The sequence below is a fragment of the Haemaphysalis longicornis genome, unplaced genomic scaffold (assembly GCF_048455015.1).
Source record: "Haemaphysalis longicornis isolate Haplotype H1 unplaced genomic scaffold, Haemaphysalis longicornis Haplotype H1 scaffold_3, whole genome shotgun sequence".
Lineage (NCBI taxonomy): Eukaryota > Metazoa > Arthropoda > Arachnida > Ixodida > Ixodidae > Haemaphysalis > Haemaphysalis longicornis.
The window spans coordinates 57,451,722-57,522,195 of record NW_027526335.1 but is presented as its reverse complement, the minus strand read 5'-3'; the positions used below and the strand labels follow the sequence as shown (position 1 = coordinate 57,522,195).

The window sequence follows — 70,474 nt, the reverse complement described above, 5'->3', positions numbered from 1 at the left end:
CAGCCTTTGCCAAAAAATTATCAAATTCGAAATTTTTGTCCGCGCGTCGAAGAAAAAAGAAAAAAGTAAGTTGTGTATAATAAACCACGTGTACTAGAAAAAATTTAGAATATACATTTTGTAGGTAGACATTTCAAAAACCCGTCCTAGAAAAAAAATTGAGTTGCGCAGTACAATTTGTCAGATATAAAAGAAAGGGTAAGTCTCGTGCCCCACGCGGGGTACGAGATCTAGCCCCCTCGCGGTGGCTCCTGCCCCGCAGAAGTGACGTCAAACTAAACTAGTCACGTGACTTTCTGTGACGTCACTTTTTTTTTTTTTGCACATTTGAAGGCGTTTTTGACGGCGTGTGTGGTGTGCGCCATGTGGGATTCCGGCCTTGGCTCCAACCGCAAGCCTGCGCAACGTTACGTCCTTATCCTCCCTGTTCTGTGTTATCGCCTTGCACAGCGGCTGCCTCGCGGCGTTTTTTTCTTGTTCGGAGGGTTGTTTGAAATGATTTATTGAGTATTTTTCGTGAACTTGCTGCTGCTAGTCTTGGTAAGCCTAACGCATCCTATTTTGGCAAGCTGCTTCGCCTTGCTTTTTTCCGTGCTCCTTTTGTTGCCGTTAAATATGTTGCTAGCTTCATATGAGTTCGCGTGCCATCGGCTTTATGCTCCTGCATTCGTTGTCTACTTGTTCCGATCGCTACTTGCATTCCAAGCCTTGTATTTTGATTCTGGCGTAAAACGTGCGGATCAGTTTTCCAGCGCTTTGCGCCGTGGCTAACGAGGTAGCTGACTTTGATGACGTGATAGCGCGAGCGACGCAGTGTCAGCGGCGTCAGTGTGCACAAATCAAGTATCGTCAGGTAACGCAGGGCATCGTCGAACGCAATCCGTCCTGGCATGTAGCCTGTTCTGCAATTTTTCTCGCGGGGTACTGCGAGAAACCTTACTACCCCGCGGAAACGATCCGTGCACGCTGCATGCAGGGAGCGCAGCTCCACTTTCGTGGGTGGCCTGGTGAATGGGAGAGCCCAGCAGCCGCCCGTCCATGGGCAGCATAGGTACTCAGCTATCGCTGAAACCAACCGCCCACTGGCTGGCTTCTTGTGCAAGGAGGCTCAAGCTCCAAATGTGCAAGTTCGGGAGAAGTCAAGCCGATAAGATCGCCGTTTGTGCCAAGCTTGACACTTGTGTTAAATAGTGCTTTCAAGTTTGGTGTGCTCAAGGTAAACAAGTGACTTGTTGTTCATCTATGTTTTTCGAATTTGTTCCTTCGAATAATACTATTGTGCTTTCATGATATGCAAGACTTCAAATGAGCTGCGAATTCTAAGCAATCTCTAGGCAGCTATTATTGAATGCACAGGAAACAATGTTTTGTCTACCTTGAAATTTTCTACATAGGGTACGTGGAACTGCCAGCTAGCAAGTTTAATGAAAGGTTTTTATCTGCTCAATTATAGTAAAGAGGTAGCAAGGGATAGATAGGATAGCCCTCCCTCCTTACCAGCTGATCGTCTGGCCGCGTCTCATAACTTCGTTCACAATTACCGCATGGATTTTATTTCCCTAACCTTTGCCCCAGTGCCTTCTTCAACCCGGTTAGCCAACAAAACGTCATCCTGCATCTGTTCTGATTATGTATTTTGGTACGCTAGTTTTTTGTTTACTCATGTTTGGCTTGGAAGTCAACATAACCAACAACAATACTTTCATGCCCACTCAGTTGGATGGCCAGTAATGGTGAGAGCTTCTCTCGAAGGCTTACAGTGGATTCACGAATTCTGATTGACTGTGACATCAATGTACCCATCCGGAGCACCCTGTGGAATTCAACTTGACGTAAATACTTGTGTTCACAGCTGGTAATTGTCTGCTCTGTGTTTCGGGGAGGGGGTGAACAGTAAAAGTTTCTAATTGCAAGGAGATATTTCATGTTCTTTTGCTTTTTGACTCTGTGCTGTGTAAAAAACTGTTTCGGCTAATTGCTTAAGTGACTATGCTTAGTCGTAAGGGCCATAATACAGTGTCCCATATTTTGTTTGCAATGATGCATACCCAGCAGAGCCCAACTGCTAGAAAGCACATTCTCTGGTGGTGGTAATTAGCTTGAAAAAAAAAGGGGCACTGAAACTATTTTTAAGCTAACAAGCCTAAAAAACAATTTATGGAACACATCTACGAGGGAATGGCTCTTGTACAGCTTGACATTACCCTCTCCCGAGAGTACTTAATACCTTGTGCAGGAACTGGAGTCAAGGACACCTATGTGGACGTGAATGTCTTTATTGTTGTTTGTGAATATTGCAGTACAGCTGAAAGCTGTAAGTATCCTGGAGGGCTTCAACAATAAAATGACTCCAATGTACTTCTGCTTTGGTGTCAACGGGCAGCATGTGAGCATTGATAAGTGCTTCGCTGTTGACATTTTTGTTACACAAAAACAGGCTTGATCAGGCACTGTAGCAAGTCCATGAAAAAACACGGGAAAGAAACTGGACAAAAAAGCTGCGAACACATGGACACTGTTCATCACAGCACCTTTCCTTGTACTTCAGTACTGTTATTGTCGCTGTATTTTTCCCCAAAATATAAATCAACTCTCCCAGATTCACACCTTCAGACAGAAAGCAAACATGGTGTTTGTCAATGACAAGTGATTCTACCAAACTTCCGTGGCTGTGAAAAAAGTCAGTAGCTCTACTTTCTCTGCACGGTCTGTGGTGTGAAGTTCCTTTTCCAAATAAAACGCAAGGGTTTCTTGGCACAATACACAGAAAAAGTGCCAAATAAGCAAGTGATGCCTTCTAGCACTACACTACAGTCCTGCAGGAAAGCCAAACAACAAAGTGATCTTTTTGCTTGAGTGCAAAGCTCTGCAGAGAAGCCAAGAAAGATTCCTTTTTTGTTGACACCAGTCTAGCTGGCCAGTATCTGGCTGGCAAGTGGGCATTTGTTTAGTGACCACTGCTTAGGGGCACAGTAGGCAGGCTGTTGCAGAGGCTACGAAAAAAAAATACAAGGTTCGTTCATTAAAAAGACTTTGCCCAAAAAACAAATGACATCAATTTTATTGTAAACTTCAAACAAATCAGATAGTACAGAAAATGTGTAGAGCAGTGGAAGTTCCATACACATTTTCCAGCTATTTCTCTATGACATCACAGAATCTTGTTTGTGCAATTGACAGCCACCAACCGAACCCACCGTAAAAAAAGCATAACTGGGAAATTGCAGTGGGGCCTCCATTCCGTTTGATCGTATCACTTGAGTGCTAACGTACAGTTAACACAGATAACTGCATTTACAGTGCACGTCCATATGACGTCACTCGTGCCCATATTACACCAATGCAGTTTGAAATTGGGATGTTTTTCACCATTTCTTTAGGTTAAACTCCCACCATTACAGCCTTGACCTTTGCCTATCAATTACATTTGCAGTGTGTTCGCTGCATATACCCATGGACACAAACAATCCGCTGAGGCTTTCACGTTCCAGGCACATCTTAAGATTCTCTTTGACGTAGACTATTGAGCCTGCATAGAACCCATGGGTTTTCATATGATGGAGACATGATGGTTGGCCAAGTGTATACCCTTCCTGTTACCGTCTGTACAGCTTCTTCTCTGACCCTATCGGCTGGGTGTCCTGAATTAAGTCCTTTGCATGAGGGGACTCGGTAAAATATGGCCAACATAGCATATACTGACACATATACAGAGACGTGAAGGTTATGCCAATGCAGCAGCTATGGCATGAAGCGCCTAGCTAGTGTACCTTTTGGAGGACCCAGTTCCTAATTTGTCGTAGCATCATGTGTGTGCCAATGTGAGGAGCTGAATGCATGATGGAAACTACCCAGCCACAATCTGGGCCACGGGATACGAGACTGCCAATGTTCTCACTCTTTCACATACTTTGTATCGCAGATGTATTTCTGCCACATTTTACTGTAGTGAAATGGCTCACCACTACAGCTGCAATAATTTCTTCTGAAAAATCTTTTCAAGCGCTGAATACCATGCATTTATGATGCAAGAAGCCCATGATCACCAGACTTTTCCGCGCACAAAACTTATTTCGGGTAAACAATTCTAAGCCACAATTCAGTCCACTCGAAAATACATACAAAAAACGCGACAAACTGCAGATTTTCGGGTCTTCTTTGCTAATCTCCTTAAAGGGGAAACTACTGTGCTGGGTTGTACGCGGTACATGTGTGGGAACACCAATGATTACCTTTTCTAGCTATCCGTGGTTTGCACTTCTAATGCGCACATGCGACCAGTAAAATATCAGTGGCCGCGTCCAGCCTACGTCCTGACCACTGTAAGTTCCGCGCTGCTGTCATTTTGAAAACACACCGCGATTTCAGGCCACCCATTTAAGCATTCTGAACTTGCCGTGGTGCAAACTGTTGTGCCGTGGTGCAAACTGTTGATAGCAGATGCCGCCGCGCGGACATGCCGCAGCAGGCTCACAATCACGCTCGGACGGTGTCTTTTCTTGCGTGGGACGTGGGTTGTTCGAACGGGGCCACTCGGCTGCGCGATGTCGTAGATCTAACGCAGGTACCATCGGCATACAGCAGGCGGTCACAGGTCAGCATTACTCGAGAGAATTTCGCTACCGTGTGGAAAGGCTGGCTTGGTGCCCGCATACGGCAACGTTCTCGCACATTCTGATAGTGCTTCTAACTCTATCAACTCTGCTTCATCTACGTTGTCGACCCAAGAAATTCAGGCATTCAGGGCTTTCGGCACTTTCGGATACGCCATACCGCCAGCAGCGGCAGCATCGGCGGCTTCCGAAAGAACGAATAAAAAAATTCTTTTATAAAACTTCTAGCAAATGAGTGGCTTCCTAATTTTTTATTAAAATGTAAAAAAAATGTGATTTTTGTATTCTACTACGCAAACAAATAACAATTGCTGTTAATATGACGTCACTATGACGTATATATGACGTCACGTGGGGCAGGAGCCGTTGCGAGGGGGCTAAATCTCGTGCCCCGCGCGGGGTTCCAGACGCTGCCTAAAAGAAAATGTTAGCCCACGTGGTGCCCATTCCATGTGGTGAAGCCCAACCTCTATTTCAAGTTTTGCTATTTTGGATAGTTCTCTAGAAGAAATCTGGTGGTTTGACATTATTAAAGGCCCAAATTAGCCTCCACGTGATGTAAAAACAACTTGTCAATGATTATGACCGGCACAGTATTGAAGGCAAGCAAGCGATGTGAAAAAATACACTTGCAGTTGAGAACCAAACTCTTTGGTGGATGCTTGTTGACGTTCTGATGATCGCTCATCAGTCAGAACTTTCATTTGCGGTTTATTATCATGTTCTGACTCACTATGGTAGCCCTGCTTGCAGGAATAAGGTACGATGTGCTAGAATCATGCCCAGCAAGCTCTCACCAAGCCGCCGTCGGGCTGTGAAGCGAGTTCAGCACTACGAGCCTACTACATTACAGCGCCACCTAACAATTTCGACAAGAAACAAATACAAGGCTGTTGGAGACTTTGTCAGAATAGAAAGTACTACTAAGAAGCGACACTAGACTTCCGGAAATACCCTCGTATGAAACCGAAACTGGCCGGTGAATAGCTGGCGGTGTTCAAGGCCAATTGGAAGCGTTCTCCTCGTCTGAACTGATACCCGACGACTTGGTGTTATCGTTTTACTTTCAGCGGAAGCTCTTATCGCAGAAGCATAGCATAGATAAAGTGGAAGCGCGAGCGGCATGCTTGTTTTGTGGAGCAGTAGCGGGCAACGGAGGCGCCATGGCAAATGAGCTTGTAGTTGGGTAACTGCGTAGTAGTGCCAAATATGAATTTCGCAATGCGAAAACGAAACCGAAACTGCTGGAAACTGGTTGAAAATGTCAGGCACACTTGCTAGACATGCGTGGGACCATCAGAAATAAGCTTTGGGAGAATAAAGCTGCCCTTTGTCCGAACCAAAGATCATTAGTGAATAGCTGTGGCCATTTTCAAGTAATTATCACCTCTCAACGCTGTCTGATTACAAAGCTGACCCCATTATTTGGTATTTGACTTGCCAGGAGCCTTTTGACAAAAAAAAAATATTATGGTAATGCAGCCTAACCACGACCTGCATCCTTTTTTCTCAAGTGCAGCAGCCACGCCCCCTTCGTCAAAAACACGCGCACCTCAGCTCGCAAAAAACGCCGCCAAAAATCTCAATGTCGCCGGAGCGGGAAAATTTAAACTGATTCTAAAAGGGCAATGCCTAGACTAATCACTGGCTGCATTAGGTGTACGAGAAACGACTACAACATGTCGAAATAGGCAATATAAATCATCGATCACCGGTGATCGATTTGAATAGGCGTGGTAACGAAAGAGTTAGGGCAGGCACTAAAGTTTATTAGGCCCGAAATACTTTCTTTTCCCTGTTACAGGTGGTAACTGTCCCAGGCAATATTCCCCTCTCTGCTTTTCGTCCACCAGCATTCTAATCTTCTTTTCGTCCCCTCGACAGCCTTGAAGTTAACTTCCTCTCTGATACCCTTAAATCCTAGGGCTTCTGGAAGCCCAACATTCCCTTCATGTAGATTTGGATGGATACCCTTACATTCTAACACTATGTGCCGCATAGTTTCTGTCTCTTTTCCGCAGACCACACATACCCCATCATTTTGTGAATACTTCCCCACAAAACTCTTAGTTCGCAGGCAACCTGCTCTAGCCTCAAAAAGCAAAGCACTGCCCTGGGAATTATCGTAGAAATTTTCCTTTCTGATGTTCATTTTCTCAGCCCTGTACATCTCTAACGACGTTTTAGCTTCCATTTTTTCCCTCCATTTATTCGTTTCAATCTGCCTTGCCTCTTTTTTGGTTACCTTGGCTGTTTTGGATTCTCCACTGTTCTTTCCGTGTTTCATCGTTAGCCTTCTAGTCTTTCTTAACCACTGCGTGTCCACGCTTTTCAAGTATAGGTACGTAAAAACCTTAGCTGCCCACCTTCGTTGATCCATTGCCCTCAACCTCATCTCAAAGCATATTTTACTCTGAGCTTCTCTAACTTTAAACGACGCCCAGCCCATATCTCCCTGAACTGCTTCGTTAGTTGTTTTTCAATGCGCGCCTAAGGCCAAAGGTCCTAACGTTCTCTGGTTTACTTCAAGGCCTGATAGAACGTCTGATTTTAAGCAGAGTACAACATTCGCAAACGTGAGACCCGAACCATTACTCCTTTCCACATTCCTCTTACTACTTCATATTTGTTATACCCCCACAGAGCTCTATGCTTCATTATAGCTGCGTTTCGCTTTCCCTTAACCTTAAGTTGCTCCTCGTGAGTACTTAAGTAGTTATGCCCTTCGTTTATCCACACTCCCAAATATTTATATTTGGAGCCCGCGACACCCAGCGCCCCCTTCGGCAGATATGCGCAACACTGGGTCGGTCCCCGCAAGCCGTTACGTTCCTGGCTGGGGAGGGGTGGGGGTGGCACTCCTCTTTTTGCAGCGTGGATGAAGCTTATTAGTCGCCCTTTTCGGGTTTCAAACGAAGTAAGAGATTGTGCAGTAATCCTGCCACATAGTGCAGGTGAATGAACAAGGATTTATGCGGTTGAATTCATGCATGCGAAGGCATAAAAAGGCCGCATAGGCGTGATGCCCAGAAGAGAAACGCCTTTACAGCCTGCCCGCGGGCAAAACTTTCTCAAGATCATCATGTTTCCCTTCAAAAGAAAGCGTAATCTATATTGTTCAATCCACAAAATAGGAGGCTTTGTCTGCAAATATATCATACGTTGCGCGATGTTTCCGTGCGAGGTATTCCATGATCCATCCATGTGAGTGCACTTGCTAGTGCAGAACTACTAACTGAACGACATTGCTGTTACATATGGGTCTTTGATCCGAATGTGATGCTCCAAACATGCAACAGTATGAAATTTACATTTGTTTTTATATAGCGAAAGTGTTGCCGCTAATAAGTACCTGCTCTGCCAAAAAACTTCTGGGATTGCAGGTGTAGCCCAGTACGCCAGCTGTATTAAAACACGCCCCAAAAGAGAAACGCTACACGAGAAGGCTATCACAAGAAATTCTATTGGGCGGGCAGGGGCTGGTGGAGGCAGAACATCTAATAGACGTACCTGAATAAATTATGGAATATAAATATTCGGGTGTTCTTTCTCTCCACGCCAACGGGTCCGGCGTGAGACTTCTCTCAGAAAGAAATAGTAGCGCTTTTATTACCGTCAACGCCCTTGCTGCAGAAGTCACAGGAGAAAAATTGAGTTCCCTGAGGACACCCCTCACTGGTCCGGAGTGGCCGGAATCGCAACGGATGGGATAAATAAACTTTGTCCTCTACCTCCTCCTGCTCCCTGAGCGCGAAAATTTCGTCCTGCGTTCATATATTTATAACTTTTATTGCAGCACGCCTTAACTCTATTTTTCTTTGCTTTTCAGTGGCTTGGACAGCAATTTAATTGTTTCTTTTGCAAGAAGAGGCGGCGATTTTATGCTATCCAATATGTCACGAAACATTTGGTAACGTTAAGGCGTATAAGTGTCCCTTCCATATTTGTTTATATGTATTTAATACGGTGATATAAGCACGTGAAATATTAGATGAAGCCGAGTAGAACCGCTGGATGATAAACTACGCTGCTATAACTTTGTTTGGGGGCACTCGTTGTTACCTAATTTAGCGCATTTATGTGTATTTACCGCCTGCTAACCAGTATACTAACAAGCTGCTCGCACACCAGGACAGCATGTGATCCGCTCGCTTAGTGTGGGCTTTTCAAGATTCAGTAACCACGCTTCGTATCTGCAAGAAAAAAAGAGAGAGCGAAAGAAGAATCCGCGGGAGAATGCAAAGCCTTGGACACACACTTCCCAGTCGTGTCAACCTGCGGCGCGGCAGCAATGCGACAGCATTATATCGGCGTCCCGTTTGATTTGGAGGCTTCCCTCTACAATACTAAATTTCTGCATGACTTTGTTGCAGTATGTAGTAGATATACACGCAAATAACGGTATGGTACATGTTTTGGCAATGTTTCGTTCACAGGCGCTCAAGGCGGTGTGCGCCGCGGGACCGACCCAGAGTTGCGCCGGTCTGCCGCGGCTGGCGCTGCGCTCGCCCGGCAAACTTCGCTGTCCGGAGCCTATAGCAGACGACAGCGGCGCGAGTCCCTAAGCCGACGTCAGAGCCAGGGGACGCCACTCAAACATCTCGCCGCCAATACCTTCTCGTACCTCGGTTAAGGTGACAGGGCTGTCAAGAGAGGTGTTGTCACTGGGCGAGTAAAGGGGGCGCGTTTCGATAGCCGAAGGAGCCTGAAGACTTGGTGGTTCTGCTAAATTTGCAGTGGACAGCAGTGAGGTTGCGTTGGGGCATGGTTTTACTTTTGTCAGGGTCTATTAGACAACGCATGTTGCGCCATGTCTTAGATATTCGTATCGCTCCACGTGATGCCAAGCCGTATGACAGTTTTGTCGCAAAATTTCCTGAGTGTAGTTCTCGATGCCCATGTCAAACCGGGCAACCTGACTGAATGCATCAATTGTTAAGAAAAAAGGAAAGGAAGGTCCACCAGCAGGCATAATTTGTCACACCTAGGGGGGACACCGGAATGCCTGCTGGTGTGGGGAGGAGATGTCAGAAAGGTGAATAGGAGAGGCAAAGGATAGACTACAATATATTAAAAATGAAAACACACACACACACACACACACACACACGCACGCACACACACACACACACACACACACACACACGCACCAATAGAGTTGGGGAAAAAAAGCGGAAAGCCACTGGGGCCCCCGCCAACAGTTTTTGGTGCTAATCACTCGCCCAGGAGGCGGAGTGCCGGGATGAGTCCCGATGCCTCCAGGTAGCAGCCCAGAGCCTCGCGGACCCCGTACCGCTACCTGGCACAGCCCGGCGGCCACAGCGGCTGGTCCAGCGGCCTGACGCCCCGCAGAGCGGCCGGCATCTCCGGCTTCCTTGCCGCAAACTCTCGGCACTCGAAGAGCAGGTGCGGCAGGGAGTGGATAGGCGCCCGGCAGTGCCGGCAGGCGGGGCTGTATACGAGCCTCAGTCGGTGCTTCCGCTCGGCCGCCCACACGGGGCTCCCACACGGAGTCGCAGGACGGCCAAATGCTGCTCTCGGGGCAGACGTGCGGCCCTCCCGGGTGAGGGGGCTTCTTCAGCGGCCAGACGTGGGTCCGGGGGCTGGGCGCGCACATGCAGCTGAATGAGCAGGCGGGCGTCGTCCGCTGCTGCCTGGGCTGCCGTGGTCGAGGGGGGTGGTAGCTCGTGGGCCTCGGCGGCCAGCTCATTGCCTGCGAGCCCGATGTGGCCTGGCACCCACTGCAGCCGCAGCCGGGCGTCCCTGTCAGCCAGCCGTGCCACCTTCTCGCCGACTCCCCGCACCAGGAGTGAGCACAGATCGCCCTCCCGGGTGCGCAGGGATAGCGAAGAAGGGCCACCCGGGAGTCACTCAGCAGGGTACATCGCTCGGGGGCAAGCCGACGACGCAAGTTGTGATTTAGTTTGTTGTGATCGAGTTATATTTGCGAAGTTGCTGTCCTTCACTGTTCTTGGCCTGCCACGTGTGAATGATGTGAAGAAGCCGTGCGTCTGCTTGCCAGAAGTCTGCCTGTGCCGGTATGCATTTAATGGCTGTGTCAGCATCTCGCAGACTGCATCCGTCGCAGCTCTCGTGGCGCTTCTTGGCAAGGAAGCAGCGGCACTCGGCACCGCGATAATATATTAGTGGGTTCACGGGGCGTCTCTTGCCGTGGCCTCCGCGATCGGCCGCCGTACGTGGCCTCCGTGTGTGCATGTGAGCGTGTGAATTTCGTGAATTTCGGTGCATCTCGTTTGGAAGATATGGCATAACTTAATTCGTTTCCTGTCTAGGGCCCGTTATGGGAGGGTGCTTCTTCAAGGGCACTTTTCTTTATAAATTAAAGAGTATTCTTTTATACCTAAATCAATCAACTACCCAGTAGCGGTGCACCTTTAGTAAAAGAAATCATATAGTCTGAAATGTTAAGCATACAAACAGTTTATTTACAACAATAAAATATACAAGCGGGTACTTTTTTGGCACTATCCAGAATGAAAGGCAGGATTCTTTACAAGCAGGAAAAAAGTCTCGTTCCTTGCAAGCTTGCCCTGGGCATTTTTCTGCGTTTGGCACCTTTTCTCCTCGTTCTGTTTTCTGAGGCACCTGACACTTCAACGCCGTCCATCAGGCTGCTCCGGTATTCGGAGGGAGGTCGCCCGAAGCCTGAAAGGATGTCGGAGACGTGGTGCAAGCGGCCAGGTCTAGGCCACCTCCATCGTTCCACCTCTATGCATGAAGCTGCGGTTAGGGTTAGCGCAGGATCTAGCCTAGGAGATAAAAACGGCTCTAAAGAGCCGGCCCTTGGTGTAAACCTCCGGGGGGTTGGTGTCCCCCGGTGTCGGAGACCTCTGGACGCAACACGTGGTAGGTTTCGCTTGAATATCTTTTGAATAGTTTTTTGACACACATAACGGGAAAAGATAGAGCTGACGTGGCACGATGATGATGATGATGATGATTTCCATTGGTTTCCCCTTTGTATCGGGGTGATGACATGTCATCCCACCAAAAAGGGCTAATATACCTATGCCCCACACTCCCGGTCTAATACTAGCGCTGCCCAGGGCAGGCACAAAAAGCTTATTAGGCACAAAATACTTTTTTTTTTTCTGTTACAGCTGGTAACTGTCCTAGGCAACATTCCCCTCTCCGCTTTTCGTCCACCAGCATTCTAATCTTCTTTTCGTACCCTCGACAGCCTTGAAGTTAACTTCCTCTGTGATACCCTAAAATCCTAGGGCTTCTAGAAGCCGAATATTTCCTTCATGTAGATTTGGATGGATACCCTCACATTCTAACACTATGTGCCGCATAGTTTCTGTTTCTTTCCGCATCCGCTCAGTTCGGCCCCCTGGTGGCAATCCAAAAAGTGCAAATGATCAACTTCTTGACGAGTACATTTCTCAAGTGCACAACACAATAAACTTGACTATGTTCACTCAGTGGGCAACACGGGCATCACTTGCATGGCTGAAAATTTGGCCACGATTTGCCACACTATATCTTGACCCTTGTTTCACTTAATACAGCGCCGTGTAGCTTTTACCCATCGCTACCGGCGCCTCACCGGCGTTACGGGTGAACGCAATTGTGAAACATGCCGTGTACCAGAGATTATTCCGCATGTTCTATGCAACTGTCCGCGCTACGCGCATCGCCCAGAACATTTAGCCAGATCATTGGTCCGACTGGACTGTCGGGTTATCCCTGAGGAAGTGCTGCTGGGTCCTTGGCCAGACGCGCGGCGTGCTCAGAAGGCATTCAAAGCAGTGCTGACGTTTCTAGGTTCTACGGGGCAGTGACCTGCGGCAGGAAACTGTAGTGGAGGCGCTTTTTTGTGAACTGCTATACATGAACTGTAAAAGTATAAGGACATGTTTCGTACCTAACCGTATTTTTAAATGCAGAGCATTTCAGTAACTCACGATGTCACCCGCGTTGACGTCCGTAGGCGTCCGTAGTCGTAGTCCGCACCCCTCCCCCTATACTATATAAAAAAATACTATCCGGCGCCTGGTTTCGATCCCTCGACCCTGCGGGCGGAACGCAATGTACATGGTGCTCTTCCCACTGCGCCACAAAGCCGACACAGAATGGGAGGCTACGAACGCGCCTTATATCCTTGACTCATTCAAATTACTGCTGACGAGCGCTCTCTCGTCAGCAGTTGCCACAAGTGCAACATTAAAGGGGTCCTGAAATACCTTCCGCCGATGCGTTGATGTACATGTAACCAAATAAAGCAATGTATTAGCAATCTCCTCCCGCAAGAATTTTGTTGAAGCGATGAGTATTAGCTGAGAAATCGTAAATCAAAAACCGCGCATTATCGGCGCGCCGCGTTTCCTCCTCCTTTCAACTTACTCTCCGCTGTTGACGGCGAGCGAGCCTTCCCTCCCATGATGCTGCGCTCCTCCGCGGTGACGTACTTCCGCTATTGCGCTGCTCACACAGCCGTCTGCTACGGGCAAGCTTTGTTGACACCATGAATCCCGCAATCCGCTCAAGGCTGGAAAAGCGAACGAAAAATCCGGCCCCATGTGTGCGGCGGCCTGGCCTTGCCCTTTCGCGGTGTACGTTCCTGCAGAACTTTGCTATCGGCGGCACGCGACTTTTTATCGGCGGCGAACTCGCAGCCGCACGGGGAGGATCCTGCGCTCGCTCCCTTGGATGCACAGCGCACTGTTTATCCAAAAAGCGCCGTATCAGATGTGGCCCCGCTGGTGCCGGGTCTTATTTTGTGGCGGTGGTAATTCCTGCCGGCGGCATGTGAAAAAGACATTTTAGACCGATACAGAACCCGTGCACAAAACGCCAGTTCAGCTTGGGGCGACGCGTGGTGGAGAGCGGCAACGTTGGCAAAACATGCTCCGGCCTCTGAGCTTTCTAGCGCTGGAGCGAGCACCATTTCTTTGACAATATCAAACATCGGTTGCCCTGGCAACAAGGCACAAACCGCTCTAGAAGTCAGTTACGGTTGCCTGATCCCGGTTCAGCTTGGGGCCCCACCTCGCGGCATATGGGCACTGCAGGCATACTACTCACTCCCATTTGGAAGTGCGAGATGCGTTTGGCATTACAGGAGGCGATGGTGTGTGTGTTGTGGACGCCTTTGTTTCGCGATGAAATGCGACGTTGTGCTTCTGCGGGTGGATAGTGCTTCCCATGGTCTCGATTATCTTTCTCGAGCGGCGTACGACTCAACCTCGCATGGAGTATGTGCAGTGTGCGTGGCTAAAAGCGATCTCGGCTTGTGCGCTTAAGTGACTTGCTGTTCGTCCCCGCAAACCGCGCGCGAGGTGAGTGCCGAATTTACGAGGGGCAGGAGGAGGCAACCCATCGTCTGTCAGTCGCGGTTCGGACTTGCAACGCATGTTGTGACGTTGTGTTCGTTCGAAACACATCTCTGGATTGTTTGGAAGTTGAATAAAATGTATGCGTCAAACCCGGGCATTCGGCTCAGGGCGTTCTCTGCGATTGCAAGAAAGAAGTGCCACGGGGTTTCAACGCTTTCTTTATGGAACGTACTCAAGTAAGAGAATATCCATGTCGTGTTATGGCCGTGTTGCATTCAATACAAACGGTTAAGCGTTTGTTTACACTTGTTTTGTTTGTTGTAAAATGTCCAAGCACTCCAGCACTCCGCTGGCAGAGCAGCCGGCGAGCCGCCGCTGAGCAGACGACTCATCTCGTTGCCGGAAGTGCGTAAAAAAGCCGCCCAATAGCAGGATGTCTAGCTCATGACGAACATCTGGGAACCGATGATGTAGACATGTGAAGATGGCGGCGTCCAAAAACACGAAGGAAAGGGTGAGAAAAAAACGACAAACTTTGCAACAAAAGTGTGAGCTTTCCGCTGCGCGCAAAAGAGTAATACTTGGCACAGATGATGTTGACGACCCAATCTAACGATTGCGCTAGTCAATTTATTGTGCTCAAAACGCCTTTCAGGGCCCCTTTAACGTAACGCAAACTACTTAACGTCGTGCGCCCCCGGAAATGCTCTGCATTTGATCGTGCCCCTCGCGAGGGGGATGTTTCACTGCGTCGCCATGCGAACAGTTTGCCATTATAGTTTCCGCCCGCTCCGGTCGGTGTTGCCACGGTTCAAACCACGGCAGGGGAGCTGCGCGGGCGTTCGTTGATCGGCGTGCGTTCCGGCGTGGTGGTTTGATGCTTCGCTTACTTTCGTAAGAACCAACCCAACGAGCGAATTCCTAACTAAATGAACGCGGGTGCTGCCTTTACTACACATTTAAATATAACTTTTTTCCCCAGACATCGGCGCCGAAGGCTCGCATAAGTAAAGTTTATTCCTCCTCCTCCTATGCCTCCTCCTCATTTCTCCCCATGTTCATCGCTATCCACGTTCTTGCTTCTCCTTTTCCTTACCACACACGGTATAGCCAGCTGGCCAGAGCTGATGGCGTTAGGCCGACTTCTCTGTGTCTTTCCTTCTGTAAAATTTCCCGCTCTTATGGGCCCAACAGACAGCAATGATGCTAACCCTCGGCTGTCCACTCAGCCGTACGGAGCGGGTTAGCGACACTGCTGCTCAAAGGACGGGATGACCCGCAACTGGCTTTATTGAGCGGCATCGCATTTATATACATATACACTCCTCATTCGTCACGTCGCTATAGAGCGGGTCGAACAACGATAGAAACAACGACTTTCGAACAACGACCGGGTCGAACAACGACTTTCTGGGAGGAATATTTGTTTGTAGCTAGGCGTAGATCGTATTCCATGATAGACGTCTATGAACGTGGAACATGTGGCTGCTGTGGGTCTGCGCCTGCGATGGGCCGCCTACGTGTCCCACAGTTCGCCATGTAGTCACCTTAAACTATATATAGGGGATCAGCGTGACATGGGGCAAAGCTTCAACGAACTCGATCCGGACCCGCTGTGCCTTGACTCCAGCGTCGATATCTGCCACGCTGTGAGTGAAAACCTTTTAACGAAGTCAAGCTGAAGATGCCAGCCTGACTGCATAAGCTTTAGCTTGCTCCTCTAGAATCATCCATGGCAACACCGTGCATCCGCTGAGGGCGATCAACGGCCTCCCAGTGCGGAAGTGCATGCGACGAGCGCTTGCATTGTGCATAACTAGTTAGATCGTACCTGTGTACATCACGGCCAAACATTTGACTCGAATCAAAATTTAAGCATGGTTGTGATAGTGAAACACAGTTTGTGAACGTTTACGGGCTTTTAAAAAAACAAAAACAAACGCGTGTTCAGCAAAATTTTCCAGGTATACAGTTACAGTCCCTTACCTCACTGTTGTTTTTACAGAAACGACTAAAAGAGCCCTTCCAATCTCATTTCACCATTTATTGTAGTCTGGAAAAGTGTATTTGGCGGAGGTTCCGGTTTCTCGCTTTCGGCATTTTCGTCGTTATTAAGCAAGTGCTTGCGGCTGAAAGCGGTATATGCACGGCACAGCAATCTACCGATGCAGGCCAAGTTGTTTTCCAATTGTAGTGCCCTGTATAAAAGTTCGAGAGGGTCGCTGACTACGCTTGCCACGTTGGGGTGGTCACTTGAAGTCCCAAATCCAGAAACGTGTAGGAGTATTCATACTAACCATTGGCACTTGCCCAAATCGTGAGCGTGTATTCTTCAGAGTCCTTGAGAAGAAGGGGAAACGGAGTAGTCAATCTCGTTAAAGTTTAATACAACGATATGCGAAGTCAGACGGGGAGCAAACGTCCACGATAACACATTGCATCATATGACAAATGGTCTTTTCCGGCCTGTATTGCCGTAATGGTATGAACACGCTCCTTTCTCAGCTGAACCTACTATACATGATATACATACAGGTAGACATACATCGAGTTGGTACGGTTTTAGCGGCGTTCGGGCAGCGCAGACTTACGCAGCATAACAAGTTCTTCCGAAAGGCTGGTCTGTTTCTTCACGCTGGCGTTATGACCTCCATGGGCTTCATCTCCAGAGGTCTTGAGGTAGGTTGCGTTGTGCATGCGACATAATTACTTTTTATTATTATTTGAACATTACAAGTTTGCAGTGACCAAAGAGAACCGGGTTAGCGCTCGTTGCCTCCGTCGTTTAACAGGCATTAACGGTAAACACAACGCTGGCAGAAAGTTCGCCCATTTTGGTTAAATGATGCAGCAGAAGTATCCTGAGAGCTGTTGTCAACTCGTCATGCCACTGTGTAGGCGCAGGGTAGTGGTTACGTCACCGACAGGTCATGCCCTGCGATATCGCAAGCCCGATACCGGAACGACCCACAAACAACACGATAGGAAAAAGCTCACGCATGGCGCGTGCATTCGAGCTTGATTTTGATTTTTAGGGTCTGGGTGACGCACAGAATTATTACTAATAGCTCGACAAGGAGCCCAAAGGCTCATCACGTGAAATTACATGCTTAAACCCGCAGCCTAACAAGACATGCGGGCTTGGTACCCTTTCATTTCTCCCAGGATGCATTCAACCTTCTGTTCCGAAAAAGGCGAGGACGTTGACATGGTTTGCATCAACAAAACAGTGTTGTTATCACCCTTGCAATTGTTTTGTAATACTGCGATCAATTAGCCTTAGCGGAAACCGAAGTTTTGAGTGCCTTCCTGCAATAACTGTTGTTCTTTATGGTTACGTACACAGTTCCTGCTGCGTGCGTGAGAACCATGTACATGGTTTGCTCATGAAGCAGGCGGTTATCCAATTGGACCACGCAGAAGCTTTCACGAGATATTACCTGCTCTAAACAGGTTGGTGCTAAGCACTTTCAGTTTCTGGATCTTTCGTTGCTGTAACTACGCCTCATAGCCAACCCTAACCTTACTTAAAACATTTCTAACAAGTATAGGCTGAAACATTTAACAAGAACTTTGCACTCCGGTCAGTGTAAGACGGGTTAACCTTGCGGCTGGTACCAGTAGCATGGTTAATGCTGTTTAAAGTACATGAGGCAGGAAAAGGAATAGGACCATACGAGAACGAGGCATGACAGACACTTGTCGTCTCATGGCGGCTATTTTTCCGCATGGCAAGATAATGTGCCGACAGTATGTCTGACAGTCGTCCTGAGTTGGGTTTCAGAATACGCGAATGCACACATGGTAAATGAGGGGAAGGATCACGTGCAACAGGTACGGATTCTGCGAAAGCTTGCGTGACTTAAATGGCGTGATTTGCTCTCAACTTCCAAACTTTCTGGATTGTGATGCCAGCATGACGCCAATGCTTTAGGCAAGACGTCTTGCGTGCACCCTGTAAGGGGCGAGTGCTTTCTGAAGCATTACACCAAGAAAAACGGGATGCCACGTCAGTGTGCACAGCAGCGGACGAAATGGGGACATTAGAGAAAAACAAGTTAAATTCTTGCTAAACGTATAGAAAAAAAAACGTGCTGTGGGACGGTTAAGTGGCAAATTAATGCCGGCGGAAACAATCACACATCTAAAGACAGACAAGAAACAGCACGCATTATTCACAGACTGCGTTTTTTCCTATCTTGTGTGGTGCTGACGCGTGTGACTTCACCTGTTGCGTGCAGTTCACCTCTTGTCACACATGTTTTTGTTTTACTCTTTCCAACATCTGCCAAAAAGCAGCCTTCCATGCCGTGTGGGCTTTAGCCGAAACGTCATACGCGCCTTAGGGGCGCGTCCGGCTCATGCGTCTATAGCTATCGGCAGCTAAGGGCTGGAGAGGCGGGCTGCTGCTGCTGCTGCTGCTGCCAGTTGCCGTTGCTGCTTTTCTGAGCCCAGTGTGGCTGAAGGGCCTGAGCCCCGGGAGCAGGCAGCCGCAGTCAGGGCTCGTAGTCGTGTAGCCGCTTCCTGAGCATGTCGTTCTCCTGCTGCAGCTTGTGGACTTCCTCGCGCAGCGCGATGTTCTCCTTTTCCAGGTACGAGGCCCTGAGCACGATCTGGTTCTCCTTGACGCGGCGCACTTCGCGCGACCTCTTGGCCGCGATGTTGTTCTTCTGGCGCCGGGCCCAGTACTTGTCGTCCTTCAGCTCGTTGGGCACGAACTGTTTGCGCGACTTCTTCACAATAGGCTGTGGCTTGAGCTCGTCCTCGGAGAACGGGTGGTGGCTCGGGTCGAAGTCGTCCTGGCCGGGCAGGTTGGCCAACGCCAGGTCGGTCTTGGTGAACCCGCAGTCGATGGGCACCACGGCGGCTGCGCTGGGCGAGCCCGGCCGACGGCCTGCCAGCGGGTCGCACGGAGGCCGCCGGGCTTCGTCGCCCCCGCGGAAGTGCTCGGCGAGCGACTGCATCGAGTAGCAGGCGCTTTCCGCTACGCGTGAACGGAAAGAGAGGAGAGCGCCGTTACTACGAAGCAACGTAGAGCACACTGGTCAGGGACGTACAGCTTGAACAATACCACAAATAATCAACCCACCAAAATGAGGACGGTAAGGGCAGTTTTACTCGAATTCACACGTCAACAGTTTCGCAGAAACAGCCTGTCGGAGCGCCCACGACCCGCTACCTCAGAACATCATGTTGCTTTATGACTGATTGTGCAATCCAAGATTTCTCGCGTGTCCCACAAAGTTCACTTGCACAGTTAGCACTGTAGGTAAAACTTCACTTCATGTTTATTGTCAGGTTTAATTGAGATAGTTTTAAGGGACCTTTTCCCAGTGGTTATCTGCAGATACGCGCGCTGCCAGTCCGCCCTTCTCGGCAGTCGCCCCGGGAAATATGAACAAAAATGTTAGACAGAGAAGTCTTAAAGGTTACGACAGAGTTATCTGGCAAAGTTAGTATTCCAGGGGAAATCTTTTACGCAAATTATGGTCTCTATAAAACTTAACTTTTGTTTTTCGAAAGGAGTCCCGAATGTTTCAACACGCTGAAAAAATTACTGAATCTGGACCAACAACACATCGACGCCCTCCTTGAATATTATAATCACCACTGGGCCAACGGCACGGTACCTTCCCAATGGCACCATGCCAACATCAGCCTACTCCCAAACCAAACAAGCCCGTTAACATGGGCAACCTACGCCCAGTCTCGCTAACATCATGTACCGGCGAACTACTAGAGCACCTTTTTACACGCCGCCTAGCTGCCCACCTCAACGATACAGAACAACTTCCGCACCCCATGTTTCGCTTTCGGGCGCATCTATCAGCACAGGATATTCACCTACAACTGAAAGAAGATATCATCGATACGCTCAGAAAGGCGCACCCAAGCACCATATTGGCACTGGAAATTAAGGGAGCGTTCGACAACGTGTCCCACACTGCAATTCTCAATCAACTACAAACTACAGGCTGCGGCCAGTCCACCCGTCCGTGCTTTCCTGACCGATCGCACGGCCACGATAAGCATTAGCCCCCATCGATCCGATCGCTTTCACAGACCTGCTAAAGGCACACCACAAGGGTCAGTCATTTTCCTCCTGCTATTTAATATTGCTATGGCCGGACACCCGCCATTGCTCTCAAGCATCCCAGATATCTCCCACGCACTCTACGCACACGATATTACAGTTTGTACCAAAAGAGACTCCCCGGGCCTCCAGCAAGGCAATCTGCAGCAAGCTACTGACACCGTCACATCCAATCTCCGCACATGTGGACTTCACTGCGCACCAGCCGAGTCGGCCCTCCTAATACCCCGAAGTAAACACGGGGCCGCCCGCTACAACCAACACCGGACCCTGAAATATCAATCGATGACCAACCAGTTCCCACAGTACCCACACCACGCATCCCCGGAGTGCAATACCACCGCGATGGATCGGGGGCAGCATTCCTCCCACGTCAGCAGAAAACGGTGGCTCAACTCACACACCTAATACAGCGGGTATGCTCTCGCCGCCATGGCCTCAAAGAGGCAGACACATGTCGCATACTGGAAGCCATGCTCACAAGTCCAATCACTTACGGAACACCCCATGTGACATTGAAACCACAAGCAGCAGCAAAGATCGACATCATCATCGTCATCACCACCACCACCACCATCATCATCACCAGCCTATCTACGCCCACTGCAGGGCAAAGGCATCTCCCATTATTCTCCAATTACCCCGGTCCTGTGCTGACTGCGACCAATTTATCCCAGCAAACTTCTTGATCTCATCTGCCCATCTAACTTTCCGCCGCCCCCTGCAACGCTTGCCTTCTCTAGGGATCCACTCTGTTACCCTCAATGACCAACGATTATCTTGCCTTCGCATTACATGCCCTGCCCATGTCCATTTCTTCTTCTGAATTTCTACTAATATGTCCTTAACGCGCGTTTGTTCCCTGACCCACTCCGCTCTCTTCTTGTCCCTTAATGTTACACCTATCATCTTCCGTTCCATCGCGCGCTGAGTCGTCCTCAATTTTAGTTGATCCCTCTTAGTGAGCCTCCAAGTTTCTGCCCCAAGTTTGCGTATGAAGATCGACATCTTCACACGGAAAGCGTACAAGTCAGCGCTAGGCCTACAAGCCTACACATCCACAGATCGCCTCCTCTAGCTTGGGCTCCACAATACCCTGTCGGAACTTATTGAAGCCCACACCACCAGCCAGCTTCAACGACTTCAAATCACCGCTACAGGACGACACCTTCTTAAACGTCTGGGCCACCCTACTGCTCCAACCCCCGACACCTTCTGCAGCCTCTGGACTTCAGCCCGAGCTGCCGTTCATGTCCTCCCAATACCCAAACACATGCACCCAGTCGACAACATAGGTCGCCTCCAACATCGCGCTCGCCTACTCCTCAAGAAGTACGGCGCCCATCCCGATACCTACTACACTGGCGCAGCCCCATACCGCACGCACCCGGCCCATGCCATAGCAGCAATCCATTCAACCAACGCCATCACAGCTTCTGCCACAATACCGACGACATCCTCTGATACCGCCGAGGAGGCTGCAATCGCTTTGGCCACCACCAACGCAGCTTCGTCGGACATCACAATACTGACCGAACCCCCAATACGCTTGCCGCCGCTACACCACGAAACGCATCACTCGCATCAGCTCCAACATCCTAGCACGCCGACCAATGCTCCGAACGACTCGTATAGTGTGGATTCCTGGCCACACATCTCTTCCTGGGAAAGAGGTGGCACACGCCACCGCCCGCGAGCCCAACATTGTAGGAGCGAGTTCGCAACAATTTTATGTGCCAAGTTGGATGCGTGTCAAATATTTGTGAGACGAAATGAAATGTGGGCGGGCGTCGAATATTTAAGGGAGTGTTCGAATAATAAACGCGCTTTACTTTTGTTTTGAGGGACAAAATGGAGAATACTTTGTTTAAGACTCCATTTTATACATGTTTCAATAAAATAAGAGTTGTTAAACACCTTCATAAATGTGTTTCTATGTACGACTGTACGACATATGAAAAGTAGAAACCCAAATTTGGCTAGGACTAGAGAACGCGAGTCCATCCTGAACTCCCAATGTTCCAGTGAGAGGACCATCGAGTTCAATGACCCACGATATCTTTATATTTCTTCCACGTTTTGGAAAGCGCGCGACCGAACTAGAGTGAAAGGCCCTTTCGCAACGTTGTAAACCTAACTTTTTTAAACAGCATCAATTCCATCCGTATACAAAACGGCCGGTTGCATCGCCTGGCGAAATCAATCAGTTTTTGCGGGCATTGCTTCGAGAGCACACCGCTGCCGCCACCATAAATTCATTCTTCTTTATTGTCTAGCCTAATTAAATGCAGCTCACGCTAAACTTAATGTATTTACTATTCCACTATGACTATCTTTTGACTGAAAAAAAAAAGAGCTATATGCTGTCGCCATGGCGTCTTCAAATAATACCGTCAACTAAACTAATACCAAGGGTTGGAGGATTTTTGTAAAGGTGTTGGTTTTCAAAAAGCGGCTATTTGAGTCAAGGGACAAATTAAATATCAAAATACTTGACGCATTATTCTCTTATTCGGAGATGCCTGTTCGCATAGCCAGAATTGTACGCTAGCGTGCTAGCGTACAAAACAATCGTATAGTTTCAACCTCATATTCAGGTATGCCAATAGAAAGAGACTTGAGAATGGCAGAGTACTATTTTGTTACTAAATTTTGCGTCCCTGAGCAAGTTGTTGTAGAATAGTCAATAGGGAGTAACTAGTCGATATAGATCTATTGCAGAATTATGCCGTTCATTCTTCATAACCAATTTACGCTGTGTGCTCTTGCATTCCTTTGTTTAATAGCGATCTTGTTCGAAAAAAATAATAACGTTTTAATAAAGCGTAAGATAACAAAAACGCTGTAGATACTTTTTATTCAAACCTGGGCGAAATATTGAGGGCACATTTGCATAACCCTCATTGAGGTATGCCACAGATATGCACTATAATAAAACCACAAAGAGTGACTTTCTGCAATCCGATTAACTTCATCCCATGGGCAAACATGCTATTTCTAGAATTTGTTCGCGAGAATTTTCAGATTCGGCTATCTAAGTTTGTATTCCACTTTAATCGTGTCGCAACATTACGGTAATGATGGCTGCGATAGAAATTCAACGTTCTCAAACCGCCTCCAAATGCCACAGACAACGTTGCACGCTTTAATACGCAGTGGTGTCGCCCAAATATTCTCGATGTTGATTGATTTATTATAAGGTTTAACGCGCCGACGCGACACAGGCGATTAGGCGCGCCGTAGTGGAGTCTCCAGATTATTTTTGGTCCCCTGAAGATCTTTAATTAACGAGCGCCGAAACCTCGAATACACGGGCGTTTTTGCTTTTCGCCTCTATCAGAAAAGCGGCCGCCACAGTAAGAAATCTAATCCGCGACCCTGGGCTCAGCAGCGCAACGCCATAGCCACTGAGCCACCATGGCGGGTTCTCCTCGATGTTCTTGCGAACATGCATAAGTGATAGCTGCAAGTACTCATTCTTCAGATGCGGACTTTATTTCTTATCATGATATTGTTTCTATGCTATTCAACTTGAAAACAAAGACACCGGCAGGACCCTATGATATTCCAAATGCCTTCCTACGCATATATGTTGAGTCTTTGGCTATATTTTTTTATATTCCGTGCTTCCTTCCTAACCGGACAACTCACGAGTGAGTGGAGCGTTGTGACCATTTATAAAAAGGCTGCCGCATTTCAATAGATAATACCGACCCACGTTATTACTATCTACGTGTTCCAAAATAATGGAGCACACTATTGCTAACCACATAAACGATTTTCTCCAACGTAACTCCGTACTAACCAGGCATCAGCACGGATTCAGGAAAGGGTATTCCACATCCACACAATTAGTTTCGTTAATGCACTCCGTCGCTTCCGTGCTAGATAGGCCAAATCGATGCAATATTTTTTTATTTCAGTAAAGTTTTTGACAAAGTCCCCCATCATAGGTTAATCTCAAAATTAAAGGATGTTTAGCTGTCTAATGCTACTGTTTCATGGTTTGAAGACTACTTATCTGATCGTAATCAGTTTCTCTCACTGGGTGTCAAAAAATCTGGCGTTCCCCAAGGAAGTGTCTTGGAACCATCACTTTTTAAAATTTTTGTTAATGATATTGTATATTAATCTTGTTCCGGTGTGGACATGAGGTTATTTGCTGATGACTGCGTCCTCTTTTTTAACATCAGCTGTGTAAATGACCAGGGAAACATCTCTATAAGCCTCAGCAGCAAAATTGAGTGGTGTTGCCTGTGGGCAATGTTTTTAAACACGGATAAAAGTGTCCTAATGCGTATAACACGTAAGAAAGTACAATTGAGTTATAACTACATGTTGGGATCATCACCCTTAAAAGAGGTCACTTCTGTAAACTATATGTGTTTGACATTAACAAATACTTTACCATGGAACAATCACATTGACAACGCAACTTCATCTGTATTTTTAAGACATAAACTTAACAGCAGTCCCTCTAATGTTAAGCTATCGAGTTATTACTCCTTAGTTAGCCATTTTCGCCCATTACTTGCTTATTATTGTATTTTTTGTATTTGTGTATCCCGTCCTCTCTACAACGCCTTAATGGTCCGGGGAGTATGCAAATAAATAAATAAATAAATAAATAAATAAATAAATAAATAAATAAATAAATAAATAAATAAATAAATAAATAAATAAATAAATAAATAAATTTTTTACCTTACGACTCCCCTCAGATTTACTGCGTGATAATAACATTTATTTCCTTCAGATACGACGGAAGACACTTCGTTTAGATTTCTTTTCCCTTCTCAAGCTTGGGCTGGGCCCCAGCAATTACCTAACTCCCCTGTCAAGAAGATCTACATGTCACGATCACCCGGATAAGTTTCCGCCACATTTCGCTCGCACAGACGTATTCAAGTTTTTGTTTCTTCCCCAGGCAAAAAATGATTGGACCGCTGACATTCAATCCCACAGTGTTAACTCCCTTACTTGATTTTCTCATGTTCATTGCGTATTTTATTGTTTTTTGCACGTTCTTGTTGTAAAGCGCTTGTCCTGTTTGGACCTATGAAAGATACGCAGTATGTACATAAATAAATAATTAAAATAAAATAAGTACTTACTAAGAAACATGGCTTTCGAGGTACACCTAAGTCCACCTACGTGATTTGAATGCGAAAGCATTATGGCTTCTTCTGGCGACACTTTACAGCTACATCGTATGCGTGTCATGCTGGTCAAATAAGTTTCGATTGGTTGTCAGACTGGTCACATGCTGACTCAAGGGGATTGGGCAATAACTACGACCGCTTCATTTACAATCTCGCGGTTGATGCACTATTTGGCTGCGACGCCAACATACCCACGCCCAGTCCCCTCATAGAAGCTCCGGGGATTGGCTTGTGAAGATAACAGCTGCCGACTGAGGTTCACGAACGATTAACCAATTCCCGTTACCGTAACGCTTTCGCACTCAATGCCTGTAGGAGGACTTCAGTGCCACCATTCACTTTTTGATAGCCCATAAATTTCAACATTTCAGCGAGGCATGGAACAGAAGACGGTAGGCGTAACGTTAAGGGAAAAGAAGAGAGTGGAGTGGATCAGGGAACAAACGCGTGTTAAGGACATATTAGTAGAAATTAAGAAGAAGAAATGGACGTAGGCAAGGCATGTAATGCGAAGGCAAGATAACCGTTGATCATTAAGGGTAACAGAGTGGATCCCTAGAGAAGGCAAGCGTGGCAGGGGGCGGCAGAAAGTTAGATGGGCTGATGAGATCAAGAAGGTTGCGGGGATAAATTGGTCGCAGTTAGCACAGGACTAGGATAATGGGAGATCCATGGGAGAGGCCTTTGCCGTGCCTTTTCCGTGCGCAGACAGGATGATGATGATGATGATGATGATGATGATGATGATGATGATGGTGGTGGTGGTGGCATTTTGTCCGTGCCTCCCATTACAATGCATGGGTGTGGTGTGGGTAACGCGAACGTTCGACGTCGACAAAGAAATTACTTCAACTTGGATTGCACAATGCTTGGGAAGAGATAGAGGAAGCCCATCATGCCTCTGAAATAGAACGCCTAACGCACACAGGACGAGCCACCTTAAGAAAATTGAATTATACAACACCGCCAACATAAGACCACAACTTTAGGATTATCCTACTAATTAGACAGAACATCAGAATAACGCCACTACCACGCCACATGCACCCAATTTACAATCAAACTCGCCGAATCGCACGAGTTAGGGTCATGAACGCAAAGTATGGCCAAAACCCGACTACAAGGTACACTGACGGGTCCCCTTATCTTCAGCGGACGGCCCCCGCGGTATGCGTCACCAATTCAACAGGTCCAGAAATGACCTCCCTCACCGTCCGTACACACAGACGGAAACCGCCGGGCTATTGGCCTAGCCGCAACGACTAGTGAGGACTCCATCACAGTGCTTACGGATTCGCAAACAGCATGCCACAGTTATCTACGGGGACGCATCTCCAAAAAAGTCCTCCGCACCCCCGAAACCAAGGGTCAGCTACTCAAGATAGAAATCGTCTGGGTACCCGGACACACATCCCTCGCCGGTAATGAGGCGGCCCATGCCGCTGCCCGCGCATGTACACCGGGCCATTATGTACGAGAGACAAACATCACCTGCTGCTCCCAAGACAGAACCTCTCATAAAATATGGAGATATTCTGGCTCACTATCACCAACGCAGAAGAAAATTTCACGTCCCGAGTTATCCAGGATCTGGATAACTCCACGTCCCGAGTTATCCAGACAAGAAGCCACCAGCCTTCGAAGAATACAAATTCCTATCCTCATCGCACCCTTTGTTATGCCATCTGTCCCACCCTATATCCGGGCACCTGTAATTTCTGTCCCCTACCCGGCACATTGGCGGATCCAAAGGGGGGGGGGGGGGGGGGTCCAGATGTCCTGATCCCTCCTTTAATTTTTGAATTTATACCCCCAAGAAGATGACCCCTCAGGTGGCAGAAAAGTCTACATGGTTGTTTGGAAACAGCGCGTTAAAACAGGGCCATGAAGAAAAGAACATGACAGGACGAGTGCTAAATTAGCGCTCGTCCTGTCTTGTTCTTTTCTTCGTGGTCCTGTTTTAACGCGCTCTTTCCAAACAACCACGCCGCTCTACCAACTCACCCAACTCTCCATCCTGCTGCAGAAAAAGTCTAATTGATGATTTGTTTTATTTCTTGTATTTTTGGTTTTCCGAAATTTCGGTGAATAAAAAAGGCTACTCCTTCTTCTCCCCCCTCATCATCATCATCACTGATAGGAGCTGACTGCCCTCTCAGTAAAAGCCTGTATCCGCCCCTGACCCGGCACCCTATACCATCAAGTGTGGGAGTGCAGACAAGCCCCCGGTCTACCCCCAGCCTTTCCTCATCTTACGAGCAGTGGGTGGCCTGCCTGAAAAGTCCGGACCCTGGGACCCAGCGCATACTGGGACAGAGGGCCTGGACTGCCAGCCAAGGCCAGGGCATCCCTGACTAGCAATGCCCCCCACCAGGCGGGTGCCCCAACAGCAGCCCCAGCGCTCGTGAAATGAACATTTCTTCCTCCCCTTCCTCTGCTAGCCACCGACGGTTCGTTAAGACAAAGGAGGTGCACTTGCACGAGGGCAGTCGCTGCTGGGCGCAGGCGGGCTCTCCGTTGGGCGGCGCGGCTAGACCAGGCTCGCCGGGCTGCTGGAGGGGGCCGGGCTCGGGGGGAAGCCTCTGCGGCTCTCCCAGGGGGGGCTGCCTGAATGGGTTGTGGCGTGGTGACAGCGCCGCCACGGCCTTTCCGCCGCCGGCCACCCCGTTCTCGGTGAGGAACTCGTCCAGGTCCATGTACTCGAGCTTCAGCTCGCTCAGAGTGCGGTCCCACAGCATGGTGCCGCCAGCGCCGCTGGGCCCGTTGCCTGCGTCGTACACCGGATCCTTGGCATCCAACTTGTCCTTTTTGTCTGCGGAAGACGCGGACTCAATTCCCGCACCGCATGCTCCCGGCTTCGATAATCAAGCGAAAGCGCCCCGGGGCGCTTGCCATGCTTGCATTATATTTTACTACGGGGCGTATGAATTGAATCGGCACTCAAAGCTGAATACGTTTTAGAAATCGAAATAGAACACCGTTGATAGCTTTTTAGGCTTTTGTTTGCTGCTATGTTTGGATATGAATAATTGTAAGAATGAAAGGGCGCCGACCACAGATTATAAGAAACATATACTTGACGTTTCGGCGCCCAACACGGGTGCCTGTGAACAAGGTACTCGTGGTGACTGCTGACTTCGTATATGAATAAATATTTGAAGCTGTAATACTTACTCTCGTTTGCATATCATGTGTTGTGACGTAAAAGAGTACGTCACAGCGATCCCACAAGAGCCTACCGAATGGCAGAAGAGCGCCGAATGCACCAAGCAAAGTGATTTCGCCTGTGCGGTGCAGCCACATAGGGGTACAACGTACAAATAACGAACACTAAAGCTGAGATGGTTTGTTCGGCCAATTCCGGTGCTAATTATCTTTGATTTTTGCGCTCGGTGATAAATGCACGCTGTCAGTAAGGAAACGAGGGAGGATAGCTGTCGCGCTCACCCGTATTAGTTCTTATAATAAACGTGTACACAAAGGCAGAATATTCGATCGAAATCGAAACAGCCTACCATAGGTGGTAGTTAGATAGTTAGATTAGATAGTTAGTTAGTTAGATTAGTCCGGTGATGCTTCAAAGCTGAATTTCGTTTATTTTCGAACGGATGTGTTTAACAAAAGTTGACATATGCATATTTGAACGTCAATATGCTTACTTCACTGCACAACGCCATAGTCCATCACAGTAGACACAGCACTGACGGCAGAAGTATGTCCAGTGAAGTGATTGTATCCTCTCGTATATAATCGTCGTAATCATTTTCTCGTTGCGTCGTTGACCTGTTCTCACTTTTACTACGACTATAGAGGGGCTTGGACGGTAACCCCTGTTACCCCTACATACGCGCTATTACCGTAAACAGCTTTGCTACTTTTGTAATTAGCACGCCCAAATGACTCGTGTAGGCACCCAGTGGTGAGATCCCCTCCTCTCTACACCATCATTATGGCGCTTCCCCTTTGCGTGACTTCTCTGTTCTGTCTTCTTTTTCTAACACAACTACCAGGGTTAACCGCCAGGAAATACCTCCCCCACACCCCGCTCTTAGGAGAGAACAAGCTGTCCTGCTCTGTCAGGAGCACAGAAACACCTTTCTGACACCCGCAAAAGCTCGTCTCCTGAATTCCAACTTTTCAGACCCTCCTCCAACTTGCTGCTACTGTACAGGCTACCCGAACGGAATTCACGTCCTGTGGGAATGTCCGGCCATTAAACCATATCTCCGACTACCGTATCCCCCACTCCTTCTCCCGGCCAAGTTGCGCATCCCACTCGGCCCAGCATGGCTGACTCAGGCGGCTACTTTGCCAGATCAGCATATGTCCAGCGCGCTCTGGAACTGGGCTACAACCACGAAAGCGTACTGAATGCTCAATCAATCAATCAATCAATCAATCAATCAATCAATCAATCAATCAATCAATCAATCAATCAATCAATCAATCAATCAATCAATCAATCAATCAATCAATCAATCAATCAATCAATCAATCAGGTTTTCTTCTTGTTTGCCCTTGTTACACGTTATTTGTGAAAACGTACCCTGGTGCTTCGATAATTAACATGTGCAAAGAGGGTTCAGTACAAGCCTCTAACACAAGTTCACCAGTTCCAACACGGCGAATTTACTGGGTCCAATTTAGTTAGCTTGAGGAAATGTCGTCCGTTGTGTTGTAGATGCGTATTGAACTTGCATTCCATAGGCCCCGAATTCTAATCCAAGAACAAAATCCACCGCATTTTCTTGTCACAACTTATATTCTCTTTGAGCAGTCAGCGATTTTCGGAACCGTTGCTCGGTCACGCCGACGCCGGATTTTCGCGCAACGGAGAAATTTCAGTGCTTTAGTATTAGAAACTTCCGCACGCAGTGGGCGCGTACTCTACGTAATGTTTACCTTGTTTTTTTTATGTTTGTTTTAATTCAGAGTCCCTGCTAGATCCCAGGTAGTCGTGGGGAGAGCAGACGTCGAATCCATGTAAGGTTACCGGTGCGTCGTATGCCGAAGACCAAAAAATTGGACGCGTATCTACTTGCTTCACTGCGAATGTCGTCGAAAGACGATAGTCATCTGCCGCGTCTTCCGCGTAACCCGTTCGCTGCTCTGTGCTACCACCCCCCTTCCCCTTCCCCCCTTCCGCTCTTCCCCTCCCTGTCTTGCTCCGTGTGATGATTGAATGGAGGTTTGATCAATTCCATTCAATTTTCCCGCCTTCTCCTGCATCCTTTTCTTTATATTTTGTTTCTAGTCCTGTCTAGAACAGCACGAGCAGAAACTCTTTGTTTTTGTGCTTGGTCCTATCTCGCACGAGCAAGAACCATTCTTCGCTATTTTAGTTTTTTAAAGACGATAGTCTTTCTTGGGCTACTTAAACCCAGAAATTTTGGTCTGTCTGTATGTCTGTCTGTCTGTCCGTCTGTCTGTCTGTGACTCGATTCAGCCACCCGGCCAAAGTAAAACAACGCCTGCGCAATAGTCTTATATAGTCACAGCTAAATCTACCCGTCTATGTCCGGTGTAATGTTCACACTTGTCAATATTGTTGAAGAAGAACAAGACATTACGCAAATATGACTCAACAAATCAATACAGAAGTGATATTTGCAGTGTTCCTTTATAAAAAAATCAAACATGCTTGACTTTTGCGAAATTAAATACTTCATCAACTGCAGAAAAAGAATTCACTCCACCGTCGCCTGCTGTCGCCCGCGCCACTACAGCTTCTGGCGCCATTTTAAGAAATCAACCGGCAACAGTTACGTGAGGTTTCACTAGATAGGTTCCACACGCTCTGCTTGCAACGCACGTGGAGTAGGGAAACGCGGTTCTATAAACGTTGAAGTAGGGCGCCTCGATTAACGCGCGTCTTCGCCGTACGGCAGCGTTCGCATCGAGACACCTGGTTTGGAGCAGTGGAACGCAGGAAATTTAAAATGATTTAAGCAAACCTTTGGCGTCTTTACCTTGGGAGGAGCGCGGCGAAACAGGAACAACATGAGAGGTGAGCGGGAAAGCGAAAGGAGGCATTTACTTCGCAAAAGCCGATAAAGACTATGGTCTTTTGACGGCATTTGCAACGAAAGGAGCAGATACGCGGCCAATTTTTTTTCACTAGCTATCGCAAAAACCAACACAACCTATATTCTTAACTATAAAAAAAAAGGGGGGGGGGGGTCTACCGGTTAAGCACCACCACCTTGCCTCAGATGTGCCTGAGTTTTTTTTTTTTTGCGCTAAATTAAGGGAACATGTATGACTTGTGCCAAGAGCTTCAGTAGTCTGGAAATCTGGAGTAGCCTAAATAAGCTGCTTTCTTGGCAACGTTTCAACTTTTGGACGAAAGAATGAATCGAAGGACAGACAGACATACAAAGTGGTCAACATTTTCGTGTTTAAGTAGCCCAAGAAAGACTGTGGTCTCCAACAATTACCAGCAGTCGTTATTTGACTACAGGCAGTGCCAAAGAGCATCGTGTTATAAACATTGTCGGGTATTGTATAGTTGCACAGCGCTGAAAAATGCGTTATCGGTGCAGAATCGTCTTCCAGTCACTTATTACAATATCTGATACAAAATATGTTCATGACTGCGGGGCCAGAACCTTTGATGGGTACGTCTGCGCTGTCGCGCTTTACCCTATCCTTTACGAGATGGGCCCTTCCAGCAAACGTTCATTAGTCGAACGAAGTGAACGGGTAACTGCGTTTTACCAAATTCGTAATTGTTGCCGACTTCGTCTGAGCTGAGGAGCGATAACTGCACACTCGACGGTAACTACGCGTCTTCCATGCAAACGTGACATCCGAATACAGCGGTGCTGTGTATGGCTCGGGCACCATAGAATTTTCGTGTCCGTGAACAAAAAAAAAAAAAAAAAAAAACCCGCCCGCATCTTCCCACGGGGGGAACTCGAGTAAATGCGTCGCAGAGTGGTGGGGGTATCGCGTGAATGTTGCGTAATTGAGTATGGTTTGGGAATGCTTAATTGTTATTTCGTCTTTATTATTCTTATTTATTGAATGAAGGAGAAGCGAAGGCAAGGAGTGTAAAGTTAAAGTCTATCTTTATTGCTTGGTGCCGTCAAGCAAAGCGTCAAGTCAAGCGAAAGCCAAGCAAAGACGCCCTTGACTGAATTCCGAACGCGCGCTCCGCCGCTTACATACACACCGCCCGCGTTCGAGGGAGAGGAGTACGGGGGAGAGACGCGCATGCGCACACTTCCGTACACAAGCAGGCGAACTTTCCACGCACCCACCACGCCGTTATCACGTGTAAACGCCCTGCTGCCGTTACTGTTGAGCGCGACGCAGCGCACGGGTAGCTACGACGCAGCGCGCACAGACGCGCTCCCCCCGCACCGCCGCAGCTGTTGTTGAGAGCGAGGAGGGTACGGGGGAGAGACGCGCACCTGCGCCTCGACGCGACGCGCTTGCGCAGTGAGCGTGTGGACGGCGCCGACAACATCGACGAGTGACATCGCGAGCCTAAGAAATGCTCCGCATAAAAAAAAAAAAAAAAGAAAAAAAACGCCGAGGCTATACTTGTAAAAGCAGGCCATTGTTCCCTGTTGCGTATCGTCTATCACCGGGTTCTGATAGATCTGACTACGCGGGTCAGATGATGAATTGTTAAGACTCTCGAAGGGCAGCTCGATTAAGAAGCGCAACGGCGCGTACTAGGCAGTATACAATCGACGATGGCGCGCGGTGCCTAAGAGGTCTAGCGCAAGCGGTACAATATGTCGTTCCGATGAAGATACCCGTGTGGTGCGTCTCGGACGCGAGGCCGCATGCGTTGTATCAAGTCGACGGTTACACCGAAATTGTGTGCGTGACAGGCGTGAGGACCCGCACGCGGGTCTCGCTGTGGTATCATGCAAAGAACAGAACAGGACGTGCCTTGTAGCGTATAAGTGACAATGTGTGAAGCGGCAAAGTCTTTAGCACAAGTTTTCTTACCTATAGCCATACCTCTGCAAAGTTGCAAAGTTGGCCCGGCTCACTCAAACTCACTCACAAATTTAGTTTGGAATCACCACTCACTTAAACTCAGACTCATTGCTGAGCAACACATCTGCGCTTACTCAAACTAAAACTCACAGCAAGCGCAAAAATAAGAACACACTAGGGTTCAGAACTCAAAACGAACTCAGAACTCAAATGAAGTCAAAACTCAAAATAAACTCAGGACTCAAATGGACTCAAAACTCAAAATGAACTCAAAACTCAGAATGAACCCAGATCTCACTCGGTCTTAGGCATTCTCAGAAGCAGTCCGGCTCAAACTACCTAGGGCTCATTCCCCTCAAACTCACTCAAGCTCAAACTCACCATGCCACAATAGCCTAGCGCTCACTCAAACTCAAACTCACGCGTGAGTTTGAGTCCAAATGAGTTTTAGTGAGTGGACTTATGAGTGAGTCTGCCGACCTCTGCCTATAGCTCCCTTGGTTTTCCACCTTCGTAAAGCGGGATGTCCTTAAAATTTTTTTTGACTGAAACCTGAACACATCCGTGTTTTGCATGTGTGCACCTGCTGCGTGCTGATTTCCAGCCCTATGCACAACGTGTTGTTGTTCTTGTACAACGCTAAGTTTTCTTTTTAAAAAAGGCAATAACGAGCAAGCCCCATTGCATACCTTAGACAGAACTACAAGGTATACCGTGTCTAATAATAAGGACTTGCATAAAATGTATTTAGTGCTAAATGATCCTGATTTTTAAAGCTCGGCAGCATAGCCAAAGTGGAAATTTTCGCTCCCCCATCAGCAATGTTTTCCAACCGCAATTTTTCGAGAGTACGTTTTGGTTGCTTTCGCGGTCTTGCAAATTTACATTTCGTACGCGCAGCTTCTTTTTCTGTCGCGCCATGCTAGTTTGTCGTTGCATCGACTCAAGACGCACGTTTTCTACACTTGTGTTCCGTTAAAAAGCGAATTGGAAACTGAGTTCTGCCTCGTCTCTTTTGTAAGTGCTTGCCAGTAAGGGAATACGACCACTTTCCGTTTGGAACGCGCTACGAAGCCGAATGTATTCATATCAGGGACGGCATCGACATCGGCACCGGACCGCTGGCATTAGCTCCGGGTGGCATATGCTTTGAGCGTTATCAAACTTTTCATTTCCCCCGCGTCAAGTCGAATGCCGCAAACAAGGCTATCGATTACTCAGAGAAAGTGCTCATCTGCTCTTCGTAACGCCGAAAAAGTGCGCATCGGAAGCAGAACCCTCTTGCTCGTAAATACATGGTATTGTCAACGCTAATGGCACACACACACAAAGAAGCGGCCGTTTTCTGCAATTTGTATTGATAGCACAGTATATAATTTGCGTTTGTTTTCGTAGCTTCCCTCGCGGCGTTTTTAATGCGTGGCGCACTGCGGGTAGAAACTGGGTTTTTGGGGAGATTGGACAATACTGTAGCCCGCGCTTTTTGTATATATTTTCGTGCAGCTATACAATGCGCGAAAAAGTGGGTTGTTGCCCGGTACAAAAAATGGCCGCCGCTCTAGAAAAATAAAAAATAAACACAGGAATGCCGGAAATTGTGCCAAAGTCCGCAAGTCCGCAAATTTTGATTACGTAAGTCAATAGTTGAAAGAAAAAAAGAAAAAGAATTGGGAACACGGAAGTTCGTACGGCCACGCACTCAGCTCAGTGCGTTACCACCGGCTACATCAGCACTTTTTCATTACATGGAAGCAAATGACAGTGGAATAACTCCACAAAGAGGGAGGCGAACCACAGTCGCACATATAAAAGGCGACAAGCTACAAAGGAAACATATTGCAACAAAACCCCTGCGACAACAACAGTCGTAAGATCATAACAACTCACATCAAAGGTCAGGCATTGGCAGGCAGCGATCAAAACACTGAAACCAGTCAATAGCATCGCTTGAATGTTCATAGACACTGCGCACTTGGGCAATCTCCTCTTAAAGGGGTCCTGAAATACCTTCCGCCGATGCATGGATGTACATGTAACCAAATAAGACAATGTATTACCAATCTCCTCCCGCAAGAATTTTGTTAAAGCGATGAGTATTAGCTGAGAAATCGTAAATCAAAAACCGCGCATTATCGTCGCGCCGCGTTTCCTCCTCTTTTCAACTGTTGACGGCGCGCGAGCACTCCCTCCCATGATGCTGCGCTAGTCAGCGGTGACGTACTTCCGCATTACGCTCCTCCGACTGCCGTCTGCTACGGGCAAGTTTTGTTGACACCATGAATTCCGCACTCCGCTCAAGGATGGATAAGCGAACGAAAAATCTGGCCGCATGTGTGCGGTGGCCTGGCCTTGCCCTTTCGCAGTGTGCGTTGCTGCAGTGCAGCACGTGACTTTTAATCGGCGGCGAACTCGCAGCCGCTGGGGAGGATCTTGCGCTCGGTCCCTTTCATGCACCGCGCACTGTTTATCCAAAAAGCGCCGTATCAGATGTGGCCCCGCTGGTGCCGGGTCTTATTTTGCGGTGGTGGTAATTCCTGCCGGCGCCATGTGAAAAAGACATTTTAAACCGATACAGAACCCGTGCACAAAACGCTTCAATCATGTGACCAGTTCAGCTTGGGGCGACGCGTGGTGGAGAGCGGCAACGTTGGCAAAACATGCTCCGGCGCGGCTCTGAGCTTTCTAGCGCTGTAGCGAGCGCCTTTCTTTGACGATCTCAAACATCGGTTGCCTTGGCAACAAGGCACAAACCGCCCCAGAGGTCAGTTACGCTTGCGTGATCTCGGTTCAGCTCGGGGCCCCACCTCGCGACATGTGGGCACTGCAGACGTACCACTCGCTGTCATTAGGAAGTGTGAGATGCGTTTGGCATTACAGGAGGCGATGGTGTGTGTGTTGTGGACGCCTTTGTTTCGCGATGAAATGCGACGTTGTGCTTCTGCGGGTGGATAGTGCTTCCCATGGTCTGGATTATCTTTCTCGAGCGACGTACGACTCAACCTCGCATGGGGTATGTGCAGTGTGCGTGGCTAAAAGCCATCTCGGCTTGCGCGCCAGAGTTAAGTGACTTGCTGTTCGTCCCCGCAAACCGCGCGCAAGGTGAGTGCCGAATTTACGACGGGCAGGAGGAGGCAACCCATCGTCTGTCAATCGCGGTTCAGACTTGCAACGCATGTTGTGACGTTGTGTTCGTTCGAAACGCATCTCTGGATTGTTTTGAAGTGGAAAAAAATGTATCCGTCAAACCCGGGCATTCGGCTCAGGGCGTTCTCTGCGATTGCACGAAAGAAGTGCCACGGGGCTTCAACGCTTTCTTTATGGAACGTACTCCGGTAAGAGAATATCCATGTCGTGTTATGGCCGTGTTGCATTCAATACGAACGGTTAAGCGTTTGTTTACACTTGTTTCGTTTGTCGTAAAATGTCCAAGCACTCCGGCACTACGCTGGCAGATCAGCCGGCGAGTCGACGCTGAGCAGACGACTCATCTCTTTGCCGGAAGTGCGTGAAAAAGCCGCCCAATAGCAGGATGTCTAGCTCATGACGAACATCTGGGAATCGATGATGTAGACATGTGAAGATGGCGGCGTCCAAAAACACGAAGGGAAGGGTGAGAAAAAAGCGACAAACTTTGCAACAAAAGTGTGAGCTTTCCGCTGCGCGTAAAAGAGTAATACTTGGCCCAGATGACCTTGACGACCCAATCTAACGATTGCGCTACTTCATTTAGTGTACTCAAAATGCCTTTCAGGGCCCCTTTAAGCTTTTTGTTGAGCTCGCAGGCTCAGCATGACGGTCGAGCATGAACGTAATTAAGTTCTCACACGCCGATCGGTCGTCGCTCCCATGATATAATTAAAAAATTGGAAGGGTGTACGTTCTGCAGGTCCTGAATTGTGCACGTGCGAGCATTCAGCAATTTCATGGGGTTTGGCGTTCCAAAGGGGGGCCCGTGCGACGAGACAATCTGGGTTACGCCCAAATTTTGAACACTCTCAGCAACGTACAACAGAATATCTTTATGGGTGGTGTTGGGCCGCGCTATACCAACACGTTTCCTAAGGCGGAACAAGAGTTAGCCTATACTGCGAATGGCGCTGACATCATATCGCGTTACAGGGAGACGGGACGGAACGTGACTAGAACGGGGGCACGCCAGACACAGAGATCTGTGATTCTGGGGAAATTGGCATGAGGGGCCTTTAGCCTGGCCGTCGAAATAATTCGCATCAAAAAGTTAAGACACGAATGTGATGAAAGAGGCGCACACACGATGTATCAGTAAATAAGTTTTTGTTAAAGGGACTCTGCAACGCTTCCGATAAGCGCTTTCCCTATTTTTTTCGCGTCTGGAAGCATTGTGGAAGTTATATATAGTTATCACCATCATGGAGCAGCACTGCAGGGTGATTTTATCGTCGAAGCAGATACGCCTCCCGTGTCAGCTTGGCTTCTGTGGCTTTCTTTTTATTTTACGGTGGCTATCGAATGCGTTAGTTGCTGCAAGTCAAGGAAAGCCGGCCAATAGCCGCTACACCGCTGTAATGCCGTAACTCCAGCGGTGAAAGAACGCTAAGACCGGGAAAGAGAGAAAAATTTTTTTGAGTAAGTTTCCAAGTGGTCTGATGGGCATACAGCAGTAATTTTTGGCTGATGTAATTTGCGACCCCCTAATATAAGTACTGCATGTGTTGGTTGACTACGTTAGCAAGCATTTAAGTTTTCGAAATGAGTTGGAAAAAGTGTTTTAGGGTCTCTTTAAGTACCTCCAAGGGAAGCCGTAATACTTTCGCCTTCAAAGCGCGTAAGCAGTATTACGCGCGTAAGCGCGTAAGCAGACTGACACCTAGCAGTCAAAAGGGTACAAGTGCCCCCTGTACTGCCTCGGCGGGGCATAATGGGCTTGGACCCCCTCTACCACTGCGGCATACGTAGGAGGCTGCTCCTCCCCGACTTCAGCCGCTGGCCACCCACCAGTTTGAACATGGGAACAGGCGCCTACCATGAGGGGGTTCCCGGAAACCGTAATACCACGCAGGACCGTATCATTGGTTACAAGAAGACGACGACAAAGGGGCGGCTTGCCTGTATTCTCCGGCTACTCATTGTTTTCGTCTTATCGGGCTCAATCCTATTGCTGCATCATCCCTGCTCGTTCTAACGACTCTACCACCCTCCTGGCACCGATACGACACGGCGGCAAGCTCAAGGATGACCCCACGGGGTTGTCTCCAAGCTCGGAGCCCTACCCTCGGCCGCTGGGCCTAGCACAGCTGCCACTGAGCTGCCTGCGAGCAAGACAAGGCCCTGCTATGTCTGACGCACTGGAACAGGAACGACTGACACAAAACATGCCGCTGCCAGGTGCATATGCTGCCGCTGCCGCTTAGTGAGGACTTTCCACCACTGATGGAGGTAACGTCTCCGCTCCCGTTACCACCCGCCGACACGTCACCGAAGCGACCGGCAGACAAGACCACTGGTGTGCCAGAGGCAGCTGCCCTACCGCCTGCTGCGAAGCGGGCTTGTGCACCGGGCGACACTCAGCAGCCTGCATCCTTAGTGGAGATAGGTTCGTCACCACCTCCCGATAAAATATGTGCGACTTATACCCCGCGGAACTCCTTGCCCAAAGCCCAGCACTCATCCAGATACAAAGTTGCCATCAAGCCACGACAGCATTTCGACATTCTGAATCTTTCCACAAAGACCTTGCAGACGTTGCTAGATAGCGGTCTCGGCACCAATGGATTCACCGGATATGCTTATCACCGGCCAACAAACACGGTATCCGTGTGGGTGCCAAACCTGGACACCGTGGCAAAGCTATGCTCACTGCAGCACATAGCTCTCACTGCCGACACGATTCTACAAGTGCAAGCGTACCTGGTTTCAGGCACCGACATCCGCCGCTATGTCACCGCGGGTGTAGGCCCCGGCGAGAATCCGGACTACATGCGTGACAACATCAAATGTGCCACACATCAAGTGCTTGTTGTACGGTATATGGGATCCGGACGCACTTGCCTTGTTACGCTACGGGGCCCGCTTGATCCCCCAAACCGCCTATTCTACAATGGCCGTGTACTTCAACCTCGTCCATATAAAGCAGGGGTAGTGCACTGCTACTGTTGTTTTATACAAGGTCACATGAGCAAGTCTTGCCCTTTCCCAGCCCCGGATGCCCGTGAGGACGCAACGGCATCGCTTCAAGAGCCAAAATTCAAGTGCGGTCTCTGCCGCTCTAATGATCATGAGATCACCGATAAAGGCTGCCCCACCAAGAGTAAGGCAACGCGTGCTAAGCGTGGTGCATGGCATGCTCGTTCTCATCCAGACCCAACCTCGACATTCAACCGAATCGATTGCTTGGTGGAGAAGGATGAGGATGCAATGGATGAGGAAGCCGCAGAGCCTCCTTCGCAGCCAACATATCGAGACGTTGTTCGCCGTTCGCGCCATCGTCGGCAACTTGTTTCTGAGGTTCCTTCGTCCCCTGCGGAAGACGAGCTTGTTGCCCTGGACCAAAAGCTGGCCTTGCTGCATGGTGAAATTACCAAACTCAAAGTCTCAATTAACTCGCCGTCAGCAACGCTTACCTCAATTGTCCCAAGACCGTTCAAGTCCACCTCGTCTTTTCTCCAAGCATCATCAAAGCGCCCTGTCCGTCCCCGAATTCCATTCCCTCACCGCCAGTCTCCTCTGCATTCACCCACCAAGAACTCAGTTTCTGGTGCACCAGCTACAGTCATTGGTATCTGTACTTGCTGCACAATTTCGCTAAACACTCCGTCAATATGCCCGAAGCGCAACAGTATATTGTACAGTGGAACTGTCAGGGTCTCTCTACGAAAATTGGAGAGCTCCGTGAAAGGCTCCGTCTGGGCAAGCTCCATGCTTGGGCCTTCTTACTTCAGGAGACGAACTCTCTCCGGCGCCTGCCGCAATTTACGGCGTACGCGGAGCCGTCAATCCCTGATCGCCGGTGCAGCTCCAGTTCTACTCCTCCGGGCAAGGCGGCCATTTATGTTCAATCTCGGTTTCCTCAGAACCACATCCCTCTGGACACATGGTGTACAGCCTGGCAGGAGGTGGTAGCGGTACCTCATTGTGCGGTAATCCTGGTTTCTGATTATGTGCGCCCTTACAGTGGCCGTGCGCCCCTCCTACGGCTGGGGTGCTTACCGCACTTCGGTGTACCAACCCTGGGTGCCCCATACTTGTGGCGGGAGACTTTAATGCTCCGCACTGTGATTGGGGATATCCGTCCTCGAGTGAGCGTGATCGTGTGGTACTGGAGCACTTCAGTGATACCCGCTCCACGCTTCTGAATAACATCGCTTGCCCGACACGCCGGTGTACGCATGCACGGATGCCACCGTACTCACCTGACTTGTCGTGGTGGCTGGGTGCACAAACGGTACCCTGGCAACGTGAAGCTGACTTCTGGGGCAGCGACCACCACCCCATTCGCCTGGGCCTCATTCCAGAGTCGACGGGTCGCCTTCGTCGCCGTTGCACAGTGGTAAACTGGGACACCTTCCGTTCCACACTGAATCCATCCTTCTCGGCGCCCATCCCGGACCCCACCACTCTTTTTCGGCGTGTCCTCATGGACGCCTCTCAACATAAGTGTGTGGAGGAGTCCCGCCCAAAGCCCGATCTTCGGCTCCTGCAGCTTTGGGCTCAGCGCAAGCAAGCTGTAGTAATTGCCGCACGGGATCCTTCGTTCATACCTTCCAGGCTTCAGTATGAGCGCCTTACCGCTGCTGCCAGACGGCACGAAAAAAGACTGTCGAGGCTGCGCTGGCTTGAATGGTGCGCCTCTCTGGGCCCATCTTCCTCAACGGCATCTGTCTGGCGCACGTTTCGCGCCATGGAATCGGGCAGTCGCCCTCCGGATGCAGCTGCCAGCGCTTGTATTGCGTCAAACAAGGATCCGGCACAATTCGCCCCCGACGTTGCTCGGGCCTTGTTTCCTGCATTTGATGTTGTGCCAGTGGCCACGCCATCTCCGTTCCCCCTGCCGACCGATGTTGAATTACGGCCTACTCATGAAGCCGTTTTGGGAATCCAGGTACCGTTCACAGCGGCTGAATTCCTGGCAGCGATCGATCACGCTAAACAGCGGACTGCTCCGGGTCCCGACGGCATAACTTGTGAGGTGTACAAGAACATGCCCTAGTGCCGCTTTTGGACTTGGTTAATCAGGTGTGGCTCTCCGGTCAACTATCTGACTCTTGGCTTCGGGCGGATATTGTTCCCCTAACAAAGCCCGGGAAACCACCACATGTACTTCAGAACTTGCGCCCCATCGCCCTGACATCGACGCTGTGCAAGTTGTTAGAGCGAATGCTTGCAACACGGCGTCAGTGGTGGCTTGATACCTTCCAATGGTATCACCCGGCGCAAATTGGATTCAGGCCCTATCTCGGTACTGAGGATGGGTTGGAATACATCTCATCTATGGTTTTAGTTGGAGGCCGATCCCGCCGTGTGAGAACTGTGCTCGCCATGGACATATGCAAGGCGTATGACAACGTTAGTCACGCTGCCATCCTAGAAGTTCTAAATGTCCTCCACCTTCCAGACAAAGTCTGCGATTTCGTCCGATACTTCCTTCAACACCGTTCTTTTTCCATCGGCATCAACGGAGTAAGTTTCGGTCACTTTACACCAGTCCGCTTCTTTTCAACATCGTCTTGTTGCCGCTAGCTTGGCACCTTGCTTCAATACGAGATCTATATTTCCTCATTTACGCGGATGACATTACGGTGTGGTCAGTGCATCCAGATCTGTCACGACAAGCCGAGTGCCTCCAGCAAGCATGCACTAACAGACTGCCAGAGATGGTGCGAGTATGCGGGCCTCACTCTCTCGCAAGAGAAGACTGCTTTACTTCCCGTGGCCAACGCTTGGGGCCGCCGCCTCCTTGCAGTGTCTCACATTTCACTGCAACTGAATGGGAACGACATACCCACTGTTGACCGTCTTCGGGTCCTAGGACTAGAAATATTGGCATCAGGGTCAGCAGCTCAGTGGCTCCGATCTGCTCGACAGAAAACCGGACGGATTCTCCACCTCGTTCGCCGCATTGCTCAGAAGTCTGGCGGGGCCTGCTGGGCGATTGCCCGTCTCCTAGTGTGCTCCGTACTACAGCCACGGCTTGTGTATCAGGCACAGTTCCAGCACATGACGCAAGCGGACTGGGCTCGGCTTGAGGCCATCAACAGGGCCGCTATGCGCACCATTACTGGCCTCCCTCGCATAACACCAATTCCACCGCTACAAGCCGAAGCCCAGCTAAACACGCTAGATGAGATCATTCATCAGCGTCGTTCCGCTCGCCTGCTAAAGCGTGGATATGTACCGGAGGCAGCAGCTCTCGCTGCATATATAGGCCAGGTTCTTGATACGATGCCAGCCTTTTCTGCGGCTAGAACGCCCTGGCTCCACCATCAGGTGACGGACACCAAGCCTCTGGCAAGGCAACATGTCCGAACCTCTGGCCTTCATCAACCTCCGGATGCAGCCCTCCTTCATTTCCGTCACTGGGCGCCTGCGACGCGGCCACGAGTCATGCAGTCTTTCGTGGACGCCTGGGCACACGACTGCCTCGTAACCACAGCCTTGGCTTGTCCTTCTCACCCAACCTTAAACCAGTGCTGCGCCTACGAGACCCTCCGCCCTCTACCAAGCCTGTTGGCAGAACTTGCTGCAATTCGGGATGGTCTCCAAGCGCTTGCATCGACAGTAACTACCGGCAGGAAACTGGAAATTTACACGTACTCAACGACAGCGATACGTGACCTACGGCGCGTTGCCCGTACACCAGTATGTCGGAACGTATTCACGCGATCCTGGACACATACCCATGCCCTGTGCGTGTTTTGTGGGTTCGCCGGCACATGCTTCCTGCCCACATAGCGGCGGATCGCGCCTGTCGCCGTATAGACCTTCCACGGCCGCTAGCACTTCTTCAGGTGTCCACCCTAGAAGAACTGCTGGTGGAAAAGGAGAACCTCCGCGGCGCCACGCGTGCTTTACTTCCACCGCGTGGAACTGACCTCCCCAGTGGGCTCGCTCGCCCAGAGGAGGTCCTGCTGCGGTGGCTTCGAGTTGGGGTGGCCTTATCCCCAGCAGTAACCCACGCTTGGCCTGCCCGCTATCACGCACCGTTTGCGGACACCTGTCCCTTTTGTACGGTCCCTGCCTCCGACGCCGACACGAGCCACCTTCTATGGACCTGCCCTGCCCTTCAAACCTCTCGCCTGAAACACCTCCGGGGCACAGGGCTCCATCCTGGGAGACCCCCTGATCTACAGCGGTGGATATGGGGCCCTCAGTACCGGTCTCTGCTGACGTTTCTGCGTGAAACAAATGTGATGTTGTATATATAACTGTTATGCCGTACGGCAAACTCTCGCAAAAAAAGAGAGAAAGTGGTAGGTACCTCGGTACCGCTGGGTACCAACCAGTATAAAAAATTGGTACAAGGACCCCCTGAACATGGGATCCAGTGCTTGGGAAGTTACGACTCCAGTGGAAGGGGTCGTAACTTTTAAACCGCAGCGATGGCTCAGTGGTACAGCACTCGCCTCTTATACGGGAGGTACCGGGTTCGAATCCTGGTACCGCCGGGCACCTGACGGTTTCTTTACTGGGTACAGGCGTCCCTGGTCGAGTGCGGACCCTTGAAAGGGGAATCCACACCTGGAAAGCTGCCTTTATCCTTGCGAGGGGCCCCTGACCCTTGTCCATCTGGCGGGGCCCCCGGCCATCATGCCGCGTTGCGCCATTGCCGGGGGTGAGAGAGTCTGCCACAGAGAGTCTGTCTGCCACAGACGGTTGCGAGTTGAGCGTCCACCGTGGCTGTGAAAGGCACCATGTGCATTCGTTGCCTTGGTGGCGCCGGGCACATACCGGTAAAATAGGTACAAGCGACTCCCTGGCCTGGCGCTCGGCCCTTGTGTGGGACTACAACGCTTGGGAAGTTCACCCGGCTTGGACGGGAAATCGCCCCTATGGAATGGGGCGGCTGCAAAAACGCAGGAACTTATTTCTCTTAAGTGACACGACAAAGTTTATGCGCTGCGAAAAACCACCCTCTACGTTGGACGATGGGGCACGTTAACAGTGACGAACATGTGGAACGCGGAATGATTGGACACTTTTTGTTGCGGAGAGCATTGAACACCAAAATTGTATGGCAACGTCGGACGTGCCTAGCCTGTTAATCGACCAGATTTAGGGGAAATCCCCAAAGTGGAATAAGTTTCTGTGAAGGAATATTTGGCATCCTGGACCAGGAAGAATTTTTCTTCGACTTCGAAGTTTCCGAGAAAGCTGTACAGCTTTTTTTTTGTAGCCGTACGGCTACATTGAGGTGGATGTCAAACTTTCTTCCACATACCTAGTCTTTATAAAGATATTCGACGAGTTTAAGTTCGACGAAAGATATTCGACGAGTATAAAGATATGTGCCGTTTTTTTTTTGGTCTTCGTTGCAATCGGAACTAAGCAGGACTCGGTGAGTGTGTATGACTCAGAAGTTCCCGTTGTAAGCTGTCGATGAGCTTACGATAATAACACTTATGTAAAGGTGGCTCCATAACACGCGAAGCACAATGACGGAATTCATTGTCATCCCGTGAAAGCCCGTCAACGCACTCTTTGTCGCGTGACAACGAGTGTAGATTTCCAATAGGATCATACGTAAGGCCTCACTTGTGCGCGTGCGCGGAAACTTGTGGCGTGCCTTCTACCGCAGATCCTGATTTATTCTGGAGCAGAACACATGGCAAGGTGCCATTCCACTGGAGAGTGAGATGACCGTATGCTGGGTATGCGCGTAACTGTTGGAGGGCATAGTATCCTTAAACATTGCTGCTAACTTTAAGACAGTTCTTGCTCTTTTTTTTTCTAAAGTACGGTAACTGGATCATTTGCTCGCCCTCGCACTTGAAACATATCCGTTTTCGTCGAACGCATCTGAAACAGGAACGTGGGAAGAAGTACAAAGAGGTGCTTTCGAGGCGTCAGGATGAAAGCATGCACGTTCAGTGCGTCTTGTTGGCTTCACTCTCACGTTATTGTGGAGTCGCACCGAGCGACGGGCACTTTTACGAGTCATTTCTCACTTTGCTTGCTCGTGAGGGGGCCCCAGTGTTTGACCGTATTGACGTCCGAGGATCATTGACGTCGGTTGAATTCAATATGATAAGTTTGTGGAACAACCTTCCCCTCCCCCTGAAAGCCGAAAGCCACTATAATCATTTAAAAGATCACTTAAGCGTTTCTTCTTGAACAGTCCTCCATTCACTCTCACCCAGTAATACAAGGAAAACGTATAAAAATCCGGGAAGCCGTACGTCTACTGTTGACCGCCGTTGCCTTGTGCGTTGGGACTTTTTTTTTCTTGATCCATCCCAGTTGCACGTTGCTTGATTGATCCCCGTTATGTGTTTATTGTGTAATATGAATTTACAATAATTCTGCTTTCATGTACGCACTGTTTGCTTTATGAAGGCGTTACAAATCAGCCTAGGCTGTTCTGGCGTAATTAAGCTCTTTTTGTTGTGTATTGTTGATGCGCAGTGACGTATTTTTGTTTCTTGTTCTTTTTTTTTTGACCACCTCTCTGAAATTTTGGCTTAATCTGTAATGAACGATCATCATTGCACCATGTTCATTTTTCCATGTCCAATTGATTTGTGTATAAACCTATATTATATTTTTGCTTATTTACTCTGACTGCCCATGTTTTACCAGTTTTATGTTCCTTTTAATAAAAGTTCCCTCACAGTGATAAACTATGGGACCTCTTTCTGTCTTCCTTACCAATTTATGTACTGTATTATTTGCGCAGTTACTAATAAACTTCAAACTTCAAACCTTACATTTGCAAACACTGATCACAATACTTGTTACAAAACATTGCATCATTGTTTCTTCCATGTTTTGATGGTAGCAGTGGAACCATGTTTGCGCTATCGCGAGCGAGGGGGAATATCGAGCTTCTACTAAGAATGCCATGACAGATCCTCAAGCAATACTTTCAGGGTCGCTGCTGCTCTTACAATATGGCGGTGGTTCTCAACCACGAACGTGCTGAGGTTCCATTCGGGGTTGCAAAAGTATTGGCGGATCCCGCGATGAAGTATGTCGACACGTGTCATATTGCAGAGCCATTCACCCTTGCACGTAGAAGCAGAGTTTTTATTACTGCATGCTTTTGTGTGTAGCTTTCTTGCAAAATTGACTTGTTATGCAAAAAATTGGCCGCGTATCTGCTCCTTTCGTTGCAAATGTCGACAAAGACTATCGTCCTTTGTCGACATTTTCCAAGTAAATGCCTCCCTTCGCTTTCCCGCTCACCTCTCATGTTGTTCCTCTTGCGTCGCGCTTCACCCAAGGGAAACATTCTAAAGGTTTGTTCAAGCCTATTTAAATTTACCACGTTCCACCGTTCCACTGCTCTAGGCCGGGTGTCTCGATGCCAACGCTGCCGTACGGCGGAGACGCGCGTGAATCGAGGCGTCCTACTTCAACGTTGATAGAACCACATTGCCCTACTCCACGTGCGTTCCAAGAAAAACGTGGAACCTACCTAGTGGAACCTTTCGTAACTGTTGCCGGTTGATTTCTTAAAATGGCGCCAGAAGCTATAGTGGCGCGGTCGACAGCAGGCGACGGCGGAATGAATTTTTTTTCTGCAGTTAATGAAGTATTTAATCTCACACAAATCAAACATGTACGATTTTTTGTAAAGGAACGCTGCAAATATCACTTCTGTATTACTTTGTTGTCTTATATTTGCGTAATGTCTTGTTGTTCTTCACCAATATTGACAAGTATGAACATTACACCGGACTTAGACGGGCACATTTAGCTGTGACTATATAAGACTATGGCGCAGGCCTTGTTTTACTTTGGCCGGGTGGCTGAATCGAGTCCCAGACAGACAGACGGACAGACAGACAGACATACAGACAGACAGACATACCAAATTTATGGGTTTAAGTAGCCCAAGAAAGACTATCGTCTTTAAAAGCCAACTTTAAGTTGTATGCTACGTAGTTTAACTTACGTGTCATGCGTGTAAGCCAGTTCTTTTAGGTTGGAGACGAGGTTTGAGGAAAAAGAACAACAACGAGAGTGCATGTGGAGGAACTGGTGGAACCCTCATGAAGCCCTCATGTACCTCAAGGGGTCCCCAGGCCCCGTTTGAGAACAACTAGTGCGTGGAAGAGAGGACCGATATTTTAATGTCATGTGTTTATAATTGTACGAATGAAAATATCTGTAAGAGTACCGGCATACACGTACTTTAAAGCAGCTCTGTATTCAAAGTTCTTCGCGCCTGTGAATCAATAGATGGGCCATCGGTACTTTTGCATGCACCGAAAACGCTACCACCACGCTTCCAAATCCTCTACGAGCTAGGGCTTTACTTGTGTGATATTTATACCAAAGGTTTAGTAAATTAAACTGGAGTGTACCGCGCAGTGACTATTTTTGGCTGCCTTTATTAACGTTTATATTTCCCTAAGAGCACAGCTTCACATTTCACGTGAATGACATTGGCCTTTCAACACCACAGTTCGAGCCCAACACTTCGGGTGGCGTCTAGTGGGGACTAGTTTCTCTTCCCCTAAAATTTCTTGTGAGCAACGCACTTGTGTTCAATAGTGAAGCCTGCTCGTTTCATACGGATACAGACTGGGGTCTTCCTACATCGCTATCAGAATGCTTGTATGGTGCCTGTTAAATCGCTTTGCAGCAATACATAAAAATTTAGTACTGAAGCCCGCTTTAAAGGGGCTTGATAAATACCAGGGCGGCTTAAGCACTTTTGCGACAATTTCCGTTTTGGAGTTTCTGCGATTTTTAAGGGCAGAGCACTTAGGCGCTCGCCTTGTCGTTCTAGCGCGCTCGCTCGACCGAAGTATATAGGGCACCAAGGTGGCGTCCCGGGGTAACGCTGTTGTTCGCGGCGTACCCCAGAGGCTTTGAAAGCCAAGCGGTTTATGTAGCCATAAGCGTTCGAAACTCGTGAAACGCTGGCGCTTGTCATACATCTTCCCGTTGCTTAGCGCAAAGAAAACTATAAGTACATTTGAGGAAAAAAAATTACGCCCTCCTCCCCTCGCGGGAACCCTGGTGTGATGCAACGCATCTCATGGGGGGTTCCATTAGCGTTTTCCATCGTATTGATTACGCTTATAGCAGGGATTTTCACGCGAAGGGGAGGTGGGCGTAATTTTCCATTGTCACCATGCAATCCACATGCAGTACACGTATGCTCAGGTACGGTCTTTATTGCAGACGAGAATGAGTGCCTTGTGGTCCGTAAAGTGCACAGTTAGGGGCTCGATGATTGCATCAAGCAATCGTCGAATACTGCGAGAGAGTCCAAGCGTAACGCGGACGACTGTCAACTGAGAGCGTCGGAGCGCGGCCTGCCGCTTTATATTCACAGCGCCCGAAGGAGAGGAGAGCGCGGAGAGAGTACTGCACATGCGCAGCGCGGGCAGCGCCGCCCACCGGCGCCTAGCAACGGAGTGAGAGCGCGCTGCGCCAACCCGCAGCTGTTTGGGAGAGAGTGTTCGCTATCGGAGAGAGGAGAGGAGGAGAGGCGCAGCTGTGCGGACAACGCCGGACAGACGCAGGAAGGACAGAGGGGTGAGCATGAGATGCGTTGCATCTAATATACGTAATTAACCGGCAGCGCCTGCATTGCTTTAGTTAAGGACGCCCGTTGGGTTGGTTTTTACGATAGTAAACGCAAAATGTGGCAGTGCAACGCCGGCACGTGCGGGGAGAAAAGCACAAAGAGAACAGAACTCCCGCTGCAGCAGTTTCAGGCAGCGAGTGCGCCAGCACTGCGAAGGCGGGAAATTTGAATTACATGGGGTGGTAGCAGTAAGCGGATAACAGCGGTACAGCCCATTATGGCGAATCACTGCTCTGCACTTCCGACAGCTTTCACATTGAGTGTAACGGCTTTAATTTTTTTAGAATCATCCTGAATCCGAAGAGAAGAACATTATAAATTCTTTGGAACAGTATTTCGCTTTCCGACGTTTGTTTAACTTCTGCCAGGTGGCAAAGCCTGTGTTTGCGAAGGATTACTATGTCATTTTTTTGTTGTTGCAAGCTACTCATCAACATTACGCGGCTCCGATGTGTGCTCTCACCATAACGATTAGGCATTACGCAATGTCCCCGAACAAAAACAAGCACGAACAAAACGATCGGAAATCATATGCAGTACGCCCACGGAATACCGAAGTCCTTTATTTTTTTTTGTTCTGGTTTATTTGTTTAGGCTTTCGTGTTTTCGTAAAATCCAGTTGTCCTTTTGCATTTGCTGCTCCTTTTGTATTCTTCCTTCCTTTCTGTTGAGCTGCCGACACCTACGGTTATGAAATAATCCGGTGCTCGCCAGTGACTGACATTCTCCATGATGGTGTCATTGTGGCACCGTCGCCGCGTGCTTGTTCACCGTCGCCACAGCGTCTGCGCTGTCCTGAATGGCGGCTTTCGTCATTTCCAGCCACAAATTTCGACTGGCCCACGCGAGGTCATCGATAGCCGCGGAGATTGTGGGCATCCGCAAGGCATTTTGGTGCATTACATGTAAGCCTTGTCAAGATTGATAAGAATACGATCATTCTAAACCAGTTTCGCAGGTAATCGAATGCGCATTGCTACGAAGCCCGCGCAACCTTTTTGAGCCAGCCGTATTGCACATATTCGCCAAACAGCGTGGGCATCCCATCTCACTGCAGTGGGTTACTGGGCACAGCGGTCTCGCTTGGGATGAGCTCGCTGACTCGGAAGCAAGACGGGTTCTCAGTGCTGCCGCCCCCACTCGCATCGCATTCTTTCGAGAGGTTCAAATGGTACTGCTTGCTCGCTTTAGAAAATCGGCAGAGGCGCTTAATACTGCTCACGGCAGCTCACGTGCATAAAAGTTGTATGTGCCGGCATAGTGCACGCCGCCATTTTTCTCGGTGTTGAGAGGAGCAGAAGGAGCCACAGCGCCCGCAGTGAATACAGCGGTGCACCGCGCAGAGTGCCCTGACTAGCAGGGGACTGCTGCACAACTGGGTGAGGTTGCGGCGGCAGGGTGCTAAGCTTCGCCGGAGAAGACAACGGTGGGGCCAACGTTACTAGAGTAACGTTGGGTGGGGCTGCGGGGTGCCGAAACGCCGCCGCGTTCCTCACAGCGGAGAAGCGTGGTGGTTCTCTTTTAGCGCGATAGCGTCAGGCTCATTGAGTGATTTCTCGTGAGAACTAGGCGTCCGTAGCTGCCGTGGTGCTCAGCCGTGCTTATCAGTCATGCTAATCAAGCGTCCGCTGGAAGACGTCATCACTGCCAACCGGAAGCGACGTCGGCGGCAGCGGCCCGAAGCGAGCGCCAACCTGAAGCCCACCTGAATCGACCGCAGCGACAACAGGAGGGTGAAAATCAGGGGCGGGCAGAAAAGCTGCCGACAGTTGGGTTTGGGTTGTAGTACTCATTTGGTGATGTCGTTCCAATAAAGTTAGTTGTCAGTACAGCGTCGTCTTGTCATTTTCTTGCCCTAGTGTCTGTGTTTTTTACACTGTTGTTCGAAGATGTTCAACCGATACCAACTCGCCCAAATGTCGACCCTACTGCGACAGTTATACCACGGTGAAAAAAAAAAAAAAAAAAAAAAAATCAGCGATACGCGATTTCAGCAAGCGCCGGACTTGTGCGATGAAGTTCGTTTTTCCCGCGTTGGTTAGGTGTTTAGGCCCGATCAGGCGTTGCTTTCGTGTGCAGAGCCCTATAAACAGGTTGAACCGATGCCTGCCGCCAGAGAACCAGGCAGGTCCATGCATCATGGGGGTGGTGAGGGCACCTTTGTGCGGGCTATGCAAAACGGTGACACAGCGCGTTAGGCACTGGGTGATAACCGGATGATAAATTCCAACACATTCATAGAAACTCCGGGCAGATCACTTAAAAAATGAGGTGCGCTGTCAGTGGCCTCTGTATGGTGCAGGACGCCTATAAAACCGTTGCTGATAGTCTCGCTCTCTCAGCTGGCCTTCAGCGCTTCTAGTGCGGGGTACGCAGCAGCTCTGTTCTTAAGCGCTGCTTCGACGACGAAGTATTGCTATCGCGTCTCACATGCTAAGTACTTAACATGGATGTCCCCGCTCCCCAGCTACTTTTTTCTTTGTGTTTTATTTCCGAGGGTCGCTGCGAGCTTGGTGTATTTTTATTACTATCTTTACAGGGCCAAGAACTTTGACGTCACCACCTGTTCTCACGATGTTGGATGTAAGGCTTTCCCCTTAAACGTGCCACAGCGAATCACTGTCATTCAACAATCTTATAGTCTGGTCCTTAAAGCCTGTTTCGATTGTTTTCTAACACTCAACGTAACTACGCGATTCTTGGTGTGACCTTCACGCTAGTACTGCCATTTCGTAGGCCCTTCGCGCAGCCATAACCGCCCCGCGTGTCTCATTCCTCGAGCAATCTAAGATGTTCTTACGCATATACCCTGTTTATTGCACGTAACCGTCAGACACAGACTTGATTACAGACGGTTGACCAAATTAACCATTCGGGTCACATGGGCAAAAATTAAGCGTTCTTTTCTGGCACTAAGATTCATTATACGTTTTTTTTATAGCGACACGAGACAGCTTTCAAGGTTTTCACACCACCCTAACGGTCGTAGCAGTCAAGTTGCGGCGCTGTAAACGGGATTGCGGACTATGTACGTATATTCAAATCATCGTTTTAATCTCCTTTGCTTCAGCTCCTGTACAACAATCCCCTCCGCAAACCCCTGCAGCCGGTGAGAAAGTTTGATGATTGATTGTTTGTAGGGTTTAACGCGCCGACGCAACTCAGGCGATGAGACGCGCCGTAGTGGAGGGCTCCGGATTAATTTTGACCACCTGGGGATCTTCAACGTGCGCCGAAATCTTGAGCTCACGGGCGTTTTCGCTTTTCGCCTCTATCAGAAAAGCGGCCGCCGCGGCCGGGAATCGAGCCCGCGACCTCGTGCTTAGCAGCGCAACGCCTTAGCCACTGAGCCACCGCGGCGGGTGGTGAGAAAGTTTTCCTCAGGCTTATGTGTCTACATTCGTCCCTCAAAATGGTTTCTTTTTCTCTCTCTCACTTTGCGGGCCTCACGTAATTTTGCCTCTGAATTACACATGAATTATCACCGACGTAAACATTGCAGTATAGACGCGTTGCCTTGCTGTCGTAAGTGCAGTCAGAAGCAAGATACAACGTCAAGAACGAGAAAAAGAGGCGATAACATTACCATGATTCCTACATCGCTGAAAGACCGTTCATTTTGTGCCGTCACAAACTATATAGACGTTGATAAACATTTTGTGGTTGGTTCTACGAGTCGGTACATCGTGCCTGGCAACCCACTCGTGTGGCTCTGCTGCTCGGTGTTCTCCGCGTGCCTTTTGTATGAAACAGTAGCGATAACCGTGATTTTGGGTAACAACTGATGACGCTTGACGCATATTTTGCCGACACGGAAACGCACCTTCACCATCAACGGCTGCCCATTCTGCTGACGTGTTGCTTTTAATCGTAATATGTCACGCCGGTCTATTTAACAGAATTTCAGGTTTCATGATAGAGCAGAACTAGTTCTGTTTCTGCAAATAAGTGAGATCCCTTCTCGGGCGATTACTCGAAGAGGAGGGAGGAGGAGAAAACTTTTTAATCAGCTGTTACATGCGATATCAACCGTGCTGGCTGCCTGCCTTGCTACGCCAGATGAAATGAATATTGCATGAAAACTTCAATCAGACAGACAGGCACAAATATACAGACGCGCACGCAAGCATAACACTAACATTACCGAGTACTTACAGTGTCCTATAGTGACTGGTGTCCCGAAAAAAAATTAACAGCACCCTTGTTGGGTGGCATGCTATCCATGAGGGTGCACATGGATCTCAGGAAGTTTACGTAAAGAGATTCTTGAGGACAAGGGGAGGCGCAGAGAAGGCTCCAGCGCCTTCCGTGTGATAATTGACGAGGACACGGGCCAAGAATCTTTGTAATCCTCATGAATGGCCGAATTCCGGAGAAGAGAGCGAAAAAAATTCGATTAAGCTTATTGCAGGACGGTTTCGTCATGCTTACACAGGCTGCTCGGCGTCCGGTATATATAGTCCTGATCTAGCGTGCATAGCGCTCGTAAGTTTTGTTGGTTTTAATACGGGGCAATAAGGCCTAGGAACTCTTTGAGAAACGAAATAAAAAGAACATATTTTTGCCTGCCCGCGTATGCCCCAATACAGCGTGAGCTCACAAATGCAATGTTCAAACGTAGTTTTAGCAGACTGAGTAGCAACACGAATGGGCACCACTGCGCAAAGACCGATTTTTGTTGTGTTTTATTTTTAAATTTTTATAGCCATTATCTTACATGTTCTCTACCTCGAAAAAGTCCTGTTATGTAAAGGTCTTGGCTGAACCGTTTACGTCTATTTTGTCAACCCAACCTGCCTACAATCCCCCACAAGCAGGCGTGATAAGACTTTTAAACACCACCTAGTTTTTGCAGACACTTTCCATTTTCTATCCTTCTCTCACAGAAACTCACTGTACTCCTAACTTCCGGGGACTCGTCTGTTTATTATTATCCGCTTTAAATGCTGGAGCAGCTAGATAACGATAGGAATTCGGTCCTGTGTTTGAACGAACCATGAAGACGAAATACAGGTTAGGTTCAGAAAAGTAACGCTTTTCCCAGATAACAGCTTCGCCAATTTTGTTTAAAGCTTCCAACAACTTAGCTAGATGTTATGGGAAACAGATAAAGCAGTAGGGACTCCCAATCCCTTCCTCGCCGGGTCTTCGTGACGTCACAGAAGCTCGTCTGTACGATTGGCGGGCGTCGTCAAAAGATCGCGTCAAGACACATGACTGCGTGGCTGCACTGGGGCTTCGAGTTCCGTTTGATGCTTCGCTTGCAGTTTTTACACCGATAACAGTGTTTGCGGTGCCTCCTCCATTGCGTCACCGGTGACGTCGTGTGGCGCGAAATATAAAAGTCTGCAAATGTGTCTTGCGCTTTCGTGGCTGGAATTGAACTGAATGAGTTCCCAAAGGTTAGTTATTTCAAACCGAACTAAGTTGTATTTTGTCTTCATGGCCCGTTTAAGGTGGCAGCGAAAAGGCGAGAGAAGGGACGGCATGCCAAGAGGAGAGAGATAAAGGCTTGCACGTACAGCGGTCGGCGACGCCCGATGCGGGCTGCACCCTGGCCGGCATGTCGTGTCCGTCCAGGTAGCCCCTGAGCCCGATGCCGTACGCTGTTGGAGGCATGGGGCCCGTTCGGCCCATAAGTGTCTCCGCGTCGTCCATGCGGCGGCGGCGCTGCTCCAACCTCCGCTCCTTCGGCTCTGCCTGAGGTGCACGTGGGCGCAGCGTTTGCCTACGCACATCGATTTCTCCACGTCTGCGCACTCCGGGTCTAGCGACACACGTGCGGGGTGCGCTGCTAATTCGAATTACCGAGTTCACCGGAGAAAAAAACTTTTGCAACATTTATGCTTCGCGAAAATTGCCGTTTTCGTGAAACCGGTTTGTTGAATGCTCGAGCATTTCTATTCGGCTCAAGTAAGGAACCCGCCTGTCCGCTTGTAACGATTGATGGGTCGCAGTTTCGCCGCGTACCAAATAAAAGGAACTTTGATAACAGACTTCCTATAATGCACCTGCAAAGATTGCTTTGCAGCATTGAACCTGTGTACTATGGTGAAGTCTACTTTAAAAATTCTCGGTGTGAGAGCATTAAGCAATTGTTAGACAATTACAACTTTTTCAAACTGCAGTTTCTGCTACTATTTTACTACTCTGTGGACACTGGCACTTCAGCGCGTCAGAATTTTGTTTTGTTAGTTGTTACTGACGTCCGTTAGAAGCTGGTTGCTGAATGTGACAAAGAACGCCTCCCTGATCGCAATCGACTTTCGTATTGTTGCTTTTTAGTATCGCGAGGCTTCAACGTTTCGTTACAAATGGTTAATGCGTAAAACGCGTTGTGAGGTTTGGTATGGGATAGTATAGCACGGGAAGCGTTCGTGTGGTAGTGCTCTTTGACGTAACATTGAATGACCCTGCGTTCACCGCCCGGGGAAATTTTATACCGATGTCGAAGCGGGTTATTTTAGAGGCTCTCTGCTTGCTCGACAGTGTTCCTCACATTCTACTCGCGATCAAAAGATAGAACGAGGACTAAGCTGTTACTTGTAGCGTTTTCACAAGACCGGTAACTATAATCAAAGAAATTTTTTATTGTACTCCTAATCTGCAAAAAAAAAAAAAGTCATGTTTCTTAGCAGCTTGACCATTTTTATAAAGCTATAACGCTATATATCTATATATATTTTTATAAAGACCATTTTTGTGTTGCCGTATTTGACTAGTTCCGCTATACTCTTTTAGGGCCTTCAATCGTTTGATACGCGTTTTTGTTCTTCCAGCAGCCAGCACTTTTTTCTTGCAGCTAAAGGCAAAACTCTGTAGTTTCGTTTTCTTTAGCTAAATACCAAAAAGTCATAAGGTATGGAGAAAATTTTCTGCACTATAATTTTTTCAAACATCTACGTTATTAAAAACAAACTGCTGCAGCCTTTTATAGACTTCATGAAGCTAGGTTTCAAAGATAAATTTCATTCTGCAGGGCATAATTTTTATGTCCCCATACCATCACCATAATCACCATAACCCTTACCCCACCAACCACTATCAACATCATCGTCATCATCATGATAATAATAAAAGCAATCATTACTCATTGGGGGAGTATTCCAAGGCAAAAGCTTCTATCGAAGTAATACACCTAGCTATGTCCAGTGTTAGCCTAACCTTTCTTTTCACCGGAATTTTCCCGTCTCATCGGTCCATCTAGTATTCAGTATTACTCAGCTTCTCATCATCCTCACAGTTTCTTGTTTGGTTTATGTTTTGTCCTCTCCGAACGTTGTACGCCCAGTTGAGCTCCATTTTGTTTTCTTGATCTGAGCCAGAATGTCCACTATCCTAGTTTGTTTCCTTACGCGGACTTTCTGTTCTCAAGCGTACCGAACGTCTTTCTTTCTTTTCATGGTTGTCTGGTTCATCTTTGCTTTTTCTCCCTGGTGATTTTACGCTCCTGCGTCATGAGGAAATGGTGCATGTATGCACTGGCTCCATATTGTTTATTTCACTAACAAGCGTAAGGTACTAATGAATATGTAGGAGTGCTGTCTAAACGCACTCCATCCCGCGTTAAGTCTGCGCATGATTTCTTTGTCGTGGCCTAGTAAGCAATGTTCCGAGATAAGTGTAGTCACCTGCTTCGAATATGTTATCCCCACTGAAGCGCTGCGTCAAGGTATATTGTGAAACATTACCTTTGGTGCATTCGTATTAATCTTTAGGCCTAGTGCTCAGCTTTAACCATTAAATGGTGAATATTTTGTACCAGTTATTTGCAAGTTTACTTCCCGAGATGATGCCAACAATCCTCAAGTTTATTTGGTGCTGCTTATTACAATTTGGACGACTCAGCGCGCAATGGAACGGAAGATGATAGGTGTAACATTAAGGGACAAGAAGAGAGCGGAGTGGGTCAGGGAACAAACGCGTGTTGAGGACATATTAGCAGAAATTAAGAAGAAGAAATGGACGTGGGCAGGGCATGTAATGCGAAGGCAAGATAACCGTTGGTCATTAAGGGTAGCAGAGTGGATCCCTAGAGAAGGCAAGCGTTGCAGGGGGCGGCGGAAAGTTAGATGGGCAGATGAGATCAAGAAGTTTGCGGGAATAAATTGGTCGCAGTTAGCACAGGACCGGGGTAATTGGAGAATAATGGGAGAGGCCTTTGCCCTGCAGTGGGCGTAGATGGGCTGGTGATGATGTTGATGATGATTAACTCGGATCCATTACGTCTCCCAACTGAGCTTTCTAAACACGCTTTCAACAAAAGTTGCAAGTAATTTCGGAAATATCGTGTCTCCTTGCCCTAACACCATCGGCTCACAGTTTTATGGCGACATTCTTCGGTGAAGCTTAAGATGACGTATTACGCGGTTCACGCCATAGGGACGTTTTGTGTGGTCTTCATTGAAGGCGCCATTTTTCGGCAGGCAATATGGGCCTCTACATGTCCTGTTTATTAACTTAAGGTACCAAAAAGCCTCGGCGTGTAGTTTTCTCGTTCGTCGTGCTGCTTAAAGGAGTACTGACACCAAATTTAGAGGCCTAAATAACGATATAATTGGCTTCAGTAGTTTGTACAGATTACCCACAGAAATTTTTGGAGCGATCCGAGGCTGGAAACGCATCAAAAATCGATTTTAATTGCCCTGGCCGCGAACTATTACAAATCGGCAGCACTAGCGAAATCGCTTAGGGTGTGACGTCAGGCTATCCGCGATTTTGCGGCCGATTCAGCATGACGTCATACAGTTGTTTCCGGAACCGGAAGCGATAGCCTGCGCTGTTGTTGTGGGCGGTCTCGCTTCGATAGGAGGTTTGGCTTGGCTGCGGTACCGCTGTGAGCAAGGCTTGCGAAGTGCGCACTTCACGTTTCCGCGCAGGTATTGCCATCTCTCGACCGGTCGGCGCACCGCCCGCCGCGCGCCGCGGGGGGCCGGTCAGCGTATACGCTTGCATCGCGGCAGATATCTGATCGCCGCTTTTAAAATAAGCCCTGATAACAATCCCAAGCACAATTTTTCACCACACTAACACCTACTTTCTCGCATGTGGAACTTCATTTTAACGATCAGATTGATTCAGAAGAGCAGCGACAAGCGGTTGCTACCGTCTTGCTACCGTGGTCTGCGCCGGATCGAGCCGCTGAGTGTCCGAGCTGGCAGGCGCGGCCGGCGTGTGCGCGAACTGTTTCCGAAGGCAGGAAACGCTTCACGATTGCCTGCTTTATCCATTTTTTGCGATTAAACGCGCGGGATCTACAAATTCAGCTCAGCGATAGTCGTAGTTGACCATGGAGCAAAAACGGTGGGCGGAGCGACGCCGACGACGCATCGCATGCACGCATCGGGTCATGTGTCTCAAATTCACGCGTACGACTAGTCGTGGTGACAGTCGTAACGATCAGTCGCATGCGAATCGAGTGTACAAATCGTACATGTGTCCAGCGCTTTAGTGTGAACCGCGTGCAATCCGTAGCAGACGATGCAGCGAACGTCCCTGACGTCACGGAGACCATGACGTCACGGTCCGACGTCACGGAGACCGTGACGTCAGGCAGTCCGCTTGCAGGCTCTCCTTCGAACGGCCATTTTCCCGCGCGGCGACCGAATTTGAAAGTGGTTGCAATAAACGTGCTATAATTAATTATATGTTGGTGGCTGACGCCTTTCGGTTCGATTTTCGTAATTACTGGGACCATAGGTATTCTTTACAGCATAAAAACTGAAAGCGAGAAATTTCGTGTCAGTACTCCTTTAAGATTCAATAGAGAATACTAGCTCCACTCACCTCTGGAGTTGTGTTGTCTTCTTGTTCGGAGTTCACAGTAAGCTAGATGAAGGCAACAAGAGGGCTCAGGGAGGGCTAATGCCAACTTCAGCCTACTCCCAGGGGTATCTGTAGGAACACAGAACGCGAGAAAAGCAACATCGCAGGTCAAGTTATGGCGCTGGGGATGCTGCAAAAAGCAAAACAACCATCATAAAGGCGAATCTGGAGCAAACTGTGTCTTGTTGCAAGCTGAGGCGAAGAGGGGATGACACTTTGCGAACTCTTTTGTCGACATTCTATTATCAGTATTAAAAAAAAAGTACAGAGCTGTAAAGTATCCACCATTGCCCTGTGCGAGGTAAACCAGGAGAGGGTTCGGTTGGTTTGCTGCGAAACTAATCACGCTCACTGTTTTTCTGAGTTTGAATTTTCGCGCACAGCTTAGAGGCATCATGGCTCGAAAGCCTTAATCATTGCCAAAATGAACCGAAATATTTGCTTTCATTATGATCCAGGTAATTCACATGTCTCAACTCACACGTGAGGTGGAAATACGAAACGGGGCTTTTCAATGAATGTTTTTACACCCACAAATAGATCAACTTGACAAAAGTTGAAATCGGTAGAATATCCGTGTTTCAGAGATCGGCGGAGTCAGTAACGTGTTGACACGCAGAACTGTTTACAATGAAGGCACAGGAGTAGCAACTAAATTGGCAACAACTCCAAATAATGCGCATTGACGGCAACGCTGCGAAGCGACAATAAACGCTGGGCCGCTTCCCTAAATATAATCTCCTTTAATGAATCCCGCACACTTGACTCAGGACGCGAAACGTCGCTTGTTGTGAAGCCCTTGCTCGCACATTCATCATTGGTCTGCTAGCGAGGCAGGTAGCGGTGTGTGTTTGGTTTGATGTGGCTAAAAGGCACCAAGCAAGCCGGTTAAAGATGGCAGAATATTTACGTTTTTGATGGAGGCGATTCCCGATGATCTTCTGCTCTCAGTGAACCACGCGTCGGGCGTTGTCGTCGTTCAGCCGACGCCCGGGACCGAGCGTACCTGTTGCATCGTGGCGGGGCGAAACTCGGCCTCGAAACGCTGGAGTTCCGAGCCTGGCCGAAAGGGCCCAGAAGAGGAGGGGAGAGGAGGCTGTCGAGGAGGAGGGGGCGCACGTGTCCAGGGGGGGGCGGTCGCACCGGAGCCCGGCCCCTGGCCCGGAGCGCGCATGCCTGCCTCTCCGGGTGCGTGAGCGCACCCGCGCGGGACGGCGCCGGGAAAGTGGGAAACGGGATTGGGAAAGGGGGAAGCGGGAGAAGGGAAGATGCTGCTCCCCGGGATCCCGGGGAGGAAAGCGCGTGGTCGCGGCGCGGCCACCGGACGGAAACAGTCGCCTCCTTTTTATGCACCGGCTCGAGGGCGCGCAGTTTTATTGCGCGAGTGTGGGCTGCCGGGTTCCTCGCGAGCATACCCGACCAAGGCTGACACTGAACTATGTGGTCCCGCGAAAGAGAGAACATTTGTGGTCGATACAAACGCTTTCAGCGGAGAAGCGCGTGTTTGAAATTGGCTGAATTTGTAATAGAATAGGGGTTCAAGTCAGTGACCCTGACATTAAAGAATGTTTGATCCTGAAACTTTTTTATGAAACGATATATCTCTGAGGGGTAAGTAAATAAGTTTGATGGAGGCGTGCTCACCCCCGGTCTTTGTGAAACGCGTGTGAGTTATTGTCTTTCCGTTGCTGCCGGAGTTGTCACATAATGAAGGCGGCAATTGTTGGCAGCCAGACAACTAAATTCGTAATTAGCAACACAGCAAAGTATTTCATTCAGTAGGCCATAATTGTGAAGCAACTTCTCTTTCTTCTGTTTTGTATCGGAATACTTGGTGAAGAACTCAGCCCTTGTAGATGACGGGGAGGGAACGGTTCAGCATCAGGTGTTGTGAGTCGACTTTGAAAAAACGGAGCATTCTAGAAGACAAATCGACTTTCTCAGTTATTTTATACTGAATTGCAGGGGTATCGAGTCAGGAAAAAAAAAATGCCGCTTGCCTGATAAATCGTATTGAAACTCTATCATTATGACCTTCCGCAGCCTTACACATGTCAGTTGCGTTCGTGCACCCCTCTTGAGTAGCAATAATAGAGCCCCTGAACGAAGCCCTAACCCAGGGCGACGACGATGACAGCGCTCGGAAGTTAACGGCTACGATGAACCGTCATCTTATGATGACGTCAGGATCAATAAACGCACGCACGTACACACATCATGGCTCATCTCATTTAACATAGCCACCATCCTTTGTCAACGGTGACGATGATTACGATTATGCTGCTGCTGATGATGATTAGGATGGGTCGTTATGTGCATACTCACGGACAATATTTCTGCAATGAAATGAGTGTATACGCCATGACAACCTGAGCCTGGCACAGCGAGAAGACACTTTAAAGCTGTGTTCACCGCATAAAGTGTCTGGTTGTGGCAAAGCCGACTTTTCTTTCGAGAAAAGAAGACTAGAATGCTGGTGGACGAAAAACAGAGAGGGAAATATTGCCTAGGACAGCTACCTCCTGCAACAGAAAAAAATAAGTATTTTGTGCGTTATAACGTTTTTTTCGTGCCTGCCCTAAGAGCAGCGCCAGCATTAAACGAAGAGTATAAAACATAGGTATATTAGTTGTTTTTTGCTACGATGACACGTCATCACCCCGCTACAAAGGGGATTCCAATAGCAACAATCATCATCATCATCATCATCATCATCAAAGTGGCAGACACATCAGCGGCCGATGCGGAGAACTTCCGGGGGCCAAACCAGTTTGGCCCCCGGAAGGATGCGCACACGCATCCTTTCCCGCTCATGTGTTTCGCCCTTAAAGGGGTTGTATTTATGCAGATACGGTTTAGTGGCTTCTAGCTTTGAAACGGGCTGAAAATGCTCCAGAAAGCACCCGACCGCAAGCAATATGAGAAACAAGGCAGAACGGGTCTACCATAGGCCAGGCTCGGCAACTATGGTTAACGGCAAGAACACTACGGGCACCAGCACTTCCAGCGCTAACGTGGGAAGGACAGGTCAGGCATGATACGAACAATTGGACATGTAGCAGTGGAACTGCCGAAGCTACAGCAGAAAGTAAAGCCTGTGTTGACAGCATATAAGCACGCACCTGACGCCGCCAGCTGTAATCACGCACCAGGAGACCGGAAGAACACCTCACCCTACATCGCTACGAGGTCATTAATTGTCACAACAGCAATCCGGCAAAATATCGTACAGAGAGAGAGAGAGAGAGAGAGAGAGAGAGAGAGAGAGAGAGAGAGAGAGAGAGAGAGAGAGAGAGAGAGAGAGAGAGAGAGAGAGAGAGAGAGAGAGAGAGAGAGAGAGAGAATAAACTTTAGTACGAGCAAATTCCCATTGGATACTTTTGCTACAACCACCATCGTTGCTGTAAGCGTGAGCTTCCTTCATTTTTTTGGAAGTTTCCGGCACTTTTGGAAGATTCGGATTGAGCCTCACCTTGGAGGGGCATACGCTATGACGTGTCTTTCTCGTTCCGAGCAAGTGTTGCCATGGTTACTGCGAAAGCTGGAACATTTCTCATTCCGAGCAAGTGCTCATTTGATCAACTTTCCTCCTCATCACCTCATACTCCATCGTCTATGCCCTGTGGCAAAATAAGCGCTACAAAAAATTGTTGCCACGATTACGGCGAAAGCTGGGGCTGTTTTTTGGCAATCTTGGCCAACCTGCCTGAGTGGGTGTGCTTGGCTTGAAAAACGTGCGGGGGACGCTGGGCGGTCGGTTCAAGGCACACACACACACGAGCGCTCGGTATTTTCTTGTTTGTTTTTTTAGCTGCCGGATGGTCGCCACGAGGCACGCACTCACGTGCTCTCGGCATTTACTTGGTATTTTTAACTGCGGACACCAAACTTTTACGATTTGCTAAACAGCTTCGCTGTTAAAACGATCTACGTAAGCTTCGTTTTTTCAGGCTGGCTTTTTCACAATGTTGTCGCACAGTGAAGCCTACTCACAAAGAAAAATAAGTGGCACGGACGCGGACACCAAGCATAATCGCGATGTTCGTCTGAACCTCGAATACCGGGAGGCGGAGAACGCAAGATGCCGGCGCGGCTATAATCCCAGTGACCATTTCCCCGGCGCGACGGGGTGGTTTGAACGGGAGCACGTGTTCAGAACAAGGAACCACAAACAGCTCCGCAAATAGACCATTTTCACAGAGGGGAATGGCAGTGATATTCTTTGAATTGGCCAAAAGGTGAGGCTGGAGCGTCGTTTATGGTTTGACTGTGAACCATGGTACGTGTTCAGGCTCCTTTCTGTAGTGTCCGTGCACGCAAAGCACAAAACACAGATAAAATCCTGCCAATGGAAACAGGCGTGGTTGAAGTTGGGCTGGCTCCACAATTAGGTAGAAATCGATTGATTGTAGGGTTTTAACGCGCCGACGCAGCGCAGGCGATGAGGCGTGCGCCGTAGTGGAGGGCTCTGAATTAAGTTTGACCACATGGGGATCTTTAACGAGTGCCGAAACCTCGTACACACGGGCGTTTTTGCTTTTCGCCTCCATCAGAAAAGCGGCCGCTGCCGCCGCCGGGAATTGTACCCGTGACCTCGTGCTCAGCAGCACAACGCGTTAGCCACTGAGCCACCGCGGCGGGTAATTATGTAAAAAAAAACAAAAAAACTAGACATTGTTGCAATAAAACATGCGCTCAGGCTACGCAAATAAAGGTATTGTAGGCTCACAAAGCCAACATTCTACGTGAGTTCTACTTGAGCCATGTTTTATCATGTCTGCTTGGTTCTTCTTTATTGTAATTAGCATGTACGTTGCTCGAGTTAATGATAATTCTTGCTAGTTTTAGTTTTTTTTTGCGCGCAAGCAGAAATTCCTGTCGGACGTGCCTGGGCACATGATTAAAATCTTGATTCCATTTTCATCATCATCATCATCATTACTATTACAATCATTATTAGCCGAGCCTACCAGGTGTATTTCTCCGTTGAACTTGTAATAAATTGTGTTGTGCTTTACTGTACCAGTATCATTATTATATAGTGTGTGTCTCTCAAAGCAATGCATGGTCCAAGCTTAGACATTTGTTAGCCGAGGCTTAGCCGCTACCTGCCTTCACTGCTAGCGGAGAGCTATGTTACGTTTTACGGGACCCATGCTAACTTTAGAAGCGCTGGAACTGCATTTCTAATGGTCGCGCAAATAATTTCTCACTTTTATTTTAATTTATTTGTACTCTGGGTGTTGTAAAACATTCTCGTATTTTCGAACGCCCTCCTCTCACTTCAGCGGGAAACGGAAGGCTGCTGTGACCCTAAATTCGTCGGTCCTTAGTTTCACAAGGCCATAGTATGCGGGAAAGGCGCCTCTTTTTTTTTTTTTTTTTTTCCAACAAAAGTCTTCAAATCGTTTTTTTTTGTTGCTGCTTTTATTGCGTAAGATAGAAAAAGGCAGAAAAAAAGCCGAGCGAGCTGCGCTGCGACTTGGAACGAACGACACGAGGACTGACGGAAACGTCGCACCGCAAGTCGAAATCGACACTCGAAACGATGGAAGGAAGATTCGTCGAACGTGCTCACTTTCGAAACACATGCCTCGGCAGAGAAGAAATGTTCAAAGGACGCGCGCCTCTCCTGCCCTTACACGTGACCAGAGCTGTGCCAAGACAATTCGTTTTCTTGCGCTGCCTTTGCTCTCGACTGTTGCTCCCTCGATACGATTAGAACAAAAAAGGCGCGTGCGTGGAGGAACTCGCAGACATGCACGGAGAGAACTAACACGATCCCGAGGCGGGAGGCACGTAGTTTCTGCCGACTCGCATTGGCTCCTTCGAGATCTGGTCACGCGGTGCCCCTGACGTCTTGGCCTTTAAGTGCGTATAGGTGGAGCTCTGGCCCCGCCCAGCACGACGACACTTGCAGCGCAAGGGGAACGGCATCGCTCTGTCCTGCAGCGCACAAAGGAACTGAAGCTGATGAGATGGGGTGAGGGAACGCCGAAAGGAAGCGGGGAGAGTGAGGGGAAAGAAATCGGTGCTCGACCTTCAAGCCTGCTCGATTATCGACGCGATGCAGGCCGAGCAAACTGGGCTACCGACGATTGCGCGTGTCGCCGCCGGGTCGTTACGTGCGACCTCGTGAAACTCGCCGCCAATGTCGGACGCACAGACGGCAGGCACGCCTAGAATCCAGGCGAAAAAAAGAAAAAGGAAAAAGAAAGTTGTGTTGAATTTTCTTTCTTTCTTTCTCACGGCAGAGGAGTTGAAGAAAGAGCACATGCAGGTGCACGAACAACCATGAACGTCCTTTCTTTTTTCCGTTTTTTTTCCGCTATTACGCAAGCAGGTATACTGTCAAACCCGTTTATAGCGAACTGCAATATGCACCGCGATTTGTTCGATATATCCAATAGTTCGATATAGCCGAACCCGCCTATAACGAGCTTATTGTTATGAGTTCGCATTGCGCGGTAGCCCCCCCCCCCCCCCCCCCCAACTTCCCCTCCTCAACTCCACCATCCCCGCATGCAGAAACAAACACAGTAAAGTATCCATTAACCATACCCAAAATAATCCATTTATTGCTATTATTGAAGCTTCTTTCCGCCTTAACTGCCTACTTTGCAAAAAAAGCGGTGATTCTTGTTTTCACTTTTGTTTTGGCGGCTACAACTAGCATAGCATTCTCTACACGAAACATTGTTTGGAGCAGTACGAGTCTGCGTTCTCCAAAATCGAGGAAGCATTGGCGGAGCACATCGACTGCCGAAAACGCTTCACTATAATCATCGGACGGCTTTCACTCGCGACATCATCGGGAACGCTGGCGAGCTCTTTCCACAGTTCACCGATGCTGCTGTCTTGGTACGGACTCGCTGACTGGGCGGGTTCCGTCGTACGTCCCACGTGTCGGAAATAGTTACGGATAATGTCGGCCGTCACGTCGCTCCGTGCAAGGCGCAATGTCCCAGTCGCGGCTCTTGCTCCGTGGTCGCAGCCAATCCACATCTCAATCGCCGCTCCGAGACCATGCATTTCGGCGGCCATTCTAGGCGCGCGGAGTTCGATATATCGGATGTGAACTTCGTTATAAGGAATATGTTTCCCATGTATTTCCGTAACTGAATTTTTTTTTGTTCGATATATCCCTTTACGGCCCAACCCACACAAACGTGTGGGTCAACAAATCGTTTACTAAGTGGCACCTGTTTCGGTTTCAGTTTCACAGCCCTTGGTAGTCGCTGCGAACGCTTCCGAGACTTTATTGGTTTCGTTAGTTCACTCATGTCGCCACCAGGGGGCGAGAAATCGCACATTAAAAACGGCGCTCAAGCCAGCGCGATCACGCTAGCCGCCTTCAAGATGAATACAGATATTTCCTCTTGCTATTCTCGTATTTTCTGAATAACAAGCGTAAGACATGACTTGCAGGACTTGGAAAAACGCGATTGGCTAAAAAATACACCCGTTCCCTTCGTCTTCGTTTCGTCATCACGCTTGAAAAATGCACCCACACATATGTGTGGGCTGGGCTTTTGTCGTCACGAAAATTTTGCTGGGCACTACAGGGTGGCGGGCTCGTGCCCTGCAGCGCTAGCGATAAAAAATTTTTCTTCCTTTCTTCGTGTCTCATTTATTCGCGGTTTTGTGCTGGCTCGTTGGTAATGTTTTCTCGCGCCTGAACCTTGAACTAGTTCCGTAATTACATATAAAAAATATTAATTATAATTATTAATTATATTAATTAAAACTTCATTATTATTGATTTTACAAAAATCCCTTTTATAATATAAGTACTCCTGAAAACAATGTAAAACTCGTAAATAAAACGTAAAAACGCAGGTTTTCTGCGCCTGGTGCCATTTTTAAGGTATTCTTACTACCCGCAGATCATACGAATAGAAGCCCAGCCCACACATATGTGTGGGTTTGTTTTCTGTGTGAAATACTCTGCGCTTTCTATTTTCATTTGTCGAAGCATGATTAGGAAGGGGTAAATACACAAAATTTATTTACTTGTGGCCTTCTTTTCCAAAATCTTTTTGCTGGGCAGGAAAGGGATATAGCTTAATTCGCTCTATCCGGGTTCGTTATAGCCGGGTTTGACTGTAACGCTCCTTCGGACGCCGGTCCCCACTCAAGTCGTCAAGTAGGCTTATAGTAAATCTTGAGTGACAAATCAGTTACAAGAACCTTAATACGTTGACGCCACTCACGGTAAAGCCACCATTAGAGAAATATTCGAAAGAACCTTGGCTCCAGTTTATCGTATTGACAAAAACTACGAAGCCGAGAAGGTGTTGAGCTCACAGTTTAGAACTTGTTTATGTTCGGGGAATGGGTGTGGTGAGTTTATAGGAAGACAAAAATACTGAAGTCCACCTAAAATGCCGCTGAACAGCTACGAAGGACAGCCGTACGGCTTTCTCAGACAACTTCGCAGTTGAAGAAACATTGCCCTCGTCTGGGCTGGGACCAGGCACTACCGTTCGCTCCACCAAAGGGGCAAACCAGAGAACTAGCCGTTTATAGCACCCGAGCGAATCAACCGTCAGCTAAACGTGAGGTATAGGAACTGTTTCTTCGCAGAAACTTCGTCTAGTAGATCGCCTTTAAATGGTTGGGGTCACGGGTTCGAATCCTGGACCAGGATGAACTTAAAAGTGGAGCTTTCTTGTTCTCACTGATGGCGGAGTCGTAACCAAAGCGGACTGCAGGAAAGCCAACTTTACACAATGGGAGGGCACAAGAAGAAGATGGCGATGATTATGATGACAATTGAAACGCTTCACGTGGTAGGAATCGAATATGGGTCCCTCGCGTTATGAAGCCGACCTCTACACGATTGCATCATTTCGAACCAGAGGTCGGCGGACTCACTCATGAGTCCACTCACTCAGACTCATTTGGACTCAAACTCACACGTGAGTTTGAGTTTGAGTGAGCGTGAGGCTAGTGTGGCATGGTGAGTTTCAGCTTGAGTGAGTTTAAGCCCGACTGAGTTTGAGTACGCCTGAGACCGGGTGAGTTCTGAGTCCATTTTGAGTTTTGAGTCCATTTTGAGTTTTGAGTACATTTTGAGTTTGAGTGCATTTTGAGTACTGAGTACATTTTGAGTTTGAGTACATTTTGAGTGCTGAGTACATTTTGAGTTTTGGGTCCGAGTGAGTTCTGAGTTTTGCGCTCTCTGTGAGTTTGAGTTTGAGTGAGCGCAGATGTGCTACTCAGCATTGAGTCCGAGTTTGAGTGAGTGGTGATTCGAAAAAAAAAATTGTGAGTGAGTTTGAGTGAGCCGCGCCAACTTTGTCGAGGTATGTTCCGAACAGTTCGACGATGGGGGATTAGGGAGGGGGGGGGGGGGGCGCTCAGCTTTGTTGTGACAGATTTATTTGCTGTGGTTTGAGTTTGGACTTTGACTCGCAGGACTTTGACTCGCCCTTTGATCGCTGCGGCTTCGACTTTGAGTGTAGTTGCTTTGAGTATGGCACTTCGCCACTTGATTTTCGCAAACAAGAAAGCTTCGCGTCGACACGGCCCGTCGTCGTCTTTGCAACCATCGCCGTCTCCCGCTGTCTGCTCTCGGTATTCTACAAATTACTTCGTTTTATCTCATAATTAATAATTAAATTTTCGTATTTATTAATTGGCTTTGCTTGCTATGCGACCTGACCGCCAGATAGCCTCACCGCCAGAGGTCTACGTCAACACTGGCTGTGCGTCCGAAGTTTGTGTCGATGTCTGGCTGGCTCTGACTTGGCGTAACAAGCGCGTATTCGGCGTACGCGGGAATACGCCGATTTTACGCGTCCATGTGGTTGGGCCTTAAAGCCATGCTTATGTAAGGCTACTCTTATCGCTTTCACCCCAATCTGTCCTAGCAAGTCGGGCTGCTAGTCTGGCTGACCTCATCAAGTCATTAAAGAACTCTCTCTCTCTCTCTCTCTCTCTCTCTCTCTCTCTCTCTCTCTCTCTCTCTCTCTCTCTCTCTCTCTCTCTCTCTCTCTCTCTCTCTCTCTCTCTCTCTCTCTCTCTCTCTCTCTCTCCGGCGCACAAGCTGCGCTTTTTTTCATATTGCTTCGCTCAGTGGGACCCTTGCCGCTGCAGTTACCACGTGACTAGGTGGGGGTGGAACGGTTGCTTCGCTCAGCACCGGCTTAGGTGCCTGTGCGTGCGCTTCAGCGCAGGCGAGCCACGAGACTTGGGGGGGGGGGGGAGGGGAGGGGGGGGGGGGAGGGGGGGTGCGCTTAGTGGCTGCTTCTCCTGCGCTTGGTCCCTCAGTCCCACCGTCGATGGCGCGCCGGCTTGGCTGTCTGTGCATGCGAAAGGATGAATCCAGTCATCCAGTAGATATAGCTAGACGGCAGGTTGGCTATAACCTTCGTTAGCTAAAACAATTGTTGCGACTGCGTTATTTTTTCCTGAGTGGGTACTTTGGCTTTCTACATGCCTAATCATATCGTTGAGAACGTGTTGCTCACACATTAGGGAAGTCGCTAATACTTGTTTCTTTCTTCCTCCGGGTAAGTCTGTACACTTGTGTTATGTGTACAGTTTATCCCTTGTTTCTCCTGTGTGCTTGCAGTTATGCAGTGTGCATTGTTTCACCGTGTTCTGTAAACTCCTGGATTGGTAGCCAGAAGGCAGTATCGAACAAATAAATACATCGTACGCAAAGGCAAACTTTCACAGAACACGGTGTGCATAGCCGTTGCTTTCGCTTGTGATAACCAGATTTAAAAGTGTTAACACTGAACCATTTATTCTAGTATGTTTTGCCCACGAATTGCAGACTAGCTTACTTTTAATATCTACGTAGTGTCGTTTTCTATAATCCCAAAGGCGACGTTGCAACTCAGTTATTTATTTAGTTTTCTCTATGCTCATACCGATGAGTGAAGATGCGATCCCGTACCTACGTCTTCCTCTCTATTTTTTTTCATAACCATAATTTCTTGCCGGTCAGTTATTTTTAGCCAGTACTCTGGGCCGACAGTATGGCGGAAACAAAATGGCCGCTTACCTGCTCGCTTCTCTGCAAAAGTCGTTGAATGACGATAGTCTTCTGCGGCCGCTAGATGTAACTGCTTCTTTTCTCTCTCCCGGCCGTGGTAGCGAACCATTGTTTTAGTCACGGTAAGACCGAGACAGGAGGGTAAAGGCGGGGCTGATGGCCGGGAGATGAACGCGGGTAAAATTGAATGATTCAATTTTACCCGCGTTCACACCGCAGCCGCACCATTTGTTGAGATCTTTCACTACCTTCACCAGCCACAAGCCCAAGGCTCCTGTCCAAGCCCTCTTTGTATGTTGTGGTTAAAATCTTTCTTTTAACAAGTTCATTATTTTGCCTTAGCGAGAATTACGCTCACTATTTTTTAATTAAACAAAACACTGCCGGTACCAGTTATGTATTATTGTTATACCTCAAATACCCTTAATGTTCTCGCTTTGCTGGAAAATATTGACAGTATGAAGCATGCTACCAAATTTAGTAGTTTGGGAATGGTGCCAGAGCTAGTGGTTTGGAAATTGTTTTGCCCACATAATCGTCTTCACGAGTTGTTTGTACTTTTTAGCGGGCTGCTGAATCAGGGGACGGACGGACGGACGGACAGACAGACAGACAGACAGACAGACAGACAGACAGACACAGACAGACAGACAGACAGACAGACAGACAGACAAACAGACAGACAGACAGTAGTGAACAGCAACAACGCCGTTCTCTTCCACAAAATTGTACTAAGACAGCAGTAGGAAGTGATCGCTATGTTGCGTATTAACTACTTCAC

General features: G+C 48.6%; 1 protein-coding gene across 1 annotated transcript; it reads right to left on the bottom strand.

Annotated features, from left to right (window-relative positions):
- Positions 1-16,340: 16,340 nt before the first annotated feature.
- Positions 16,341-59,859, bottom strand: LOC144175228 (hepatic leukemia factor-like). Its single transcript, XM_077704333.1, has 5 exons — positions 59,829-59,859; positions 59,692-59,744; positions 54,383-54,560; positions 27,540-27,980; positions 16,341-18,896 (listed from the first exon to the last, which is right to left on the bottom strand). The coding sequence occupies exons 1-5, from the start codon at positions 59,857-59,859 to the stop codon at positions 18,409-18,411; spliced, it is 1,191 nt and encodes a 396-aa protein (XP_077560459.1). The 3' UTR covers positions 16,341-18,408.
- Positions 59,860-70,474: the final 10,615 nt, after the last annotated feature.

What these genes read in the sequence shown, in the direction of transcription:
- LOC144175228 (XM_077704333.1), bottom strand. Translation starts at nt 59,859, where the DNA reads ATGCGCGCTCCGGGCCAGGGGCCGGGCTCCG. An exon ending in GGGCCAGGGGCCGGGCTCCG is followed by an intron (nt 59,745 to 59,828) that starts GTGCGACCGCCC and finishes CCTTTCGGCCAG; the next exon opens with GCTCGGAACTCCAGCGTTTC. An exon ending in GCCCCGCCACGATGCAACAG is followed by an intron (nt 54,561 to 59,691) that starts GTACGCTCGGTC and finishes CGTGCACCTCAG; the next exon opens with GCAGAGCCGAAGGAGCGGAG.